Consider the following 71,921-nt stretch of genomic DNA (forward strand, 5'->3'; position numbering starts at 1 on the left):
TGCACACCATGAGCCCAGCTGCTGGCCAGGGGGTTTTGACTAGTTCACAATCAGGCAAGGTTTCCAAGCATTTTGGCCACTTCTCTGCGCTCACGTCACTACAATGTTTCGTATAATCCAAACCAGCTTGCTTTCCCATCTGACTGTGGTACTGGCCACAAGTTGGTAATGGAACTTGAACACACATGCAAACTGAACTCCGATCTCCGTACTAGACTCAAATCCATAGTTTCAGTTAAGCTTGGAACTAGACGCATCCCTCTTACCAGAAAAAATATAAAATATAAAAAAATAATACACCTTTGGCATCAGAAGTATTCGCAAAAACTAGAAAATTATATGATTTATTTTTCTTTAAAGCTTCCAATAAGAACATTTCAGGATAGTTTTCCATGCAGTTAAACCATCGTAAACAAATTTCTAACAAAAGATTTTAAAAAAATGATGGGTTTATCGTTAATGGTAACAGGAGGGAGAAAGAGGATGTGGTAGAAGGTCAACTAGTGCAGTGAAACTATTAAATCTCATGATTGGTGTTGTGCAAGAAACATGTTGTTTTTTTTTTAATCTTATGAAGTATATTTGGATTACACAAAGAAAATAACATTTAATTTGGTGGTACAACTAATCAAGAATTTGCCAAAGATTTATACTGTGCTAGTAGACTGAAAGAGATGTTTGCTTAGCAAGAGTCTTTTAAGTCTTAATATACTGATTAAATAATGCTCGTACATGGATAATCCACTCTGGTATCTTGTTTCGAAAACATAACTTCCATATCAAAAAAATAAGTGAGATTGTTGAAAGAAGTGAGTGGTGAGAATAAATATGTAAAAAAACAATATAAATAAATATATGTTAAAAGAAGTGAGTGGTGAGAATAAATATGTAAAAAAACAATATAAATAAATATATGTTAAAAGAAGTGAGTGGTGAGAATAAATATGTAAAAAAACAATATAAATAAATATATGTTAAAAGAAGTGAGTGGTGAGAATAAAATGTCAAAGGTGGCCAATATTTTCCTATAGCTTGGTACAAGGTAATTAAAAAAAAAAAAAAAAAAATCACCTTCCTACAAATTTTATTTATTTGCATCATGTGTAGACATAACACTATATAATAGTTTGAAAGAGCCATTTTTTAACAAAAAGAAAAATGATGAAGAAAAATTTAAGAGAACAACCCAGTACACTTAATATTAGTGAGATATTATTTATATTATTTTTTACATATTTTTAAACAATATAGAGTAAGGAAAAAATTTGGGTGATTCCCTGATTACAATTTGATAACTTCAGAAACATTTCCTTGGTTTAATTTTGGTATTGCATTTACTTGCATTAACTACAGTACTAAATTCTTTATGTCCTCCTCCAAAATTTAGTTAGTTTTTTAAACAAGCTATTACAAAAATAAATTGATGTTTAATTTTATTTCTTTTTTCTTTATAAAAGTATAAATTTTAATTTTATCTAAATTTAATATATATATATATATATATATATATATATATATATATATGTTAGGAAACTATTTTTATGTTTTAGAACTTTTTTTCTAATTTTTAATTTTTCTTGAAACACAAAAAAATCATGTTTTAAAAACTAAATTATTTTTGGAAGTTTATAAAAACAAATTATTTTACAAACTCCGATTTTAATGAGCTTATGTTGAAAATTAAAAAAAAAATTAATCACAATATTTATCTAAGTTTTTTTTGTTCTTAATCAAAACATAAAAAACACAAATAAGTTTAAATAAAATGTATTACAATGTAAAACTACAGCCAAAAACATTTAAACTATAATGGTTTAAAAATACAGCCAAAAAAATCTAAACAACTACAATATGCAAATATTTTGTTAATATTAATATGCAACCATAATATGCATAATATTGCATTTATTATATGAAAAATTTAAACAGCTGTTTTCTTATTATTTCAATAAAAAATAATATTGCATAATATTGGATTAAAAATTTCAAAATTTTCATTTTTTTCATGTATAGAAAATATATATGGTCACTAACTATTTCATATCATATTTTTTACTATTAAATTATTAAAAAGCTCTTAAAATGTTTAAAATAAAATACACAATGTGAAAATTACTTATAATGTTAAATAAATAGCAATAGCTGAAATTTATAAAAGTTGGTAAAAACATGTTACACATAAAATATTGTTTATAAAGAGTATTAAAAAACTTTTATAATGTATATTAGATTTATAAATGGTTCTTAAAATGCAACATAGCTATCAAAACTTCTAAAAGAAGTTTAATTCCACAATTTAAATCTTTTAACTAGGATTCACATGGATTCTAAAAACCTTCAAAATAAACTTCTTGTTAAGTATTATTTACAAGCAAGAATGAAGCTTTGGATGATTTTGTCAATATTTTTTATTTTTAATTTAGTTTCAATTCAAAATTTTATATTTATTAATAATTTAGAATAAATTATCTTATATTGCAAAATTTTATACATATATTTTTTTATTGGTGTTTACATATTATTTTTGTTTCTAAGTAAACAAAAATGTATTGAATTCTTAAAACAAATCCAAATTCATATTATTGTCATTTATTTTTACTTATTTTTATAAGAAATTTTGAATAATTATACTTATTTCAAAATTCATAAAAATCTAAAACATCTTAATATATATATCAAGAAAAATTAAGAATTATATGATTTTTTATTTAATTTAATTATCTTAAATTAGGAGTAATTAATAAAAATGACACAAAGATTACAAAAGTTCCTTCAACTACTATGCTACTTCAAATATCTTGTAGAAGTTCAATTGTATCTACTCTAAATTCAAAAGTATATATTGTCAAGAAATTCAATAGTATTAGATATAGGTTTTAAGATTTATAAGTTTAGGTTATCAATGAGCTTCAATTTCAAATTTATCTAATCTATGCATTTCATGATAGGTGTCAAGGTCAAGAATTCAAAGAAGATATGTAAATAACTAAGATATGTATCAAAGAGAGAGAATAAAATGAAATAAGAAAGTATATATATTCAAGAAGAAACTAGAATGGCTATTGCAAAAAGATAAAGAAACTAATGACTCTTGAGACAAGACTAGGGACAAGAAATGTATTGACAAGAGTGAAGAAGGCTCCACTCTAGCCTCTATATATACTATCTAACTAAGAGCTATGTGATGACGTTCTATAAAAAATGGCTCTACATTATTGATTATAAAGACTTCTTTAGAATTTTTATATATATAAAAATGGTTATTTGTTTCAATAGATATTAATTTATACTAAGCTTTTGAATTATTTTTAAAAAATAATTCAAATAATCATTGATTTTTAAATTTATTTTTTATTGTTAATGTGAAAAATTAATCCAATGTATCCATCTAATATAAGATATATATTCAAAATATACTCTTAATTGATAACTAAAAATAAAACAAATATTTTGATAATAGTATTTTTTTAATAAATTTTATTTTTGTTAGTTATAATTATTATCAATTATTTAATATCTTTATAATTTTAAAATTTGATAATCTAAAATAAAAAGGTTTCTTAAGTTGAATGGTATAGTTTATAACAATCATAAAGATTCAATTAAAAGAAATTTGAAAATAACAAAAGGTCAATGTAAAACTTATGTAGAAAAAATAATCTTTATTCAAAGTTTGCAATGAGATGTAAATACTTTAACATATTATCAAGAATATAGAGAACTTTATACTCAAAAAATAAGATATGAGGTCACATCTATTAATTTTTTTGATTGATTGATATATAGAAGACTTACCAAGTTAACATTATATTTATAAAAGTTAGTCAAAAGATCCAAAGAAGAAAAGATAAGGTAGAATACAAATATTCAATATTCAAAATATTCAATAACAAATTCATTTTAGTATTTACTTGTAAATTCTTCACAAACTCTTCTTTCTAAAAATAATGAATCAAAATTTAATAATGTTATGATAAAAACTATTATATTAAAAATTGCTAGATATACCGCTTAGATTGTATCAACTTTCACATTTTCAAAAATTAACATTGAGATTGTCAAAAAAATTCATATCTTTTTAAGCATTGAAGTGGACTTGAATCAACAACATTAATTCTTGCATTATTATTGCTAAGTGTTGTATTTTAGATAGTTAGATTTTGAAATTTGTACTACATGGATTTGTGAATAGTATTGTAGTAATTTTATATTGCAATAATACTATAGCACCTTTTACTAACAAGTTTATTTTTACTTTTTAAATCCATTTAATAAGTTTTTGTCTTGTTTGTATTGAATATAAGTGTTTAAAGCTTGGAATATGAATAAGTCATTCTAATCCAAGCAACAATTAGTGGCCATAAATTTGTTCAAGTAGAAGCTAAGCAATCCTACACTTACAAAGTTAAATTATTTTATTTTATATTTTCTATAGCATTTTATACATATACTTATATGTATAATTAGTTGATATTAGTATCTTTTATGTGATTTCTACTATGATTTTCTATAATATTATTTTAGTGTAAAATTTAATAAACAAAAAATTTAATAAATAAATCAATAAAAATACAAATAAAATGTGTAATTCTTTAGATGAATGCACATATATAAAAACACCACTATTGTTTATATATAAAATATAGAAATACACGCAAACCATCCAATCTATTTTTGACATTACCTATCTACTCTATCATTACCTATACATGTTTAAGACAAAAATTACAAGCAAATTGCCCTTACTTTTATATTTTCACAAAACTTTAAATTTTATAATTTTATTTAATATATGTTTTTGTGAATAATTATAAAAAAATAGATGAATAACTATAAATTTTATAAAAGATATAATATTTATACATATAATCCAAGTTGGCCTGCAAAATCCATCACCCGTCCTACAGAGGGGGATTATTGCGCAATGCCTACATGGCATCCAAAATGCTAAGTTATTGGAAACCCCTTTTTACACGGGGCATCGAAGTACCCAGCGGGAGGGGGGGGGGTGTTCTTGCGAAGGCGGTTTTGGTGTCTTCGTCCTTGTTCTCGTGATCACGTTTTGTTCTGTTTTTGTGTTTGCTTGTTCTCATTGTGGTGTTTTTGGCTGAGGTTTGGGAGCGCAGGGTTTCGTAGTTTCGTAATTTGAGCGAGAGAGAGAGTCGGCGGCACAGGTTGCACTGAATGACTGCAGTGAGATAGAGAATAGAAAGGAAGGGGTGTGTGTGTCTGCGTTGGTGTTGTAGTGTATGCGCACGGGGATGGAGCGGCATCACTTCAACTACTGTTGAGGGAGACATCGGGACGGACGCGAGGTGCGTCGATGTTGAAAGTACTAGTGAGCCGAGCAGGTCACGATATGGCTGCCGTATGCCTGCTGAGGCCAATGTGTAGCTGGGGCTACTACCGCCCCGTTCCCGTCTCCGTTTGTACCAAGCTAGTTGCGTCTTCTAGGTTTTTGCCATGGGTTTGCGTCAATTTCTCGAGTAAAGGATTAGCTGCGGGAGTTAGGATTGCTGAGAGTGCGACGAGGAAAGCGCCGGCACGACCTTTGCGGTTAAGGTGAGGTCGAATTCTGACGGTTGTTTTAGATTGCTGATACTCGCCATTTGTGTTGCCTGCAATTGTTTGTTCTGTTATTTTTTTTTGGTTAATGTGAGGATAACTGGTGGCAGGTAGAGGCGAATTCCAAGGGTTTGGTTTTGTTTTGTTTTGTTTTTTGTCATTTCCTGTGCAATGCATTCTGATTCCATCTCGGTCTACATTTTTTTGATTTTTCAATTCATTGACGAGTTAAGGTTTCCTCCTTGGTTAATCTTCAGAAAATTAATTCTCACTGCTTGAGCAGGATACGCCTCTATGTGTGCACCGTGTTTGGTTTAGTCCAACCAACAATCTAAACCTAAACATATGTTGTCAATTCAATTACACTTAGGTGCGGTCAGCTTCTTTTGCGTATCCCTAGCTGATTTTCCACTTGAATGTAGTTGTGAACGTTGTGTATCATATCTTCTACACCTTCATGATAATGAATTGCAGTTACGCCCCTTTATGTAAATGCAGGTTTATGGTTTTAGAAAAGCCCCTCTTTTTAGAGGTTTAGAAGTAAAAAACAAAAGCTGTAGCTTTGATTCGTGAGCTTTGATTCATTTTCTCATTAGTTTTTCGTATGAGAGGAGCAAAATCTAATGATTGTTTAGAATTCACTTAATATTTACATTAATGATTGTTCTCACTTGTTATCTTAGCAGCCATCTATTCTAAAGAGATTCGAAACAATTGGCTTTCTTATACTTGTCTCTAGGTATCATGTTTTGAATTAGTAGATATTGACATTGAGGTTCGTATAACTGCTTCATTATTTGAGATTAATGTCTATTGTTCTGTTTCCCCCTGAGTACAGAATAGCGAAAGCAGCAATTGTTAATGAAACTACAACCGACGTGAAGCATTCAGAGGGTACTCTACGGAAAGGCGTGTTGTTGGAATTCAGTAAAGAATCAGGGAAGTATGTGCTTGCTGTAATTCAAAGACCAGAAGGAAAGAAGAATTGGGTTGCGGCCGATCAGGCAAGCTTAAAACTACCTTATTCAGTAATGTGATAATTTAGTGATACAGCTCAAAACCTTTGATCATCATCAATTTAGACAGTTCCTCTTCGAGATTCCATACATCAAAATGCAGCATCCTTTTGGTCCTTACAAAGACCCGTTTCTGCTGATTGGTTGCTTTAATTTCGTTAATAAGCAGTATGCTATTATTACTCCTTTGAATTCTTATTCACATCATCGGCGAATTTGTCATTTCTTCCACTTGTTTGGTGTTTGTATGGCTCGTCTTTTGATTTCTTCATTCCTCAAAATTGTGTAAATGATAGGGACCATGTTTGTAGAGTTTTTGCAATATGCCCTAACTCATTCTTCTGGTCTTCCATCACAGTTTGGGAACGTACATTCCGTGAAGCCACAACAGATCACATTTATTGTGCCCGGTGCGGAAGATTTTAAAACTGCTGATATTTCGGCTTTTATCAACAAGGCTCAAACCTTAGAGGTATCTCGTTATATTGATTTGTGGCCACGTGAAGTTATATGTGCGTTTGATGACGAAGTTCTTTTTATCCATGTGTACGATCAGCTATGACTGGTTCATTGTTCTTCAGATGAATTTGATTAGCGAATTCGCAGAATGTATCTACTTCTCAGTTGTGCTAATACGTAAATCACATATTAGATAACATTTTTTATGACTTATTCTATTTGCAAGGGATGTTGTTCCTTTATTTCTATGATCAATTGTTTAACGTGTCATATGCGCTCTAGACAATGCTCTAAGCTTAGGTCAAATCATTGTTATCACGATATAAGAACCAAGACTGTACTGCCTCTCCCAAATAGTTGCCTTGTAAGATATTACTAATGTGTGATTATCGTCCGCCATTCACTCTGTTGATACTCATTTGGGAACAGGATTCATCCCTCCTGGAGTTTGCTTGGGAGGAGCTGCTTGATGCTAAGAAAGATGTGAATGCAGTGGAGCTTGCTAAGGTCGGTGATCAGCTTGTTCTTATTTACGTGATTGCGACTTCGTGATCAAATTTTCTATTTGTAGGTGTTAGCTCGGAGATTAATAGTCTCCAGTTTGACTTGTGCAGATCTGCTATGGAGATGGCCCAATAGAATATTATGCTGCACATCGTTTGCTTATATCACAACAAGTATATTTTCGATGTAAACAGAAGGGACCGTCAGCAATTTACGAGCCCAGGCCTTTATCACAGGTTGACATGGTTTAGGGTTTAGGGGTTTGTGGTCAGGGCAGGGTTGGGGGATAGAGGTTTTACTATCTATTATATCCAGGGCCTTCAAGTCTTTTCATTCAAGGTGCCTGTTCTAGATTTTGTTTGAATATCGCAGGTATTTTTTCCGGATCTTACGCATCTTGTCTTGCATTTATTTCACCGTAGTGATTATCTTGATATTAAGATTCGAAATTGGGAAGCAGGTGAATGACCTCAAGCAGCAACAAATAATTGAGAAGGCAGCTCGGGAAGAACTTTTAGTATACATTAATGAGATACGGAGTGCCTGTGATTTACCCCACGAATCTAAACCTCCACTAAACCATTGGCAATCTAATGCGTATTTTAATGCTCGGACGGATGCGTTGAGAGTTTATGCTCTAGAACTTGCCTCAGCACCTAAAGCACCTCAGCAAAGGCAGTTAGCTGAAGAGGTTTGACTCTTTGCCTTAAACTGAATTCAGGCCTGTGATACTCAAGTGCAGGGTAGAGGTACCCATCGGCCTTCTAATCCTGCAACCTATTTCAGCAGATTTAATTTGGTTGCTTTTCTCAGGTTCTACATCCTCATCTGTGTTCTGTATCCTGATGGGCATTTCTTTTCTAACAATCTTTTGGAAATAGGTCTTGGAGGCATTAAATATTTCCAAAAAGTCATCCACGGCAGTAGACTTGTTAATTAAGATGGGCGTTTTCCCGGTGCATGTGAACCTTGAGTTACTGAAATCCGGTGTGCCGATAGAATTCTCCAGTGAATGTGTGGAGGCTGCCCAGAGTGTGATGACAAATCCTCCTTTAGACACAAATTTGGTGAGTCGCTGATCTTTACTGTTAGGCTTCACTTTTTAACCACTCTAATAATGAGTTTGATACCTACCGTTCTGATTTTGGTGTTTATTCTCGGATGATGTAGCATTTATGCCGAATATTTATGCTTTTAGTCATAAAATATCCACATTCCTACAGACTTACATGTACTTAATTTTGTGCCATGTCTTGTCTGGAATGTCTGTTTACGTAGGCAGATCGAGTCGACCTTACCCACTTGAAAGTTTACACCATAGACTCTGAAGATGCTGATGAGGTACATTGATTTTTCTTGCTTTTATGTTGGAAACTAACTGTTACCTACGGAAACGAATTGTGTTATGTTCTGCTGTAAAAGTTATCCTATTTGTCCTTCGTCCCTGTAGACAATATTATACGTGATCAATAGAGCTTATTATTTTGTCACATGCTTGGATGGCATGTTATGCTGATGGAACTTTTATCTTTTCTGATTGTTGTAGATAGACGATGGGCTCAGCGCTATTCGTTTACCAGATGGGCGAATCAAGGTTTGGATACATGTTGCCGATCCGACTCGATGGGTGCCACCTATGCACCTTCTAGATAAGTACGTACTAATAACATATGTGGGTTGTGGTCAACAACGTCAGTAAATATTAGTTTTACTATCACAATATATCACTTATCTCATCGGAAACGAAGATTTTGATTTCTTATGTCAACAGTCTTGATGTAACATTCGCTCTAAGTCTTGATCTTGTGGCGTTAGCAGTTTGATCATAACTTCATTGGTTTTGGTTGGTCGAATCAACTCAAATTTCTTAATTGGACTTGAAAAACCATGAGAGTATTAGTAGGTAGTCTTTCAAGTTGTGGTTACTATCTTGCAGGTTTAACCAGATAATCTTTGGAAAGTTACATCTGCTTTCCGAATATCGTATTTCTTGTTATCTAGCTACTAGATTCTCGCATGGAGCAGTATGAAAATGACACGAAAATAATGTGACTGAAATGAAAAAATAACTGTTGCATGAGACATCACCTTTTATTGATTGAGAGGCCGTCATCTTTTTTGATACCGAAAGAGTAGCGTGTGAATCCAGAAGACATTTTGGCCTCACTTTGAATAGAGTCCCGTATCAACAATATATACTTTGCAGTGAAGTTAATACATGGATATGATTAACTAGCATTACGAATTACGGAAAGAATAATTGAAGGGTTTATTTTGATGATGTGAGTTTACAGAGAGGCAAAGCGACGATCAACATCGATTTACTTACCAACTGGAGCTGTGCCCATGTTTCCTATGAACTTAGCTTCTACCGTAATGAGCTTGAGACAAGGTCACGAGGCTTGCGCTTTAACTGTGTCGATTATCTTCCATTGTGATGGCAGGTGAGCCAACCGCTTATGTTTCATCAGCAACTGTTTTCATGCCTCTGATGTATGTGAGTATTTTGACAGTCAGGTCGTAGGTCCGGGCAGTCATTGAGGTGGTAATCCAGTACTCTTGTCTTTTTCCTTCCCTTAATTTCTTTCTGAGAAGTTTTGGGATTATTGACATGTGAGTTCCCACAAAAGTATTGCAGAAAGTGAAGTGATGTGCTCCACAATCAAGCCTACATACAGGCTTTCATATGATAATGCAGCTGAGCTTTTGTCAATGAATGTTGAGGAAGAGGCAGAGCTATATTTGTTAGCTGAAGTTGCAAAATCACGTCGAGAGTGGCGAAATTCACAGGTGGTGTACCTCTTTCTATTATGACTTTTCGCCTTGTCGCACTAGCCAAAGTTTTGTATGGCTCTTCTTTAAGTGATATTCAGAGCAATGACCTCTTCTACCAGGGAAATCAGAGCCAAGAGTTGCTGCACTATTTTGTCTGATTTTTATTCTTAGCATCGTGTGACTGATTAGAAGTATCATTTCCTTGACCCTTTTTTCGTTTCAACAGGGTGCCATTGATGCAACAGTGCCCGAAGCTAGTATTAAAGTACTAGATCCGGATAGCCCCAAGCCTTCAATTATCATGTCAGTGGTTGATCAAGCAGGACCGGCATCTCAATTAGTGTCGGAAATGATGATTGCTTGTGGAGAGGCATTGGCAGCTTTTGGTGAAGAGAAAAACATTTCTTTGCCATACAGGGGACAGGCGTCTCAAGAGATCCCAGCAGGTGATATGGAGGCTATCCCAGAAGGTCCCTGTCGGGCCCTCGCACTAAGAAGATATTTAGGCCGTGCAGACATGAGTTTCATGAAGCCTATTAGTCATGCAGCGCTTGGAGTTCGTGGATACGTGCAATTTACATCTCCCATTCGTCGTTACAGCGACCTCTTAGCGCACTACCAGGTTAGTCATGTATCAGCAAAATTGATTGATTTACGCCCTTTGAGCGCACTCATAGGACTTCGCTCGTTTGCTTCTAAAACCAAGCTGAAATCACTTGTCTCGAGCCACGAAAATTTTATTTGGCTGAAGACTGGTTATTTATGCGGACTAAGTAAATACTCCCTTCATTTACGCACATCAATGAAATTAGTAGAAGCGGTTGGCAAATCATTCTGAGGTGCATTATTATAGATTGTGTAGAAGCTCTTTTTCATAATGCAAGTATAGCCTTGGTTTGGCTTGTACGTTGGTCCCATTAGTACGTCCCTGAACAATTATGTTTGTTTAACAGCATCACATTGTCTTTTCAAACAACAGGTGAAGGCTATTCTACGGGGCGAGCCTCCTCCTTTTTCAAGTGCTTATGTGGAAGCGGTAATGGCGGTGGTCAATCTTCAGAGCAGGCAAGCTCGCAAGCTGCAAGTTTCAAGCACTAGGTACTGGGCAATAGAGTACCTCCGAAGGCAGCCACGAGGGACACAATTTCAGGCATTAGTGCTTCGTTTTGTGAGGGAAGGGGAGCCTCTAGTGCTTATTGAAAAGGTATGTTTTTGTGGTTTGCTTGTTGTTTGAAACTGAATTATAAACTTCTGTTTTCCATGTTTAAGGGAAACAGAAACCTGTGTACTCGGTGTTGAACAGTGTTCCTGTTGTGGGCATGCAGTTGGGTATCCAAGCACAAGCTAATCTTGTTAGAAATACGGCAGTAGGAAGTGAGATCACAGTGATTGTTGAGGCAGCGTATCCTCGTAACGATTTTATCATCCTTCGCCAGGTTTGACCTCGATATTATAAGTGCTTCAGTAGGAATTTTCACACTGCCCGTCATTCCGCAGTTTATTTTATATTTTTGATGAAAGATTTGAGAGAGGCTTCCGAATTGGAACGCGCCGCCCTTGTTTCACTGACTATTCAGTAGGAAAGAAATCCCCACAACTTAGCCGTTGTCGATTTTTTTCATTTGTTTTGTTTCTATTTTGTGCGGCAACAACTGGTAAGTGAAGCTATACCCATCAGAAAAGATGAGAGAACTGTCAACATTAGACTCGTGTTATCAGGTGCGTCCTAACATTGTCATTGGTGATGTCCGATGTTACTAATGCCAAGTATCTTCTTAAAGCTAGTTGTTAACCTATGACGTATCTTTTTTTATTGAAATCTATCGCAAGGTAGTTACATTAAGTCCACGATTGATTCACAACATCAAAAAACAATATAAATTTGTAACATATATTTTATGGTGTTTTTTAAAAAATCATTCATGAATTAGATCCCATCTTTTGTCTTTTGTGACTTAAAACTTTATATTGTATTTAAAAAATACATGTTGCTGTACTTAAAGAATGCTCCTAGATATGTTAGTTTGGATGTTTTAACTTCTAGAAGAATGTGAGATGTTAAATCTTGAATTATTTCAAATAATCAATGTTTAAAATTAATTTTTTTGTAAAGATATGCAGGGTCAGATGATTAAGATGTGTCATCTAATACAAGCATTTATCCACACCCATTGAAATTCAATGTGAATCATGCTTCTTTAATGTCACAGAAATCTTATTTAAAAAAACTCATAATTCTAGCCAATTCTGAACTGTATTCTGTGCTATTCACACAGCCGTAAATTCTTTTTGCCTCTCAAATCTACCTCTCCTCTTGCCCTTGCTTCTCAAATTGTTGTTCACTAAAGCAAATGATTTTCACGACACTTTGAAAAAAAACGTTGGACAACAAAAGGCAACAAGTAACGCAACCCATCCAAATCGAGATGTGATATCATGACCATAATATGAAGAAAAAATCGAACTCCCATCGTCAATTACATCTCCATTACATGAATACAATAGCTACTCAGGGTGTGATTACATGAAAATAAGTCTAACAAAGCGGGAGAGAGAGACCGTGGGCCACGTCAGAAACATCAGGTCCACGTCAGCAACTTGGGGAGGGTCAGCAGCGTCTGCGCCAATGGAGAGCATGCCACGATGGCAACGAATCCCCCGCGTGGGGACTGATAACGGCCCTCCCATCTTAAGGGTTCAAATCGCCGTCTCGCGCCCTCGATGGGCGCCTCGCAATCTGCTTGATCGCATTCAAATTTTGAAAATCCTCGAGGCAGCAGAATTGATGAAGGATTTGCAGGGTTAGGGTGGAGATCAATTGGCAGGCCACTAGTTCTGTTCCGATCGAGAGCAATGGTGGTCATGGCGGTATTGTAGCTACCAAGTTTCTTTCTACCTGCGTCGTTGAGGAAGAGTGGAAAAGTGGAGGTGTAGAGTTTCTGAAACGATGGCGGATTGGGAATCTCGTGCGAAGAGAGGCATGAAGTCCGCCTCTCAGCAGTCGAATGCTGAGCTGCTTCGAGCTATTGCAGCCCGTCGCCAGGCTCAGCTTCTGCGTAACAACAAGGCGCCCTCTCCTCCCCCAGGTTTGTCTAGTTCTCGTTTGGAAGGAACACAGAGTTGATGCACCTGGTTTTGTTGTGAGCAACACTACGTCTCGCGTCGCTGTGTTAGGTTTTGCAGTCCGAGTGATCTAGAGTGGTGACAATCAGCGTCATTACATGTGTTTGTACCTTGGTTTTGCCTCAACGAATTGCGATAGTTTGTTTCGTGTTGGTTTCCGCAAACTGATTGCTTTTGTAAAGGCTGCTTGTTGGAGAGATATGTGTTCGTAGTTATCTGGTCTAGAAACACATACATTCGCATCCATTTGAGAGTCGAAGCTTTGTTGTTTTCACTAAGATTGATAGTATATATAGCGCATGTTATCTGGATCGAACGTTCGCTATGACCTGGTCATCTCCGACCAAGCGTAAACAAGTCATTTTTTTGGCGAGCGAGGGTTTCGTGGATGCGACTACCATTCCTGTCTAGAGTGGCTAGAGTGGCTCTGGAGCATAAAGTCTACTAATCCGATTTTTATTTCATTTTATTTTATTTTATTTTTTTGAACTGAGAGGTATGAATGCAGATGAAGTGCCAACTGAGAAGGCCGAGCACGTGCATGCCGAGGTTAGGCTGGCTGCATCGAAAATCCTCCCAGAATCATCAGAAGCTAGTGGGGCGAGTAGTGATGACGATGGATCATTCGACAGCACTTCACTACCTGGTGCGGACATGGAGAAATTTTATCACTCCCACCGCTTGCAATTCAGGAAGTACGATGATTTTGTGGAATTAGCGTGATGATACTATAATTAAAAGAATGACTCTAATTTATGTAGGCAATGAATATGAGGTTTGTAATGATACGACCACTGTTAAGCTCCCATTTTTAGGACGTACTAGATGACCTTCACTCGAAATTAGAAGTTAGAGATGTGAATGTCATCTAGTTGCTTTTCTGATTCGAGGCGTTTGCCAGGTGAAGGGGGTCGATGCAAGGAATCAACTCCAAAGGACAAGTCCGAAGGTTCATCGATGGATGACCTGCGCACTGTGCTTGACCAAATGAGCATTAAAGACAAGAATGGAGCGCAGAGTAGTGACAGACCCGGGATACTGGAGAAGCAGTCCGAGAGAAAACCGAGAGACTTGATTTTGAACATACGGAAACGTCTTGTCAAGAAGTCAACAATAGTTGACTCAGACAATGAATCGGAAAGCGAGAGCTTCGACGGTGTGGACCCTGTATCTTCTCCCTCCATAGATTATAACTCAGCTGATGATGGTGATGTTGATTCACCTGTTGTGTCGAAGGTGAAGTCAAAGATTAAGCCAGCTGGTGTGGCACCAAGACGTTATCCATCCGTGGATACCCGGCCTTCTTCTTCACCAAATGCAGACGTTGAACACGTACGCGCACCAGGATTCAGAAGTGTTGCAAAAGGTAACGTTGTAAGGTCAGCATGTGCACGATTCTCTACAGTTCATAGCAGTACACTATAAAAGTTGCTGATCATCTGAGATTATGATCACTTGAGGTGTAGACTAAGTCCTGTTACAGCATTTTTAAACATGAAGGAGACAATAAGTCAATATTTGAAGAGCTTTACTGGATAATATCTCATTCCATGAGATTGTTTCTGTCTCCACTTGACTTGGAAATATCACAATCTGATCATCTCATTGTTCAGGTTTCACAGAGACCACACTTAATACAGTTGATTCTCCACCTCCGTCAGCGGCAGTCGGTAATCTTATCAACGAGTCAGATGTTCCAGAAAAACAACAGGAGTTGGTGTTATCCGACGGAAAACATCGGTTCTGTCTCCGACCAAAAACTGCGAACATGTTGTATCCGCATCAACGTTCCGGCATAGAATGGTTGTGGAGTCTGCACATGAAAGGGATGGGCGGGATCCTAGGCGATGACATGGGACTTGGCAAGACCATGCAGGTATATTCATGTTTTCTCATTGAAGTCAGAGTTATCAGCACAAACCATCGAGGTTTTACCACCACAAGGGTGTTACTGGGCATCCAGTTGATGTAGTTGTTGCACATTCGAATCACGATAACGCTCACCGTCCAATCCGTTGTACTGGTCTGGTGCCTGAGACCTTTGAAAGCACTACGAGCATCTGATTTACTCAACACCTTATTTATTTGTGTATTTGTTTGATGTCTCTTGAGATAAGTCATAGCTCTTGAACTACCAATTTTTATTTCTGCAGGTTGCCGCATTCCTGGCTGGACTTTTCTGTACCCAAAATATCAAGTGTGCCCTAATTGTTGCACCTAAAACTCTAATTGCCCACTGGGTTAAAGAGCTCAAGGTCGTCGGACTTTCGCGCAAAACTTATGAGTAAGTTGCGGTCACTAATAAGCACATTTAATGCTATTTCTCAAATTTTTTTTACGGATGACTGTTAGTTTAGAACTGCTTCTAGCGGTCTGTGAGCACTCACCGTGGTACCATGTCTGCTACCACTAATGTTCGTTGCACATTTGCAGTTACTCTGGTACGTCGGTCAAAGCGCGTGAGTATGCTTTGCAAAATGTGCTACAAATGGGAGGAGTACTGCTTACAACTTATGACATGGTCCGTTGCAACTTCAAGGCACTCAGAGGGGATTTCGATGGAAGAGATGGTTATGGAGATACAAGTGATGACATTATTACGTGGGACTACATGATTTTGGATGAGGTATAAAACGTGTCTGTTATTTGATAAACATGTGCTTGAAAGTTGTCATATAGAGTTGGTACGTAAGGAAGAAATGCAGTCCTCACATCAGTTATTATGATATATTTTATTGTTATTGTTGTTGCAGTTGGTATTTTTGTTAACGTTTTTCATAGGAACCTTGGTCTGATGATCGTATGCCTTTCCTGAGACCATAACTGACGAAGTTGAACTCAGTTTGAAAGTAACAGAAAAGGATTTTATGTCTAGATGACATGTACAATTGAAACCTCAGCTTAGGTTTTAGTGATGAGTTAAGAAAGTATCCTTGTTAACAGTTCATCGACCAATAAACTCATGCGATTCAATAAGAGGACGTCTTTCTTTTTCCGTCGTTGTGGTTCCTGTCATATGATTCACTGCAATAGTTCCTGACTTGGTACTTACATCCGAGATATTGCAGGGTCATCTTGTCAAAAACCCGAACACGCAGCGAGCCAAAAGTTTAAGAGAGATCCCGGCTGCCCATCGAATTGTTATCAGTGGCACACCGATTCAGAATCACCTTCAAGTAAGAACTATCTTCATCGCAGGTCCTTGATCTGAGCAACTGGTGATATTCTATACTGATATTTCTCTTCTCTTCGTTAGAATTTTTGGAATCCCTTAACGAGCAAACATATTTCCTGAGTAACTCACGATTATCTTACTCTTGGCTTTGATTTAGGAAATGTGGGCTTTATTTGATTTCTGCTGCCCCGACCTTCTTGGAGATAGAAAAGAGTATGCCTTTACCTTAAACCTGTTCTATTTCGATGATGGACGTCTTAAAAATATGTAAGGCCTGGTCAATACATGAGATTAATGCCTCATGTTTCTGTAAATTTAACAGGTTCAAGGACAAGTATGAGCGACAAATTCTGGCCGGGACCGACAAGAATGCGTCTGATCGGCAAAAGCGAATTGGAATACAAGTTGCAGAGGTATATGTCTTAATCATTTAGCAGTCAGTGTTTTGTACATTTGAATTTTTTCCTGACGTATATGTGGTGACTAAAACTTCTCTGATTAGACTCTACACAGCAATCTGCCATTCGAAGGACTCGTGATCTTAGGGTTAGTTAGTTGATTTCTGTTTGATTATTATGATTTGACTTAAAGTGTCTCTCCACTGCAGGAATTAAGACAAAAGTTTGGTCCCTTCTTCTTGAGGCGTTTGAAAAGTGAGGTTTTTCCAGACTCCGAGGACAAAAAAGAACGGAAGTTATCCAGGAAGAATGATCTCATTGTGTGGCTGCCTCTTTCTGAAGGCCAGGTAAGTCCTCTAAATAATGATATGCCTTTTATGAACTTCAATCCATTTATAGTTCGCATCATGATGGCTTGTGCACTAACCAATTCGACATTTTTCTTGCTGTCGCATTTACAGGAGAAATTGTATCGGGCTTTTTTGAATAGTAACACAGCCGAGGAAACATTGAGTACCGGGACGAAAGTACTTTCAGCCCTGACAGTGAGTGACATCTGACTTTTTAAATTTCTGGTCTGTTATGCAGACCTGTCATTTCGTTTTACAGACGTAGCAATTCTCGCACGTCAGGTCGTTTATATAAATGCTAATAGTCAATCTATGTGGAAAGAAACTAATTTGGCCAAGCGGTGTGAATATTTGTCCGAAGCAACACGTAGATCTACTGATTTTATGTATGTCATTCTTTATAAGATATTAATGTGTAACTTCCCGCATGCAGGTTATGAAGAAGATCTGCGATCATCCAATGTTGCTCACAAAAAGGGCAGCAAACGACATTGCTGAAGGAATGGAAGGCTATTTGGATGCTGAGGATATTCAAGCTGCAGAAGCCATGACACATTCTCTTGCTGGCATGGTTCAGGATGATGAAGACATGAGTGCAACTTCTTGCAAGATTGATTTTCTCATGGCTCTACTCGTAATGTCTCTCACCGCCTCCAGCACTTCCAGTTTCATTTTTATTTTGCTTGTTATGATATATTTCTGATGTATTCTTGGAATGCTACCAACACTTGGCTGGTACATGAGCAGGATAACCTTGTCGCGGAAGGTCATCGCACTCTCATTTTCGCGCAAACTCGGAAGATGCTCAACATCATACAGGTCAGTTTTAAATCGCTGGTTCCTTTTTCCAGCCTTATTCCCTTAATTCTTACTTCTTACTTCCCTGTTAATTTGAGGTTTCTTTAAAACTTCATTAAAATTTATTGATTTTAGAAATCATCGAAACATGACATTTGGGAAACACTTCCTTCAGGACGAAATTCTTGAGAGAGGATGGATATTTAGACGTATTGATGGCACCATTAAAGCAGCCGACCGCGAACTCTGCGTGCAAGTGAGTAGTTCTATCAATTCTGAAAGTACTTGCAGTTCGTGTAGTAATTTAGGAAAGAAATATTAGACGTGTAAGGTTTTTCGAGCGAAAATTTTATCTCTTCAAATCTAGATCTAACACACTTGGCGTACTAAGTGTTGGTTGAGGTGGTGAACATGGAGCTCACCATTGAATTGGATGATCGACTTGCATCAGGAATTCCAATCGGATGATGAAATACCGCTTTTCTTATTGACATCCCAAGTCGGTGGTTTAGGACTTACGTTGACTGGAGCTGACAGGGTTGTGATAGTTGATCCTGCATGGAATCCTAGGTAAGAACTCTCGGAATTTTGAGAACCTTTGCATTGTCCTCTTTGTCCTATTTTATCCAAGTCATTTTTATGATTTTCACTAGATGCGGACCAATAAGCTAACATAATTTTTCTGCGTAAACAGCACTGACAACCAGAGTGTAGATAGAGCTTACCGTATTGGTCAGAAGAACGACGTCGTCATCTATCGCCTCATGACTTGTGGAACGATTGAAGAGAAAATTTACCGCAAGCAGGTTAGAAGCCTTTATCATTTTCCCATTTGGTGTTCGCTTAATCTTCTGCTTGGATGCGCAGGCTTTTAATTTTTTTCTTAGTTCTTTCTGGTGTGTTGCCCTCCACATTTTTTCGAGCATTTTCAAAGAGACATGCTCTAATCTTGGTTGTCGCAATTTGTGTAGGTTTTCAAGGGCCATCTTATGAAAGTTGCGACTGAGAAAAAGAATCAAATGCGGTACTTTTCACAAGGGGTAAGTTGTTTTAAAGGTTTGCTAATTAATCTGTTGCAAACATAATGTTTTACTACTCCTCACTAAGTCGCAGCTTGCCAAATTCCTGACGAGGAGATCTGTTGCAGGAACTGGGTGAAATGTTTAAAGTACCTGAAGTAGGTTTCAGGGTGTCCGAAACACAGCTTCAACTTCACAAGGAGCACTCCAGCCAGCACAAGATGTAAGCTAGAAAAATCCTTCCTGAATCGTTTGTAGTACATCGCGTATTGATGCCACATTCTTTAAAAGCGTGGAACTCATATTGTAAGATTTAGTAGGAGGTACATTGTGACACCAGTTTTAATCCCGTCGAATGACGATATTTGCTGCAGTGACGAAGGACTACAGAAACACATTGAGTTTCTAGATGGACTGGGCATTGCTGGGGTGAGCCATCATGACCTGCTCTTTACGAAAGAGGCAGAACCATTGCCTCCACCTGGGTCTGAAGATCAAGATCTGAATGCCACATGGGAGCCTAGGTAAACTAGTCATCCTACTTTTCTACTTATGTCCTGTATGTTTACCCGTTACCGTGATTAAGCTTCAGTTGTTGACAGTTAAACTTTGTGGTCACCAGAAATCCTTCATATGTGGGTCATCGATACAAAGCAGCTTCAAAGCCTGAGAAATATTCCTGGGAAGCTTCACAAGCCGTAGGGTAAGTAAAACTCCCGTTTCATTAATGTATATTATAGAATCAGAGATTTTTGTATTGAACTTGCACTATTATTTTGGAATACATATATGATGAGGTAGTGCTAAGAAATGTGTATCCTGGATTTGGACAGTCGAGGTATTTTGGCAACCGCAACGGCAGGTTTGCAAAGCCAGGGTGTAGACAATAGCAATGCGCTCAAGGTTGAGTTTCTGAGGGGCAAACTAGAACGCCTTTCCAGAACTCTGGATGACAAGGTGGGCAGTATTCTATTTTATTTCGACTTTAAGGGTTTCTATTCAAATTTTCTGATTTCTTTTTTTCTTTTTTTCTTTTTTTTCTTTTTTTACTAACATCACCTACTGATCTAGAAACTATCTGTTCAATATTTGACAGGCAATGATTGCGAGGCTACCAGATCATGGAGTAGGCCTTGAGAAAAAACTCAAGGAGACTCAGAAAGAGCTGAGGGAAGCTGAGTTGATTGCTGGGAGCAAGGAGAATATTGGCGCGCATTTGCCATCTCGATCAGCTGCCCAAGTTCCTGGTGCTGATCTGTCTGCGGATGAAACCTACGCAGTAACTAACATTGCTGAGGGCCAATCGGCTCAAAGACCAAAACCACTTGGATTTAACAACAATCAACTCACTGTCCCGACGTTGGTCAGCAAAAAAAATTCCTGCTTTCAGGAGACGGTACCAGCCACACAAACCGCTAGTGTGCCTGGAGTACAACGTGGTGTTCATCTACCAAGCTGGAGCTTATTGAGTGATTCTCCAACATCAAGTAGGGGCTCTCCAGCTCCCACAAGCAGGGAGGATGTCGATGATATGGCGGAAGCTTTGAGTTCACTTAGGCTACGTCTGCACTAGGTGTACACAGATGCAAATTTCTTCCAAATAGAGCGTTGTATTATACCTTAGTAGGTGCGAATCGACCCTATCGTAAGAGGACGATACAGTGTAATGTTCTTTGGAATATTATGTCCTCAAGTATTCTAGGGTATATATTCCCTTACGACACATTATCTCTATTGAGATTGACTAGATCGTCGCCAGGTAATAACGATGTTCCTTTATATGCCCGATTTGGCCATTTTTTCATAATCTGCTTCGATTATGCGACCTTAATGTTTCTGGGATCGCTCCTGCACGACGTTGCATGTGATTCTCTTGAAGCCAAAAGTCGGCTACCGAATCTTGCCACGAAGGTCCGCGGCCTTGGATTGTAAGATGATAGTGGTAATCGGAATGAATGGAGGCTACCTTTGTTTGTAGTGGATCCAGCTTCAAATTTCTACAAATTAATTATTCGCCACGATTCTGGATTCAAAATTTCACAGCGGTTGGATCGGAGTTGTCGACATCTGGGTTTCACAAGTTTAAATGGATGGGTACTATTTGACGCAGTGCGATGTATCCGTCACTGAATCATGTTAAAAGGTATGTATAAAACATTCGACACTGCATTCAATGCTACATCCAGCACTTAATACTTACTATGCAGCCATGTTGGATTAAGCATAGCTGACATTGAAACAGCATGCCGCTAAATTAAAGTCAATGTTGGAGATTATGCCCGTTGTGTCATCACATGAGTGCTTTGCATCCCACCCAGCCCGTTGACAGGTGGGTGGATTCTTCTTCAGTAACCATCATAGAAATGCGTAAAATATGCCACAGATGCCGACGATAGACTAAATGTCTTTGGCTCTTCACCAAAGAGAACCACCAATACAAGATTGGACCTGCAGTAGCTATTTGTGCTGTTGGCAACCATCCGAAATCTCAGTGGAGAACTTGAACTGTGTTTTCTGATATGATAGCTTGCAAATATGGTAAAATGGTATAACTATTTGTGCTTTGATATCAAAACGTATGACTAAAACAGGAAATAAATTCATGAATGTTTAGCTTTATCATTTTTTAAAAATACAAAGTTAGTATTGTTGTATGGTTTGTGGAATGCACAAATCTTTCTCTAGACAAACATATGATATTTTAAATTTTTACTGTTTTAGTACATATGCTACTTTTATCACTTTTAGATAATAATTAAACTAAGAAGAAGAAAAAAAACTATTACTAAAACTAAAATCTATATCTGTTATACAATATTTATTTACTTATTAATGATTATTTTAAAACATGGCTTATAATTGTATTTTAATATATTTATATTTATATATATTTTAAAATGTACCACATATCTAGTATTTGTACATAATTTTATAAGTTTAATTTGATACAATTGTAAGAAGTTAATTATTTTTTTACCCACTACTTTGAATAATAATAATAATAATAATAATAATATTACTGGTTGTATTATGGAAAAAAAAAAAAAAAAAAAAAAAAAAACGAAACAAAACAAAACGAAGAAGAAGAAGAAGAAGAAGAAGAAGAAAAAAGTATTCATATCCATTCGGTTCTTAAATAATATGTACATATTAGCTACAAACAGAATAGATAATTTTTCTTTAGCATTAATTTAAGACATCATTCAAATCCACATCCTTGTGAAAATTAGACATATGGGTATTGTTGTAATCTAGCTCTTCAAAATTTGCACATATTTCTACACATGGTTTAATCCAAAAGTACAACATTGAAATAGAGAAATATTGAGATGCAGAGATATTATCACATAGAATTTGAAATCATAGTTGAAGTATCCAGAAGAGGTTGAGCTGGTACAAGGGATTTGACATGTGTTGTTTACTACTTTCTTCTTCCACAGTATGCTCCACATCCATATTGGTCGAACTTAATGTTTCTCGTATTTCACAAGTTTAGCCCTGAAGTCAATATATAATTTCTAACCAATCTACCTGCCTGTAAAGCAACTGCAGAAATAAATGACGTGGACATTCATTGTGAACCCGTGAGTACCCACTGCACAAGATTGTGCTTTGAGATTGCATTGTTCTTAATATTATGCATTTTGATACTTGGTTCTGTTAAGACCTTGTGATTTCAACTTTTGATGAAAACAATGATTTATGCAACCAATCAAAGGGGACTTTTGTCTCCTCTTGTTTATCCCATGTATTTGTCCCCCTCTCCCCCCTTGAGCTTTTCTATACAAGAGATAAGTATTTTTTTCAACTTTTCAACTTTTCTAAAAACTTTTGAACATTTGAACATTTGATCACCTTAATTTAAATTTTAAAAATAGAAACTTGATGAAACTATTATACATACTTTTTACTAAACTTTAGTTCATTATAATTATTATGTTTCATAGTTATAACATTAATAGACTTCAACTAGAAAAATACCACCAGATTGCTTAGGATACACCCTTTTGTTATTTCCGCTTACAATTTTTACCATTTCCACCCAATTCTCCCACAATGCTAGCTGGTGGTGAAGGTGCCAATGTTGGATTATGTCATCACGTAAAACCAAGACATTGCTACAAGCTTGGATGAAAACTTGGAAGCATAATAATTTTGAAACATGGACCACAAGGCGTTGGGTGGAAATAACAGGGCCCTTTATTAATCATCTAATAGTTACAAATTTTCATTAGATTTGAATAAATTATTGATATCAAAGATAATGATTCCAACAAATATTGATTTCATAAAATAATGAAATTACGGTACTAAGAAATTTCAAACCATTGTGAACATACATTTCTTCTTACAATACAACACTTGATCCGAAAATGGAACCACTCTAAGAAAATCAAACAAGAATTCATTGTTTCAGAATACAAAAATACATCAAAAACACGAAATTCACAAAAATAGACGTTAATTTTATTAAATCTAATTCTTGCAAATTGTTCAGAGAAAGGCATAACATCACAATCCAATTGTAAGAATCAAGACTTGTTGAAAGAACAATGACAAGGTACCTCAAGAACTTCGTGAAGCTGTCTAACTCCGCGATGCATTTTAATCAATTAAAAGCTTGATTTGATGTACCACAATGTTTATTTGTACTCTATATTTGGTCATTTGGGAGGCTTACAAGACACCACAACTTGAGGTTGCAAGCTGGATCTTATGGGTTAGATCATCCAAGCTCAAGGTGCCGAGCTCCCCACCGTGCCTGGTTCGCACAGTCAAAGTTGCACTCTCCACTTCCTTGGGTCCTACAACAGCCATCACTGGGATCTTCTGCGTCTCTGCATTACGAATCAGCTTCCCAAGCCGCTCACCAAACACAACTTCAGCTCTGATGCCCTTTTCTCTCAACTTAGCAACCACATTCTTGCAATAATCCACCTGAAGGCACAATCTTAAGCGTCAGTGAGTTCCATTCTTGAAGCAAAGAAATGGCACTATAATTCATCGAGAAAATTAGAGAAGAAAAAAAAAATAGAAAAGACAAGAAAATGAAACAACTGATGCAAAAAAAATATAGAAGAAAAAGATTTAAGGAAGAAGTCGAGAGAACGATTGTAAATATCTGATCTTGGTGAAAAGAAAAATGAAACAGTACAAGAAAATAGCTCACCTCATGGTCCGTCACAGGCAGCAAACGAGCCTGCACTGGGGCAAGCCACAAGGGGAAGTCACCGGCATAATTCTCGACCAATATACCGAAGAATCTCTCAATTGAACCTAAGATAGCTCTGTGAATCAGAATGGGTTGCTTTCTTGAGGTATCAGTGTCCACATACACCATGTTGAACCTCTCGGGTAGGTTGAAATCCACCTGAAAAGACGAGAAATTCAACATCTTCAATGTGTGTAAAATGGGTAAAATCTGCTGAATCAAATTGTTTTGTTGGAGAATGATTCATGCAGACTAGTACAGTAGAAAGAAACTGAATCATAAACAGCCACACAAGCCAGACATGTTTAACATGGGCTGAGTGCCCGATTGAGGTTCACCTGAATGGTAGAGCACTGCCATTTGCGACCAATTGCATCCTCTATCTTCACATCAATTTTAGGACCATAAAAAGCACCGCCTCCTTCGTCAATGCTATATTCCCAACCCTTGTCCTGCAGTGCCTCTCTTAAAGCTGTCGTAGATTTCTCCCAAATCTCATGACTGCCAACGGCTTTCTCAGGTTTTGTAGATAAGTTGATCTCGAATTTCGTAAAGCCAAATTGTTTAAGAACAATCTCTGTTAAATCAAGTACTCCCCGTATCTCATCCCTTATTTGGTCAGGGAGGCAAAAGATGTGTCCGTCATCCTGAGAAGCAAAACAAAAGTGTCAAGCTAGACGACAAGGAATAGCACAGAAAGGACAATATGCTTTACGAAAAGAAACCAAGACTATGCAAGAGTCCAGTTACTGGCGTGTTATCCTGATTAAATTCTTTCGAAAGGTTCCAGTAAAATGAACGAGCATACTCCTTGTTTACTATGCAATCCAAATGAGGCAGACCCCACACGTCACGTGAAATAGAACCAACCTAGAAACTGAAGAGATAGAACATGAACTGGAATGAACACTAATTAGAATACCTGAGTAAAACCTCGAACACGAAACAGGCCGTGTAAAGCCCCCGACCGTTCATAACGATAAACTGTGCCCAGCTCTGCCACTCTCATGGGCAACTCTCGATATGATCGAAGTGAATCCTTATAAACTTGAATATGAAAGGGACAGTTCATAGGCCTAATTTGGTATAATTCCTCCTCTATTCGCATCTGATCGAACATGTTTTCCTTGTAGAATTCATAATGTCCACTTGTTTTCCATAAGTCAAGCTTAGCAATATGAGGAGTGTAAAGAAGCTCGTACCCATTCGCAAAGTGCATTTTCTTCCAATAATCTTCAATTATGTGACGCACCATACTCCCCTTCGGATGCCAGAAGACCAGGCCGCCTCCTGCATCTTCCTAAAACAACAATAACAACAATATCAATAAAAATGTACTAACATAGAAAACAAATTAAGTCGTGTTAACCAAAAGCGTTGAAACAATTGACTATCAAACTCAGCTACTATACCTGTCTCATTCAAACGCAGTGATCACCAAAGTATTTCTTGAACATGGTTGTCCCCATTCAAATCACTGTCAAATAATGCGTCATCTCAAATTAACTGGAGTCTAGGTAATGTCCATGACACTTCTCAGAATCAGCGAACTTCTCTTTAGCTCAGAATACAAAATGCGTCTATTATTACCTGGATAGAAAACAAATTAAGGTCTTGTCCGAGACGCCGGTGATCACGGCGCTTAGCCTCCTCCTTTTGAACTTGATACGCCTTGAGCTGTTCCTCCGACTCCCATGCTGTCCCATAAATTCTTTGTAGCATCTGCTTCTTCTCATCGCCCCTCCAATATGCTCCTGCCACAAATTCGAGCTCAATGGCTCGTTTATCAAGTTGTCCAGTCCTCTCTAAATGAGGCCCGGCACAGAGGTCCCACCACTCTTCCCCTGCGAGAACATTCAAGATCAGATAAACTTGAGAAACATCAACCACTTTCAGAATGATGCGCATTAAGGAATCGAATGCAAATTAGCATGAGCAGCAGACAGATGAAATCAAGCGCATGGAAACCTCACATTTATCGATGGTAGTGTTTCAGCCACTTGAACTGAGATATAGAAAGGGTGGCTTACTGGGAGAACGAACCTATTTTGTATATTGTAATCGGTTCTGTCTTAATACCCTCCAATATCTCTAGCTTATAAGGCTCATTTATGGCCTTGATACGCTTCTCAGCTTCCTCTTTTGCAACCTCCTCTCTCGTGAGAGGTAGATTGCGGCTAATAATTCGATCCTGTGAATGCACACTCCACAAATTCAATTTCTCCACATCGAGAACTGTCAAAACCCTAAGAGCAAGGTCATTTACAAAGACAACAAAAACAGTAGGAAGCAAGACCTAAGCTTAAATAACTGTATCCAGAGGAGTAATAAACTCACCATCTCTTTCTTGATCTTCTTCAAGTCTGTCTCTGTAAAAGGTTCTTCCTTATCAAAATCGTAATAGAAGCCCTTCTCAATCCAAGGGCCGATCGTTACCTGCGCATCAGGAAAAAGCTTCTGTACGGCCATTGCCAACACATGCGCACTCTGTAAAACCGACAAGATATGGTCAGTCTAATCCCGCAAGACAAATACCATGAATCACTTGCATAGAATCACCAAATACTACGTCAGGAATTGGACATACACGCTGGACTAAATCTCTAACAGATAAAAAAATCATTCATACCTAATTTGAGCAGCTTGTGTGGAATAAACAGAAAAAGAGGAGATTGTCAAACTTCTTTGACACGAAAACAATCTATATCTAGCTTCAGCAACCATATAACGCGTCTTTTTTATTTATTTATATACGTATGTAAAAGACACATGGATTGCAAAAGATTTAGTAACACTGTAACCTTAAATACATACTCACAGTGTGACGAATCTTCAAAAGTTTTTCTGATGACTCATTCGTGGGTAAGACGATGGGCTTCTTCTCTTCCTCTACAATCTTGACCTCAGATTCAGCACTAATAGTAGTCTGTTGCTCAGCTGCTGAGGACGCAATTGACATCATTCGCTCCCTGACAACGTTTCCTTTGGTCCAAACAGGCATCCGTCCGAGAAGAGAGATCATGGCTGCATGTTGAAATAGGAGGGAGTTGGAGCTTGCGAGAGACACACAAGCAAATGAATGGTTGCAGCCCTGCCTTGATGCGTGTGAGAAAGCTCCCCTAGAATAACACGAACCATCACTTAAAACACATGATCCAGCCAGTGCCCAAATCTTGCAGTACTAGGAAGGACTCGAAGAAAAACATCGTATGAACCAGTCAACCAAAACTTGAGGTGGGAAAAAAACGAAAAAATACAAAACAAAACAAAACAAAAACCGTGTAGAACAATATATCCAAAATTTCGAGGAGTATCCGACGGGGAGGGCAAATTGTGACCTAACTGAAGGAAAGATTCCTGGGGTGACAAAACACGATCTTCCAACTTTGAGAAACCTAACCCACGTCACCAAATCGCACTAGAACAACGAAAAGCTCACCAAATTCCCTCAAAAATCTCCCAATGAAACGGGTCACAGAGGCAATTGGAACCAACCTGGAGAAGAAGAGCGTGACGCAGCTTGCAGCAGGGGAGTAGAGCGAGCCACGCAGCGATCGGAGCTTGGACAGGGCCATTTCGGACACCACCGCTGATGCGATCCCCACAACTCTTCCGTTTCCGAACACGAGACCAAAAATCCAACACCACCAAATCGCACAACAGTTGGTTCACACAATTCCTCGAGGAACAGCGCGAAAAGGAAGAACTACGACGCTAAAGCACAAGTCTACAGCATTGTGTCCCCTCCGCCACCGCCGCCTAATTCTTCCCGGAACTGGCTGTCGATGAGTAGCAGCAGCAGCATCACCATCGCTCATCCTGCTTCTTCATGGCCTTCGTCTGAAACCTTCATCACCCAATTCTGAATTGTCGAAGATGCATGGATGGGCTCTGGCCTCAAGGTTTCGCAAAACCCTAAAACTGGCACTTTTTGCAATGAATTCGGTTGGGTTTTGGGTTTTCGGGTTTTGGGGTTTTGCTTCTGCTTGAATGACATTTTTGGAACATTGAATAAAAATTAAAAGCTGTGAATTAAACCAAGGTTAAAACGAAGTTGAATGAGGATCTAAACAAAATCTAGATGCTATCCACTGAATTTGATCTAACAAAGGTGAAACCTTTCGAGATTTTGCTTCTTGTTGAAATAAATTTAGACAGTTGATGTGCATTTTGTTGGTTCAAAGTACAAAGCCAAATGATTTTTTATTGTGATGATTTCATGTTCCTTGTTTAATTTTTAATTTTTTTGGAAAAAATATTTAAACATTTTGAGATTATTTTTGTTCAAATTATTAAATATCACTAATGGAAGTCCAATGAGGCGAATTACATTTGATTCAATGTGTGAAGTTAGAACTAAATAACTCTGTTGGTGTAATTCAAAAACTGTGGTTTTTATATGAATATAGTAATATAAAGCACATGATTGGCTTACTAAGAACCAAAACAGAAAATGAAAAAAAATAAAATGCTAACCTGATAAAAACAACCTTAAACTTTATTTCCTCATGACATATAAAGAAGAGTAATATGTTTCAACAACTGAGAATAACTAAAAACATATTGATAATATAAAGAATGAAATTAAACTTGCTTCATTAATTACAAATTTGCCAGGTTGTTATTTAACAAAACTTTAAAATTATATTGCAACGTGATTAAATTACTTAAGTATAAAAGATTCGAATATTTTAATAGAATATTGGTATTAAACCAGTGTAAAAAACAATAACAATAAATCTATATTTGTAATAATCCTATAGTTGTGAAATAATATCAATTTAACTGGAATTCTAACAACATACATAAAATTGCATCACTCACATGATGTCACCATCAGACATGAAATATTCTTACAAAACACGTTATATTGATACTGATTTTTGAAGATTAAAAACACTTAAACTTTTTAATGATAATAATACTTTAATCACCACTGAAACCATTCACTAATAACATCTCCATCTATAGTTCAATTCCACATAACATAAATGAAATTTCATTTTTTAAAATTATGCATATGTATGTATATATATATATATATATATATATTAAAGTTAACTAATACATATACATATTAACTTCAAAATATTTGTAGTGTAAATGCAGTCTATATGTTATAAGCGGACAGTAGTACGTTTGTGGTTTATTTATCAAATTTTAAATTACAGCTTTCGAATTAAAAAAACACCACACTTTCAGAGTCCAAATTTAGAATTAGCCACAACAAGCCTAACTGCAGCTACTCGTAGTTTTTATTTTTATTTTTTTTAATACAAATCCGTGATTTGAATCTTACACGTTGACAGCTGTGTTTAGTAATGGCAAGTGGTTCCGCAGGTTGTTTGGCTTAATTTGGTATTATGAAGTCATGGTGCACAAGATGCTATTTCCACACCGTTTTTGAGCTGGGTTTTAGGTTGTCGGTAGAGAATGGGTCTTTGCTTTGTAATTGCACCGCCACCGGTTGGCGCCAACGCTCGCGCCATCCCGGTGGATGGCGTGGCGGCATGGTGCACGCGCCAAGGCGGGCCCGCCGCAGTCCCCACCGGTTGGCGCCATATGGCGGCCTAGCACAGGCTATCGTCTGGGCTCCACGGCAAGGACGGGCCCGGCCTCACTAAGGCTTTGCTCGGCAGGTTGGCGGCCGAACGCCCAAATCCGCCGTGGCCGCCCTCGAGCGGGCATTGGTGGGGAAGTTTTTGTGGACGGGGGAGCGTTGCCGCCCGATGGCGTGAGCGATTGCGCCACCGATAGCCATGCTCTAAGGCTCACATGCTTTGTGTTGTTTCATTAGGAGTGTATATTCTCCGTTGGATTATAATGAAAATATGCCCAGTACATTGGTTTCACCCTGCTATGGAAAAATTGGCAACAAAAACACGTTGTTTATATTTGGTAATGTAGGAATTCACAATGTCCAAAAAAGTAATTGATTTGTATTCTTATTGTCATTTATGTGATGAATATTATATATATATATATATATATATATAGATAGATAGCTTTTATCATGTGTTTGATTATTTTTGTTCAATATTGATATTGTAATCGACTTGAATTTTTTGATATATATGACAAGTTAATCTTGAGAGTTTTTATTGCTTACTCAAGATGAAAATAAATAAATAATTGATTAGTTAACTAGACAAAATATGTAAAGCTATTTTTTAACAACCTTCTAACAAAGATTTCTTTGACCATTTTTTGCAATCTTTTAACAAAGATGATGCCTTACTACTCTTTTGCTATCAAATATATAAGTCAAGAGTTGTTTCATCAATCAACAAGTACAAAAATTTGTATAGTCAGGAGTTTGTATAGTATTAATGTAGTATATTTTTGTGATTCTTGTTCACATTATTTGTATTGTGCTTTATTTTTGTATGGTACATTGTTATACAACATTAATTTGTATTATAATACTCCCAAAGCAAATTGAGGTCCACAAATGATAGTATACATTTATGTTATCAATGATGATTAGTATAAAATATGAATTAGCATATTTGATCAAATTGAAGTCTCCTACCATTGGATTTGATTTATCACAATAACCGGGGAATTCTAATTTAATTTTAATATGGATTCAAGTTTATATTGTATCAATATTTTGTAAGATAGTATTGATTATAAATGTATTTTTATTTTTACAAACATGTGAATTGGAAATAACAATAAAAGTGATTGAATAAAATTAAAAAATATTTATATTTTATATTCTTAATTAATATAAAAATGATCACAATTGAAGTATTTATATTGAGAATGTTTAGAAAGACACAAGAATAGTAGTAAATAATACATACAAATACAAGAGAGTTTCTAAAGAGAGAGAGAGAGCTTCACATGAAAATCTATTGATCTGGTTGTGTCTCGTATACAAAAGAAGAAGGAGAGAGGATAAAAAGTTTCTCTCCACTATATTCCAAATACTGTAGCTATAGTATTTATTATAAACTACAATAAATATTATGGAGAGCACCGACTACATTTAATTCTTTCAACATTCATCTTCGTTCATCATAATATTTATATAATATAAAATTTGTATAGAATTATGATCTATACTTTTCTATAATCTCGTAAGATCAGCAATTGTTGCTTCATTAAAATCTTATCTAAGAAAACCTTATTGTATTCAAGGACAAAACCATAGTTGAAAGAAAAAGAATACAACATCATTTTTTTTTAATTATTTTAAGAATTCATTAACTTCCTTATTCAAGAAAAACAAGTTGTCGCATACCAATGCCATAAGTAAGTCGGCAATGGTTGCACAATGGGAGAGCTTTGATAAAGAGATCAACAAGGTTATTTGCAAATTCAATTTTTTTAATTATAAGTTCTTAATCAGTAATCAAGTCATAGGTATAACTAAAATAATTTGGATCAATATGCTTTGTCTTGTCTCCTTTAATGAAACCAATTTTCATTTGTAAAACACAACCACTATTATCTTCATATAAGATATTTGGAGAATCATCATATAAAAATCTACAGGTTATTTGAATGAGGTTATCAATTGATCGCAACCAAATACATTCCCGAGATGCCTCATGTAAGGAAATAATTTTTGCATGGTTGGATGAAATTACAGTTATAGTTTGTTTCACTATTTTTCATGATATTGTAGCTCCATATCTTAAAAATACATATTATGTTTGAGATTTAGCTAGTGCACTATCAAATTTATATCCCACATCACAATATCCAACCAATTTTGGATCTGTAGATTGTGTGTAGAATAATCCCAAGTCTTTTATAATTTTTAAATAATGTAGTAAATGTTTGATGCTATTTCAATATTGTAGTATTGGACGTGCACTGTGTCTTACAAGAACATTAACTGCAAATGCAATATCTGGTGTGGTAGATGTGGCTAAATATAAAAGTGCTCCAATCGCTATGAGGTATGGATATTACTTTCCTAATATTTTCTCCTCTTCGTCCTCGCATAGATAGAATGGATCATGACCATCATGACCATATCCAACCATTGGTGTGAACAATGGATTAACATCAATCATATTAAATCTCCATAAGATTTATCTAATATATGTTAGTTGGTAGAGAAAAATGCTACCATCTGTAAAATGCATAATTTGAAGACTAATGTAGAAAGTTATTTTTTCTAGCCTTTTTAACTCAACTTCATGTATAAGTAGGTTAATAGCTGCAATACATACAAATCTAGTGTTCACTAGGTTAAGATCATCAACATATACAGTGATGATCACAAAACCAATTTTATCTTATTTGATAAACAAACAAGGGGTTAGTGGATCACTTACGAACATATTTATAATTAAATAATCTCGAAGACATTGATACTACATGCGTCCAGATTGTTTTAGATCATACATGGTATTTTGTAATTTAATACTATGATATCATTGTAGAGCAGGTACATTTGGAATTCTTGTTTTCAAACCACGTAGAACTTTCATATAAATATGTGCATTAAGTAATCCATATAAATACACAGTTACCACATCCATGAGATGCATTTCAAGGGTGGCATGAACTGCCATTCCAATAATATATCAAAATGTAATTGAATCCATGATTGGAGAATATGTGAATTCATAATCAATGCCAAATCATTGAGTAAATCCTTGGGCAATAAGACGAGTTTTATAGTGGATTATTTGACCTTGAGCATATCACTTGTATATTAATACCATCTTATATCCCACAAGGCGAGATGTAAGAATATCTATAATTGGACCAAAGACTTTTTTATTACACAAAGAAGCATACTCCTCGTTGATGGCAATTTTTCATTTTAATTACTTAGAGCCATGCATCTCTTTTTTGATATTTTGAGGTTCATGATTGTCTTTCTTGTGAGAAAGAACTTTTATAATTATACATGCAAATGATTCATCTACTGTAATAGATGGTCTATCCCAAACATCGTCTATAGCACAATACAAAATAGATAATTTTTTACTCAACTTGATCTTATTCTTTTTCCAAGATTGTTTTTCATAGGAATTGAAGGTACATTATGCATGGATATATCATCATGAATTGGTGGTCCTGCAAGATGAGTGGAAATTTCTTGAGAAATAATACCAGAATTAGTCAATGTTATAGCTTTCTTCTTACATGGTTGCTTATTTGGTCTACAAGTTCTTTTAGTTGTTATTGTTATAACTTGAGGTATTGTAGTCAATGGCACTATAATCTGAATAGATGTATTTTGAGCCTCATTAATAGGAACTCTTGTAATCCTAGGTACATCATTGAAGCCATCAGATATTTCATCTGCAATTTTTTTTGGATGCAAAATCTTAGCAACTTGAGTTTCATTTAAAGATGTCTTAGGATTGAGATTCATTGTAAACATTGCCGATGCTTCGAATACAAGTACTTTATTTCTTTGTTGATTGGATACTCCTCTTTGAAGAGATGAGAATACATTCTCTTCAAAATGGCAATTTTACAAATGAGCATATAATAATGTGCTAGTTGATGGATCAACAATATAAATAATGCATGATAAATCAAAACCAACATATATGCCTTCTCGTTGATGAATTCTTATGGTATGCCATTGAGGTTTTGGTATTAGAATCCAAGGACAACAACCAAATACTCGTAAATAAGATACATTTGAAATACAATCCAAAATAAGTTCATATGGTGAAACAATTTCAAGAGAAGAAGGGCAGAGGCATATTAATGTTGTAACATGTAAAACTACATGACTCCACATAGATGCAGGTAAATTTGCGTGAAGGAGGAGTGGTTGGATAGTGAATTGTATACACTTTATAAATGACTCTCTAAGTCTATTTTGAGCATGTTCACATGGAATATAATATGTCAACTTAATTCTTGTTGCAGTACAATAATCTTCAAAAGACTTTGATACAAATTCTTTTACTTTATCCATACACAATGTTTTTATAGGATAATCAAGAAAATGTGCTCGAAAACAAATAAGCATAGATAAAAGATTGGAAAATACCATGTTTTAGGTTGATAATAAAGAAACATGTGATTGTTTATCTAATGCATTAGTAAGGACCAAAAAATAACAAAATAGTCTCAATATTGGATTAATAGGACCACAAATATCACCATGCAACCTTTCAAGTATTAGTGATAATTCTTGTAAAAGTTTCCAAATGGAAGGCTGAGTAATCATCTTGGCTTGCACGCATGTACGACATAATTTAATAGAGTCTATATTTGCAAGCTTTAATTTGTGCCTAATTATACATGGAATGATCTTTCTAAATAATGTAGATCTTGGATGTCCCAATCATTTATGCCAGAGAGAAGCACAATTCTCTATGATAGATGATGAAAAATTAAATATAATGGGAGGCCGAATTGCAATTTGGTATAAACCATTTTTTGTAGCAAAAGCTTTTTTAACAAATTTATGATTCTTTGCAAGAACCAAAATCTCTTTTCTATTTAAAATGGTGGTTGAGAGGTGATAACCATTGATATGTACATCTCGGTAGCTCATCAGATTCTAATCTGCTGAAGGTGCAAACATTGCATGTTTATATTTTACAATGGAATCCGCAGGTAATTTTACCATCGTTGTTCCTTCTTGGAAACGAAACGCATTTGCTCCATCCATGGTCATCATATTTTTAGTTTGCTAAATTGAAGATTTTTCAATAAAAAATCATTTATCCTACAGGATAATATGTGTTGTTGCAGAATCAATGAGCACATCATTTGATTCATTATTAGAGGTTTTGTTATTTATATAAGCCTCTAAATCATCAACACCAATTGAATCCATGGATGCATCCATGGTATGAACTTTACAAGCCTCAACTCGTAATTTCTTATTTTTTTAGAATATTTTAATAAAATATTTTGAAATATGGCACATATGTACTAAATATCCAATCATTCTATATTTATTGCAAGAACACATCTTTGATTTTTATTTTCTACTATAATTAATAGTAGAACGTTTATTCACTCTATATGGATAGAAATGGTCATATGACTATAATTGCCCTGATGCTTATGAGCACCTTTCCCATGTTTATATAATTTTTTCTTAGACTTTGAAATATTAAGTGCATAAAATTTTGGAACTGTGGTTCCAATAAGACAAGCTTCTACATTGCGCAAGAGTATCTCATTTTACATCTCCGCAAGAAGTAGATAGGACATGAGATTAGAATGACTCTAGAATTTCATACTCCTATATTATTGTACAAGTACAGCAGATACAGGAGGAAATGTAGAGTGACTTTTCTCAATCATTTCTTCTTTAGAGATACTTTGTCCATATAATCGTAATTGTGAGACAATACTATACATTTTACTATTGAAAGCATTTAAATTTGGAAAATTCAAGACACGTAAATGTGTTCAATTATGACGTGCACGTAGAAGGAAAATAGTCTTTTGATGATCAAACCTGGATCTAAGATTCTTCCAAAGTTCTGCAAGATCTTCCATTTTTAAATATTGATGTTGTAATGCAGGTACAAGATGATGACGAAGGAAAAGAAGTGCTTTCCAATGGATAGCACGAAGAATAGAAGTACTTATTGTAGGAGATTCTTCAAACATAATAGCATTCGAGAGTTGTTCTACAAATAAATTTGCTTTTGTCATTTTTGCCCATAATAGATAATTGTTTCCATCCATAGTCAATAGTAGAAATAGAAGAGCTTGAAAATGTTTGGATGCAATGATAATAGTTGGAACCATAATAAAAGCAGTTGAAGATGTTGAAGCTTTCATTATAAATAAATCTGTAAAAAAAATATAAGGTCAAGTAGAAAAGTTAAGTAAAATGTATCTTAAAATATAAAGCCAAATAAAATGATAAAGTTGAACTTGAAATCAAAAATATTAATTATTATTATTATTATTATTATTTTTGAACAAGGTTGTAGATTGTGGCAGCAGAGCAGCAGCAATACAATGGCGGTGGTAGTCAACAATGGCAGCATTAGCAGCAAGGTCGGCGGTAGGCAGCGGAGATGTTAGCGACTATTTGGCAACAGTTGGCAGTTGTTTTGACAAGTGTTTAGTGGCAAGCATACGGCGCAGCAAGGAGGTAAGGCTGCAGCAATTACTCTACGCAAGCAGGAAAGGCAAGGCAATCTAATAAGCAACTAAGATGTGAGGGGCCAACAAGAAGTGCAGCAAGATCATGAGTCATGTACCAAAGTAATAAATATCACACATGGAGTAGGAGTAGCAACAAGTTTGAAGAGTCAAGACTAAAGTAAAAAATTGCGATAGTGTATAAGAGCAAATTGTGTTGATAACGTGTTGAGAATGTTAAGAAAGACATAAGAATAGTAATAAGTAATACACACAAACAAGAGAGTTTCTAAGAAGAGAGAGAGCTTCACACAAAAATCTATTGATCTGATTGTTTCTCATATACAAAAGAAGAAGGAGAAAGGATAAACAATTTTTCTCTACTACATTCCAAATACTGTAGCTATAGTATTTATTGTAAACTACAATAAATATTATAGAAAGCACTGGCTACATTTAATGCTCTCAACAATTTAGATTGATTTGAGATTACCTACAAATGTTGGTATTTACAACAAAGTCTTTATTAATGACAACTATTATTATCTATGAAAGAAACACTACCAATATTATTACCATATATATATATACTTTTCCTTTTCATCTTAACCACCACCTAGGATGCATAATATGCATTAATATGTGTATGTATTTTATATATATATATATATATATATATATATATTGTAGCAAACTTAATTAAAATTAGAAAACGATTGAGAGATGGATTGGTATAACAAGACAAAAATCCAAGGGGGGATGTTGAAAATGAGAAATAAATAAAGAAAGATGGGATCTGGAAGGTTGTCAAGGGTCACTAGTAGTACAGACATAGAGCACTCCATTATACCAAATTAGTCTTCAATTTAATTCCTCACAACAAAAAAATCATTGAAGGCTCAAACGTTTAAATCACATGAAAGGAACTCACCACATGTGTATTGTAAAAATGTCAATATAAGAAAAATCTGTGTAGCTGCAACAAGAGATAGCTATTGGTAAACAAAATCCTTTACATGTGCTAAACTACTTGCCTGTGCTACAAAAGGTAGCATAGTGATCCCAGGAGATCACAAATGGACAATATAACAATCACCAAATGTTCTCAACCACTGACACGTGCATCTGTAGACCTAGAACCAAGTTGAGAAAGAAGACGTTGAGATGGTAGTCATAAATAGCCCCGAATCATTGAAGATGTGCTTATCCAGCTCACCACTGTTCTGCACCCTTGCTTTGTCAAACTTATGCAGTGGTCAAATTTGAGGAACATGTGCGGACATAATCCAGCTGCCCAAATCTTCTAAGCATTATATCCTGCATCAATCCCAATCATATCATAGATGTAGAGGGTTTGCATCTTAACAGCAAAATTAAAACGAAACTCCTTTCGACAGTAACCCAAAGCATCCACAGGTTTCTCAAATAGCTTCAAGTTGCACAAAGTCCAGCGTCAAGCACATCTCATCAAACATGATTTCAGAAAGAGCACGAAGATCCCTGGTGCACACAGGTGTCAGTCAGATCAAAGACAGTCAACCATAACCAATACACAATCTAACATGTAGGGGCAAGATGCCAATAAAGAATATCAACTTACAGAACTAGTCCCAAACCATTGACAGCATTGCATTTGCGACTCCAGCTTCTTCCATGCTCGCATCTGAGCTATACACTAATGTACGATTTGCTCCTGGTATCATCTGATTCAAGTGAAATGGACGCCCATCCTCGGCTTCTTTCACTTTTGAACTGCAGAAAGACCATAATTGCTGTACAAGCAGAGGAAACTATTATTCGCGCAACCAGAAAGCAAGATCGGAATGTGATCGAACAAATTCAGAGACCTATCTATGAACTATATGGTTCCTAATAGCGACATTTACTGAGCTGGCCTACATGAGCAACTGCAGCTAAAGCAAACGAATGAAAAAATGAAATAAAACCTTCTGTGAAGAACTACGTCATTTAAGGCTTTAGCCAGATGGATAAGCCACAGACACACTAGGAGAAACGTGTGCTTGCAGATAACACAGCTACTTACTAAGAGAAAGATATCTTGCTTAGATCAGAATACAACAGTATTGTCCGAAACTTTAGTTGCGAAGTAAATGTTACAAAAGCCACTTCGATCAGATGAATAAAGACGCCCTAAAGAAACTTACGTTAAATACCCAGGAATCTCATCGCAATACCTTAACAGAGTCGCTCATCAGAAATCTTCGATTGCTCCTAGAACCATCCGGAAATCGGACACCCACCCTGCATGTTCCTGGAGCTTTGTTCTCGGGCTCCTCTGACAATGATGGATAAACAATTTGTTGAACAGCACTTGCAGCGACAACATCTGCGTCCACCTTCTCCCCAGATAATGCTCCAGATGGCTCCATGGATGATTCCATATGTCGTGAGCCTGACACTAATGGTGGACCGCTTACTGCTGGCCGTTGCGGCTCATCTGCTTCCAAGTCAACTATATCTGCAAGGAACCCACACTAGACATTAAATAAAACTTGTTCATTACATGATCAAACAAAGATGATTTAGACGCACAATCAAAGACTCAAAGTCGACTCCACAACATGAATGACCTTTGAAAGGTTGGTTAGCATCTTTGGCTGCTTCACGAGGACGCTTATGAGGTGGGAAACCAATTGGCTGCTTATCAAGGGGACCCATGTCCATGTACCGCACAAGATCCTGTTTCAGAACACCAGTGACACATAAACTAGTGCAGGTAAAATGGTTATATTTACAAAGGCATGTCAAACCACTAAATTAAATTTAAAGAGTAGCGAACTAAGCATTATTAATACTTCATATCCAAGTGTACAGACTGCAACCATTAACCACTTTTAGAGAAGAAATTTACCTCTAGAAGGCGCTCAGCACTGATCATGCCTTCCCATGACCGCATCTTTTGTCCGGTGATAGGATCAATCACTAAGATAGAAGGCATAAGTAACAGCTTATAGTAAGTGCAAACTTTCCTCCCTTCTTCTGTATCATCGTACACCTGTGAAAAATTTGGACGCCAATCAAAATCGAAAAAATATTTACAATTCACACTACCATCACGCAAAAATAGAAAAAAAATATAAAGAAAAATAAACAAAACAGTAAAATCTCTAAAACTTAAGGAAGTTTGAATATTTGAGGACGTGAAGAAAAAATATTGGCTAGGACAAACCTGCCAGAATACGAAAGAGGTACCGACAGTGTCCTTCACCGCTTCATGTCCCCATGTGTCCCGATTCAACTGCACCCCAGTTTCCCAAACACAAACATGAAGAGTAAGTCAACCCACCAGACATTGCAATCAAAGATATATGCAATGACAATGCGGGGAAATGACTTTAATGCACCGAAGAAACACAAAAGCACTTATCAGCACTATATTACAGAAGAAAATCTATAAATGAACAAAATCTGTAATTTATTTCAGGTTGACAATTCTTCACATATGTGATTACTAGTATCAAACTTACCGTATAACTAGCGAATTCTGTGGTTGACTGCACATTGACTAGCAACCACTTCCCCTCTTTTGCAGCTTCTGTCTTAGCCTGCACATCCAACTCCGATTTTCACAAGCTGAGAGGTGGTCTCCAGGATAGCTTTTGAGAAATAATACGTGAATGAATTAATGTCATTAAGACTGGCCATTTCTACAAGCTCAATAATCAGTATACCTTCCAAAAACATTCGACCCCAAGAACAACACCCACAAATTAAAGAACTCCACGGCCCAATTTATGGCATAGTTCATACTACAAGGCTCACACACAGGGTAAAAAATCTTCTACCTGTTCAAATGTGCCTTGAAACATAAAAACAAATGGCGGCCGATAAAGAGCAGCTAATGAATCCCGCGATGAACCACCAGCTGATCCTACATGGGTACTGGCCTCTCCCGCACCCCAGCTCGATTGCTGATTGGCTTCATCTTCGAAGTTCCTAAAAGGATCTACAAAGCTATGGCTCGGATATTGCACTGCTTGATGTACCCTGATGCAGTTCATAAGAAAAAGGAATAAACGTCACCTCATCATAACCACCAAATAAACGAACATCACTTCAGAGTGGCACAAAACAATAAAGCAGCAAACCGAACAATGTAGCGAATTAACTCGAACCCATGAAAGAGCCAACAATATGAGAAGCACCACATCCGTCGAATAGCAGCTGAGAAGCAATGTGAAATTAGAGAGTGCTTGCACAAGAGCAGGTACACAACTGCATATAGCTTGAGCATCAAAACTGAACGATGACCTACTGAAATGAGCAGTAACATGTAGATGTGAAGACAAGAAGTAACAACATTCTAATGCTCCGAAGAGATGAGTACAGCATCAAAATAAAATACCTGGCTTGAAGCATATCTTCATACAGAGCCTCTCTTTTAACAGGCAAGGGAGGCCGCACGTAGTTCTCGTTATCACCATTCCTAAATTGAACAAAAACAAACTAAAAATTAGAGCATTGACGAGTTCAGAGCCCCACACGAATCATTTGATGCACAATGCAGGATAATACATGGCATAGCACACGTCAATGAAAAAGTCCCGTCGCTTGAATAGGATTAAGAGGACATCTAAATGAAGGTAATCAAATTTCTTTCGTGCAGCTGAGAATATATGCACTCATTAAACAACGAGCACAACATTCAACAAGAAAACTTTATGAATAACACAAACTGAAAAATAACCACCACTGTACCTTTCTATCCTATGCATCAAAATTTATCAGACCTCAAGGAAACAAAAATCGATCATATAAAGAAAAATGACTAAGACAAAAGAGCTCGGTGCTGGAAGCACACAACACCCTCACTCTCTCGTAGAAAGGATCCACAAAACTAGAAGAACAACTTCAGGTCTGCCAACTCAAGCAGTCAAGATAGAACACTGCTCGGTCAGACCTAAACAACGTAAGTATGTCAATTCCAAGGTTACCCATGTTCCTATACCTGTCATTGACAGTTGAGCTTCCAGGATCCAAACTTGATCCGAGTGTGGCCTGCTCTGGAAGCACAGGGGCCGAGACGACTGGAGCAGCCAAATCGTTATTCGCTCCACCCACCTCGTTGTTCTCGGCAAAATAAAGTTGAACAGCTTCGTTAAGTAACCAACCAGTGGCCTGTAGAACAAGCAACCATGTCAAGCATGATATCTTCAGTCACCGAAACCAGTAGATGACAGACTGAGAGCCATTCAACACTTCTACATACTATCGAATAGTGTCAATGCCAACTACGAGGAAAAGTATATTCTGTTTAAATTGCAATTAGATGCTGTTTGAATGTGCAAGAAGGGATAAGGATCTAATGCCATAAACCCAATAATGATTACATTGTAATTGACGATTTATCGTAAGGTCACAGAAAAGTTTATATCACGGAAGGAAAGGACAACTCGAACCCATGTACGATCAAAACACGAAGCTAAGTACCAGACTACATGCACTGTCGGGCATCCGAAGTTCAGGTCCAAACTAACAAGAAGCACGAAAGAATATGAATATGTATTTAATAAAGCCTACAAACTTGCATATTCAATTTTATAAGAGATTAGTTAACTCCAAAAGAAAGAAAAATGGTCTCCCCGTGCAATCTAGGAATAGGAAAGGGCTAAAAGAGATAGGCATCTCAAAGAAATAGAGAAGATACAACTAAGCGCGAAGAAAAAGTTTTTCTACCCCAACAATCGAATATTCGACAAAAACGAAGTGATACATCCAAAACGGCAAGGAAGATACCATCACCACCTCCAAACGATTGAAACAAGCTAACTGGCAAAAATAATAATAATAATAAATAAATAAATAAAAAGGGGGCGATTATTCCAACAACATCCAACAAAAAGAACTCTCTGTTCACGAAAAGCACGACGTATTGCCATAACTATAACGAAACTAATCGACTCCAACTTTACTGTCAAAATGCTTGTCAGCGTTTGTCAAATGCACGATGAGGGGTAATTTAGCTTGCGACTCCAAATTTTACGTTCAATTCAGCATCGCCACATCGCAGAAAACCCGACTCCAATCCACTGTGACACGGTCTAAGGTGGCGTGAAGTTCCCGTTAAAATGCAAACAAAACCAAAATTCTATAAGAGTACAATAATAGAGTAATTACCCGGGGTATCAATCCCAAATAAAAGAAAATGGAACCCAACAACTCAACACCGGAAGTCGCAACAACAATGACCATAAAAAACATGATCACAAACCTGCAGGAACTGCCTAGCTCGATCCGCCGATTCTCCCACAATATCCATAAACTCCAACATCACCAGCTGCTCCTCCCAATCTGACAGAGTAGTCTCCATTGCTGCAACCAACCGAATCCTGACACACCCGAGAAAAAAAAACACACACACGCCCGAATCAAATCAGCACATCCAAATCCCCTCAGACCCCCACTCCCTCCCTCCCTCACACACAGCCCTAATGACCCCAAAACCTGCTCCAACAAACAAACAAACAAAACAAACCAAACCAAACCAAACCAACACAGATTATCACACGCAACGCAGACCTGAATTCTTCCAATCGATAGACAGATATTCTTCGAGGAAAACTCCAGGATCCCTCCACGAACAAATTATCCCACCTCTGCAGCAGAATGAAACAAACTCATAAACTCACTCTCTTACACACACTCTCACACACACACAAAAAGCCTTCCACAGATGAAAGATGAAGAAACCCAATTGCAGAAACACATGAATTAGGTCTTTCCTTTACTTCTTCTTCTTCTTCTTCTTCTTCATCCAATGGTGCTCACACAGCCTCTCTCTTGCTCTGCCTTCGCTTTCCCCTTTGCTTTGTTGCGCTATGACGACGCCGACGCCGACGACGACGACGATGAAGAAGCAGCGGACGACGATAAACACAACTCTCGCTCGCTTTGCCGCCCCTCCCCATACATTGCATCCATGCCTTCCGTTCGTCGCCCTCATGAATTACGTCCGTTTTTTTGACGAACGATACCGGACGTCGCCCCTTCGGCGTGGCGCTTATGACGGACACAGTTTACCCAAGCTGTTCTCGGGAGCATCGGTCGTTGTGTGCAACTCGTCTGCTGCCGATCGTCGTCCGTGCCTTCCACCCCCTGCCGTCGTCGGCGTGGGTCGCGATTCGTCGTTCTGTTTCGTCCGATACAGTGGCGCGGGTGCATAAGGGGATTGTACTTGTTGTGAGAAAGGAGAAGAGCCTGTTCTGGTGTGGACCTGCCCCGGGTATCGTGGGTAACGGGTTCGATTCTGGAGTAATTCGCAAGGTTCCGTGGAATCGTGATTTGCCTCATGGTCCCTGGACAGTTCCACCCCGGAATATGCTTGGATGTAATTCACCCTGTTGTGTGTTCAATGTTGGGTTGGGTAAACTTTTCTCTGGAGTATTCTATTGTGCGGATTGCTGTTCCTTTGCAATTATACTCTGATCCATGATTATAGTTCCCTTGTATAGATCAATAAAGTAATTAGCTTATATTAAAGTGTGTCAAATTTATCAAATTATAACAATATTCATATATATATATATATATATATATATTCGTTTGTTTATTGACAACATTTCATTTGCTGTAGTTATGTGTTGTTTAGAAAAAATATACTAAGAAGAGTTGGATTAAAAGTTTGGATTATTATTACTTTGGGTTTTGAATGTATTTTGGAATGAAAAAAAGGCATCAATTTTGTATTTTGTGATTATTACATCCATATTAGTGAAAATATGAAATTTTATTATATATTCAAGAAGTAATTGTGCAAAAAGATAGAATAATTTTGTGATGTCATTTTATTTTCTTTATATATATATATATATATATATATATATATATATATATGCTACAAATAAATTTATAATGCTAAAAGGTTTGCTTTAAAACTCATGACATTGTTCATGCAATTGATTTTCATCATAGAATGAATGATTTTAAGTGTATATAGGCCAATAAGAAGAAGAAGAAGAAGAAGAAGAAGAAGAATATATATGATTAAATTGGCATGTTTTATTTTCTACTACTTAAATCGATTAATACAACAAAAATAAAGAAGAAATATGATATTCAGAAATTTATTTTTATTGGTTAAAAAAATATCAAGAAAACAAAATTTTCTAAAATCATTAATTCTATATATATGTTTTGTTTATTTTATATTTTTGAATTAAAATTTTAATATAATATATTTTTTTTTAAAGTTATTTTTTGCAAAGAAAAAAATAAAGCCTTGAATTAAATTGATTGTCATTTAATAATGGATTTGGATTGCATATTTGTGCAAGCTAGAGATGGATTTGGACAAAAATACATACCATCAATTGCAAATGTTTTGCTATGCTTGGGATTTTTCTAAATTTTTTTTTTTTTTCTATTCTCTAAAACTTTTACCAACTTTTTTTTTATTTGGGATTGAATAATAAGACATTAAGTTGTATATATATATATATATATATATATATATATATATATATATATATATATATGTATGTGTTAAATTTATAAAAGATAAAATTATCATTATACAAATCAAAATAAATAAGAGAATGAAAGGGACATACAAGGAGGTAGGAAAATATTTATTACCTTAAACTATGACAACATTAATTTTAAACATAACATAGAATTTACTTACACTATAAAAGATTTCTATTATTTTAAAAAAATTATACTTATAGTAATAAGAAGATGTTTTAATACTCATTTATTATTGACTAAATTTAACTCAATTATTTTAAGCTAAGGTTTTCATTAATTAGTGATATTTTAATGTTATTGAAACTTTAACAATCTTAAATTTTATAAATTTAATATTTTTTACTATGTTTTAAGTTCTATAACTAAGGTATTTTTCAAAAATATAATTTAATATATAAACTATTAATTTGAAGTACTTTGTAATTAGTATAATAAATCACTTTATTTAAAGCTATATATATATATATATATTGATAATATTTAATTTATCATAACTTTGTAACAAATTCTTGTATTTATGCTTTATAAATGTTTACTTGTTCCATTTTAAGAAGAAATAAAGTATTTTTGTAACTTCAAATAATTAAATCTATGATTTGTATTATCTTACTATTTTAAGTTACTTATTGCTATTTATTAAACTATACTTTTACCACCAAGTATTTTTATTTTATATCCTTTATTAAAGTATTATAAGACTTGGGCATAATTTTAGAAATAAATTTGTCTTCCTTGCATAATAGGTACTTTTAAAGGAAGATGCTTATAACATGTAAACCTTAAGGATTTTTAATTTTTAATTTTTTAGAAGTCTATTTTTTATTTTTTATTTATTTAAATATATTATCTATATTTTTAATTAATTTTGTTGTAATAATTTATATATTAAGATTGCTCAAAGAGACAAGTGGTTGTTTTCCTTCACCACATATACCTTTCTTGGTTTTCATTGCTTGAAGAGATAAACGGCCAAGACAAATGGTGGTTCTCATTTGTTGCATAGATTGGACTTTGTTTTCATCAAAAAACTTTATATTCTTTGGAATTCACAACTAGTGTTCATCAAGTAGAGATTTTTGTTTTAGCCTTGATCAAACTTTTAATGTTTTGATGTATAGTCAAAGACGTCTTATTATGTAGCACATTAGCTTCAAGTTTTGTAGTGATTCACATAGTAGATTTCAATTCATTGGATTTTGTTTTTCATTGAGTTTTGATGTTGCAATCAATTATATTGTGATCGCATCTATTGTGGTCAATATTGTAATTACTTCTATTGTGCTTTTCTAGTTGTATGATTACAAATGTGGCAATTGACTAAAAAATTATTTAAAAAATGCTTCATTTGGCATACATGGATGACCTACAACTTGGTAAAACTGTGATTTTGTAATCATAGTTGGGTAGTTTTGTGGTTATATATTCAACCTTTGAAAAGATCAAAGTATAATATATCCAAGGTCCAATATGGAGGACGCTTCATAAGGCATCTTCTTTACACTTCTAATATTTTATATTTTTGTATTCATTTTTATTAGTTTTTATTGTTTTTTTTTATTTTGTAATCACAATTGGATAGTTTTATTTTTATATATTCAACCTCTGATAGGATTGAGGTGTAATATATCTAGGATCTAATTTAAAGGACTTCTCATGAGGCACCTCTTCTGGACCTCCTAACTTTTTTATTTTTGTGATTATTTATTATTTATTATTTATTTTTATTTATTTTTTCAAAGAGTATTTGATAGGCTTGTCTAATTCTATGATACATTGTTGATATCACATACATATTGTATGTAGCTTTTTTGGAGCTTTTGAAAGCTTTATAGTTCTTCTTTGACCTCTTCATATGGTTTTTGTAGACATCTCAATATCATTCATAGAAGCCTCACCTCTTTCTTTTTGTATCTTTTGCTACTTCATATTAATCTAATGTATAATATTCTATTATTTATATTAAATAAATTTTGATTATCTATGACACCTTTTGTATTTGGAGCAAATTGATCAATGCCAAATATTAACCTTGAACTTACGACAATCCTTAGATATGTATTAAAAGTCCATGCAATAGATTTTATAGAGTGTTAATTAATGCTGAGTAATTTAATGAAGTCAAGATGGCTTATCCACTTTTTTTTAAATCAATAATAAGATTCTTTCTAGTGCATATGAATTCTATTGACAAATTCTAGAATTTAGTCTATTCTCAAATAAACATATCATGCATAGCCTTACTTCAATTCTATAGAATACCTTATTGAAATATGCTTACTTTAGAATTTCATCTAGGATTTAGTTGGACTCATGAAGTATGTCATCATCTTAAATATTATGATTTTAGTAAATCTTTTTTTCATAATCTAAATAAATTTTGTTTTTATTTTTTTTTATTTTGTTTTTATTTTTTTTCCTACAAAAAAATTTCAAAATTAAATATATGATTATAGATACTATATCAATCAAATAGAAAGCATTTACAGTGGATAGGATTTTTTACTTTGGGTCAAGATCATGTATCAGCTAAAAGAAGAGTAACATAATATTATTCAAAATCAAAGCAAATAATTTGCAATAGCATAATGATTGAAAATAGTGATTACAAGTTTCTATGGGATTATAAATAAAAGTAGATTTGGAAGTTGAATTTTTGCATCATTTGAAAATTTGTATTGTTTAAAAATTAGAAGCAATGAAAGAAATGAATTCTTTTGACTTCTTTGCTTCTTTTGGATTATCACTCAATCATTTCAATTCTGCAAGTTTTGTTTAGTTTCATGTAAACCATTATTGACAATACAATTTGTGCATAGTTTATTTCAAAAGACTCATTCTCAAATTTGTATGACTGAGGAATTCAATGACATACTTAGATCGTTAAAAGCTACAATTTTTTTTCTTTTTTTGCATTCAAAAGTGGCCTTAACATCAGCAATAGTTGACAAATAAGGAGGTGACTTTAAAATAGTACTTGTTGGAATTAATAATTGTGTATATTATTGTAAGAAGTTTGCTTTGTAAAGTCTGGTAGTTGATTGTTGGTGTTATTAGTTGAGTTATTGGTAATGACATTTTGAAGGAATTGAGATGGTGAGTGATGGTAGTGTAAAAATAGGAGTTGATAGTAATAGTGTTGTGATGTTGATTGAAAGGCTTTCGATATGGAAGAGAAGTGCAATGCTAGTTGAGCAACATGTACTGAATTTTGTGATACTTCTTCTTTGAGGACATACTTAGGAGTCTAGCAATATGATTAAGCAATAGTTTATTATCAAAAAATAACTCATTTTTTTATTTTCAAATAATTATATATTTAATATTTGTAATCTTAGTGCCAAAAATCTTAGCTTTATTTCTATTTATCAAGGATATGAATTTCAAAGAAAAAAAAATCCTTAATACATTCTTATATCACTGAAAAAAATTATAAAACTACTCTAAGATATAATATTAAACTAGAATGGCTATTGCCAAAAATAAAAAGAGTGAAAAGACTTGAAATAAGACTAAAGACTAGAAAGATATTGATAAGAGTGAAGTAGACTTCACTCATTGCCTTCATATATATTCTTAAGTAGGAGCTAAGTGGCAATGTCCTATTAAACCTCTAAAATATCTTGACTTTGCAAGACATATATCTTAACTTCTAAGGCAAGTTTTTTGTATGTGTGTTATATAGTTAGCTTGTTTCGCAAGCTATCAACATGTGATTAATTTTTTAACTAAGTTTCCAACCTATCAATTAATTACAAACATATGTAAAGTCAAAGCAATATCTATAAAGCTTCTAAATTTTTTTTCTAGAAAGTATTATAAAATTATTTTATTTTTAGTTATTTTTACCTATTTCTACTTATTCATATAGATATTTATTAGAATATGTATATTTACTAGATATTTACTAGAGTATATCCATGACATTACCTCTTCTTCTAGGAATGAATTCTATGATGATTATTATTAAATTATTAAAATCTAAGATGTGACAAATTATATTTGTCACATATTTTGATCTTTGTTCTCTTTGAAGATGATTGATAGGTCATCTTAGCTATCGATAGTATTACATACTAAGGTAAGAAGATCACCCTCTTATATAATCGTTGTTGAAACCTTCAATACTTCCTTCAAATAAAACATTTGCAACATTATTAGAAGTTGTTTTTATCTATAATAAAATTATCAAATATCTTGAGTCTCTTCCAAGGTTGTGATATCAAACACATTGTATTTCGCCATCTATTCAAAGAAAGATATGTTCTTCTTTAGAATCTTCATCTTCATTATGTTAGTTTGAAGGTTGTGACATTTGTAATGTCTTTTCTAATAAATCAGCAAATGAAAGCTCTTGAGCTGAATCTAGTGGTTCTTGGTTTTTCATCTCCTTAGCATGATAAATATATAGAAGCTATAAAGAAGAGTAGAAGATAGAATACTATCTTTCGAGGATCTTGTTTCTTTTATAGTAAAGATTTGCTATTCTTCATCTTAATTTTGATAGATGTCATCAATGAAAAGCTTAATTCTTCCACGTCAAACCTTTGATTATTATTCACTTCTACACAAAGAGATAGAATTTGTCTTCTTCCTAACATATTCATTGTCTTATATGGCTCAATAAGAGATACGTGAAATGTGGGATAGATCTTTATAGACTCTAGTAGATATAATTAATAAGCAATATAATTTATTTTTTTACTAATAGGAAAAGGTTAAAATCTATAATAGTCCAACTTATCAAAAAAATGAGTAGTCTTGATATTACAACAAAATAACCATACCTTATCATTTATATTGAATTTTGGTTGTTCTTTGTAATAGATATGTGCATTAATATTTTATTATTCTTGAGCTCCTTTTAATTGCACCTTTATTGTTATATGTAGCTTTCACAAATAATTTACTAAAACTTTTGCCACAAGATTATCAACTTTTGAAAAGTCAAAAGTATCAAGTTTCAAATAATAACCATAATTGGCAAAGAAAGGTGTTTGTTCAATAGAAGAATGTGCCAAATTATTATGTGCAAATGCTACCAACGATAAAAGAGTTGTCTAATTATCTTAATGATAGTTGATGGTATATCTCAAGTATTATTTTAAAACTTGATTCATCTATTTTGTTTGCCCATTAGTTTAAAGATGAAAAGCCAAAGAGAGATTTAAATCCACTCTTAAAATTTTTTAAATAATTTTTTAAAATCTTGACATAAATTGAGTCCCTCTATCTGATATAATATTTTCAGACAATCTGTGATAGCGATAGATGTTATTAAGAAAAAACTTAGTCATTTCTTCACTTGTGATAGATTTTATATATAGTAAAAAATATGCCATCTTGGTAAAATGACTACCACAAATATAAAATCTTACAAATTTGAGACTAGAAGATCTATGATAAAATCAATAGAAATAGAAGACCATGATTGTTTTGGACTAGATAATAGATGAAGAAGTCCACAAAATTGATGGCAAAGAGTTTTGAATCTTTAACAAATATCAAAGTTTTGATTGCCTTCCACATTTAATGCCACCAAAAATTTCTAGATATTAGTTCTAAAGCCTTATTGTATCCAAAATATTCGGTTCATAGAAAGTCATAACAAATTTAAAAAAGACATAATTATGCCTTTCTTTTTAAAATATATAATTATCCTTTAAAATAGACTATGTTATTTTTTAACTCAGACTTGAAAGTATAATGAGACTTAAAAGAATTAATTTTGATGTCATGGATAAGAAAAGTACAGAACATTCTTAATTGAATTTGCTTGACAAAGGTTGAATCAATAATCAATATCAATTTTATTGTTCAAAGGTGAAAATGCTTTGATTTCAAGAGAATCATTCTTTGTTGATTAAAAGATATATCTCCTTCTTTTGGTACAAGATAAGAATGTCTAAAAAGGGCATCTAATACCTTGTTGTTTTTTCGATTGATAAATGATCTTCAAATCAAATCTTAATAAAGACATGCTCCAACAAGCTTAGCAATGATTCAAAATATATGTCAACATAAAATACTCAAGATTCTTATGATCTATATTTATCTTGACTAGACTTGAGGCACCTTTTAAATAATGACACAATTCTTAAAATGAATCCATGATTGCAAGGAGTTCTTTGTCGTGGATCTCATAATTAATCTTACCTACTGAAATTTTTTTGGAATAAAAAGCTATTAGATGGAGTTTGTCATATGTTCCTATTTATGATAATATTGCACTCAAGGCAAAGTCTAATGCATTTGTTTCTATAAAAAATGCTTTAAAAAAGTCAATATAATGTATATATATATATATATATATATATGTATATATATATATATATATATATATATATATATATATATATATATTTTAAAGGATTAAATGGTGTTTTGGCTTCTTTACTCCACTTAAGTTTGTTTTTATAAGTCAAACGTTTAAGTAGAGCTACAACTTGACAAAAATTCTTGATAAAGTTCTAATGATAATTGGCAAAGCTCAAAAAGCATTACACATCTTTTATTATTCTTAAAATCTTCTAATCTATGATAGTCTGGACCTTCTTTGGATCCATCATTAGGCCTTTGTTGGAAATGGTGTATCTTAGAAAGTCAACTTTTCTAGCATGGAATACATACTTTTCTAACATATAATTCTGCATCTCTAAGTTTTTGTATCATACAACAATTATGAATTTCATATTCTTCTATTTTTTAGAGTAAATTAAGGTATCTTCTAAATAATAAATAATAAAATCATCAAAAAATTCACAAAAGAGATCATTTATTAGATGTTAAAATTTGATTGGTACATTTATAAATTCAAAAGGCATAATATTATATTCAAAATATCCATACTTGGTTTAAAATGTAGTTTTTTATTCATATCCTTTTTTAATGTATATTAGATTATATGTTCTTTGTAGATCTATTTTTGTATATATCTTTGTTTGATTGAATTAATTAAGAAGTCTTGAAATCAAAAGTAAATGATATTTATTATTAATGGTCAACTTGTTGAGTCTTTAATAGTTCACACATATCTGTAGAAATCCATCTTTTATCTTCACAAATAATATAAGAGCCTCGGCTGGAGATTTAGAATAACATATAAAATTCTTAGCTAAGTTTTCATCAATGTACTCTTTGACTATAATCAACTTCTTTTGTGATAGACTATAGATTGATTCAAATGGTGGTTGAGTTCTTTTGTGAAGATCAATAGAATAATTATAAGAATAATGCTCTAGAAAAATATCTATATTTTTGATATTGACTAAAAACACTACTTGACGTCTTTCCACCATAAAAAAATGCATGTGGTATATATAGCAAAAGATGACTCTTCTTTTGTAGCATACATAGAAGCTTTTGTACCTACTAGTTAGGATTTAGATGTATTAGACTTATGTATTTCTACTTGAATAACAAGATTTTGAATTATATTATCAAAAAAATTAAAGTTACAAAAAATCCAATCTATTTAAGGATTATATTTTTTTAACCATAATAATCATATATTAATCAAATTAAATAGACATCTTATTATATTAAATATTATTATCCTATTATGATCTTTAATTACATCTAAAGGAACAATTTTATATGTAGCATCTCCAAAAGATAATAAATAAGCATCTATGACTTCTATATGTACGAGTTTAGTTTTTTTAACTAACAATATCTCTTATTTTTTGACAAAATCTTTGTCTTAGAAAACAAGCTAAGGCTCTTGAATCTAACAAAGCTAAGACTTTGAGATTTTTTAGTCCTAAATAGACTTCTATTGTAAAACAAGAGGAGAAATCAGAAGAGAGAATATGACTTTTAGTATGACCTTTAAAATTAATTGATTCTTGTTATTGCCGTATTACATGTTATCTTATTGAGAATGCATCAGACATATCGCTATAGAAGGTAAGATTGTGTTTTACGAGTACTCAAAAATCTTAATATGTTTTATCCTTATAAGAAGAATGTAATTTGAATTTTAATTCAAAAATACTTAAATCCAATAAAAAGTGCTTAAAAACACTCTTCTTCATAATCTCAACTATACATAAACTCCGATTGCTTTGTTACTTTCATAATTAGGCAATTTTGAATTTTCTTTGCAAATCTTAATCCTAATCAATAAGATTTAGTAAGCTATAGTTCCTAATCTAATTTTCCACTTGGAGCAAAAATTTTCATACAAATGCCTCTATAACTCTTCTATGTGTTCAAAAAGAATTCACTCCAATCCAAATTACAAATCATGAGAAAATATCCAAAAACCACACTAATGTTACTTGACTGCTAACTTGAAAGTTGATACAAATGTGCTAGTAGTAATTTTTTCTTCTCCAACTATTAACTTTAAGTCAAAATTGATGTATAGCTTGATCTTTAAGTTTTCTAATATTATGCCAAATTTCATTTTGATCCAACTAATAGATCTTTAGATATCATAGAAATTCTATCCAACCCCAAACTGCCAACTTTCGATACTTTCTTGTACCAAAATCCAGATATCTCCTAATTGCACTATTATATTTTTTTACAAATTTTTACACATACTTAGCACACTCAATTTACTAAGTACTTTCAAACTTTGAACTATAAATGTGATACCAATTTTACAAACTAGCCGGGAATGCTAGCCTTAATTACATTGCATAAATTCCAAGTTGCCAATAGAAACCCTGACTTTGAACCACAATTGTTAATTCTAAATAAATCCTACAAAAAAAAACTATATGTTTCTATAAGAAGTCCCAAGCTAGCTTTTGAACCATAATCTTTGATCTTTGAATGAAACCCTATTTTTTCCTAAATCATCATTTTAATAACTAGAAGTCTAATTTTGACTTTGTCTCATAAATGGTCAACCCTCGGATATCAATCCAACCTATCTAAGGAATTTTTTAGCCCAAACCTATCTTGAATTTAATCTTAGTATCAACCATGATAATTATTTATTTCTTTTAATCTGATTTTATCAGTTCATGGTCTTTATAAGGCAATAAAAGAGTCTCTACAGCCTAAAAGGTAAAATTACTAACCAATCTTTAACCTACTAACTATTACGACAAGAAAATATACTAAGAGTCTTTTATAAAAGCCATGTTTAAATATCTTGAATTATTATTAAACCAAAATAATTAAATATTAATTAAAATTTTATTTTTGATAATAATTTTGCCATATGATTTTATTATATTACAACATTATAAAGATAAAAGCTTGATTTTTGCTATTCTTTTTAAATTACTATCTCTAAATGTAGCTTTAATTAATTTAATAATAAATTCAAATTACATAGGAGTCATAAATCTTTTTTTATTAAAGGTACAAACCAAAAGAGAATAATTTTTGATAGAAGTGTCCTTATAAATCCAATTTGAATAAATCCATTACAATATTGGAAGGAATACAATCTTAGATAGAGCTTGAATTGTTGCAAAAATCCTTAAAATTTTGATCTTGTTCTATTAAACTTCTTAAGTATACTAATCTTTGTTCTTATCATACTTGTAAAAAGTAAACTCCTTAGATTTGGTTGTAAAGTCAATCTACTTATTTCTTTCAACTGCAAAACTTTTTAGTACAGACTTTAAACTTCTTACATAAGCATAGGAATAATACATCTATGATGTTCATTGAAAATATGTGAGATTTCTACTCTTAGAGTGTTAACAAGCACATGAAGATCTGCAATAGTTGTAAATCTATTTTTATTGCTAGTAAGAATAGCACACAAAATTTTTCCTTCTATTGACAACTCAAAAAAATTCAAAAAGCTAAATTAGAGGATGATAATCTCCAATCTCTTATATTATGTAAAAATTATTATAAAAAAGATAATCTAATTTTTTTTAAAAATAAATAAATATTAAAAAATAAGATTTTTTATTTAAAATTGTATAATCTATAACTTTTAAAATATAGCAATAAAAGTAGGATAATCCACTTACTTTTAAAAAAAACAAAAATAATAAGTTAGCACTCTTGTCAAATTATCAAGGATATAAATCTCGAAGAAAGAAATCTTTAATATAGTCTTATGTCACTGAAATGAACTAAAAAATTACTCAAAGATGATATAGTATTGAATTAGAATAGCTATTGCCAAAAACAAAAAGATCGAAAAGTCTTGAAATAAGACTAAAGACTAGAAAGGTATTGACAAGAATGAAGATGGCTTCATTCTTGCCTCTATATATACTCTTAACTAGGACCTATGTGGTAATGTCTTATAGGACCTTCTAAATGTGTTGACTTTGCAAGACACATATTTTAACTTACAAGACACGTATCTTAACTTACAAGGCAATATTTTTGCAAGTTAACTTGTTGACTAAGTTTCTAACCTATCAATCAACTACAAACATATGTAATGTCAAAACATCATCTATGAAGCTTTTAAGAAGCTTTTCTAGAAGGTATTATGAAATTATTCTATTTTTATTTATTTTTACCTACTTCTATCTAATCATATAGGTATTTATTAGAATATGTATGTATATCCATGACACTATTCTTATAATTGTCAATATATTTTATATTAAAATATACTTATATTTAATCATAAGCATTGGTTGGTGAATAAATATTTTATTTGAATAAAGAATTATTACTATACAAGAGGCTTTGAAAGGAGAATTTAAGCAATTATTATTTTATAGTACTCTTGGATGTAGGCATGAAGACTAACAAAGTAGAATGGTAATTTTTTATAAGCCTATAATAAAAGCTATAACAAAAGCTAACATATTATTAAGAATCTATAACAGAAGCTAAGATATTATTATTAATCACTGATTTATATAGGAATTTTATAAGAAATAAAGTTGTTTTATCATTTTATGGATTTATATTAATAGTTTTTATCTTTATAATTATCTTTATAGTTTTTTTAGTTTTCATATCACATTTATTATATTACATTTTATTATATTATATCTTCATTTTAAATAAAATTCTTGAACAATAAAGTTTTATTGGAATTTTAGAAGTATTATCAATTTCAAGAATTGCTATATAAAAATTTAATTGTATAAATTTATTTTTCTATTTTTATATGAAATTTTTTACATTAAAATTTATATATATTATGTATATAAATATATATTTATATTTAATAAAATATTATTTATTAAATAAATAATCAAATATTTATAAATTTCATTTATTTATTTTGGTTTACAAAATATAAAATTTTAGAAAAATTGAGCTTTTTACTGTAATAAGTTATTATAAAAACATGTATAATTGTGATTAGTATAAATACATAGATATAAAATATTTTTGTTAAAGCTCTACAGCATAATAAATTACCTAATTAAGCTATATATATTAATTTTATTTATTAAGTATTATGAAATTTTATTAATATACTTGAATAATAAGGTTTTATTAGAATTTTATAGAAGTAAAATTTTGACACTTACAATCTTACTCCAATTAATTGGTTGAACATATGGTATTATGAATGGTCCAACTTTAATAATAAATCAGAGAAAAATTACTCAATAATAGCATAGGAAATGTAAAAGAGTACAAAAAGAAGTTGAAATAGTTACAAGTCATAAAATTATATTTAATCGAAAGAAGATGAATGTTTTGTATCCTCATTGTAATGTATTGTATTTGTTTGATGAACATTTAGGCCCATTACTAAAGAAATTGCTATTATTTTGACAATATTGTCATCAAAGAAAAAAAATACTAATATCTCTATCATCTTTGTCTTTGCTCTTGAAAGAATTATTCAAGGACCTAGATATAAATACAAAGAAGTTCCAAGAAAATATCCATAAATACAGTGCTGCACATGCATTTATGTCCTTAAATACAAATATTGATTAATCTGTACTTTGAAAAAATGTTTTATACAATTTTAGAATAAATAGAGAGTTATAATATTTAGTAGAAGTGTTGTTATCAAAAAAAGGTATTGACCTAACTTATGCACAATTTTATATCTATAATACATCATTTGTATAAGTTAAAAGAATGAAACATAATTGTAGTTTGTTGAGCCAAACTATATAGAAAATTGAAAAAGTTTTGAAGAAAAGTAATCATTTTATTGAATTATATAAACAAAGACATGAAATACTATCTCAAGCGTAGAATGAAGGAGAAGTAAAAACAAATCTTACTGTTTCTTTGTACTTCATGAATGAAAGCAATAGATGTTAATATGATCTTTCTACTATTTTTGAAGAATTTTCTATTATATTGCTTGAAGATAGATATCACAGACATATGTATTAATTTCAATAATTACCTATATGATTAGATAGAAATAGATAAATATATATTAATTTTATAATATCTTCTAAAAATACTTTTTAAAAGCTTCATAGATGTGGTTTTGACTATACACATATTTATAGTTGATTATTAGATTAAAAACTTGGTCAACAAATTAACCACATATCACATATATTAATAGCTTGTGAACCAAGCTAACTATATGGTATTACTATATTACATATTTTCTTGTTTAGGAATACACCACGTACCTAACTATGGAAGATAAAGTTGTGCTTTACAAGTATTTTACAAAAATCCTAATAGATTTCATCTTTATAAGAAGAATGTAATTTGAATTTTAATTCAAATATCCTCAAAGCTAATACAAAGTATTCAAAAATATTCTTTTTAGTAACTTCAACCACATACAAATTCTAATTGCCTCATTACTTTCATAATTAAGTAATTTTGATTTCTCTTTGCATGCCTTAATCCTAATTTGTTAGCTTTAGCAAGTTATAACTTCTAATATAATCTTCTACTTAGTATAAAATTTTGCATAATAATGCCACCATAAGTCTTCTACATGCTTAAGAAAATCAGCCCAATCTAACTTACAAATTGCAAAACAATATCCAAAAAATTACTCTAATGTTACTTGATTGCCAACTCAAAAGTTGATGAAAATATTCTATTAGTAATTTTTCCTTCTTCAATTATTAATTTTAGATCAAAATTGGTGTATAGCTTGATCTTTATATCTTTTTATATTATACAAAATTTCACCTTACTTTGACAAGTAGATCTTTAAATATCATAGAAATTCTATCCTATTCCAAATTACCAACTTTTAATATCTTCTTGTACCAAAAACTTAATATTTTTCAATTGTATTATTAGATTAATTTAAAATTTAATGTACACTTAGCATACTCAATTATCTAAATATTGTCAAATTTTAAACTATAGATGTGACACCAATTATACAAACTCGCCACAAGTGCTAGTTCTAATTGTATTGAATAAATCCAAAGTCACTAATACAAATCCTAAATTTGAATAAAAATTGCAAAGTTATCCCAAATCCTATGAAAATAAGCCTTATGTCTTTAAAATGAGCTTAAAGTTAGCTCTTCAATTCTAATCTTTGATCTTCAAGTGTCCCCAAACTTTGTCTGAGGCAATTGTTTTAATTGTTAGAGGTCTAATTTCAATCCTATTCTACTAACAGCCAACCTCTGAGTATCAATTTAATCTATCCTAGAGGTTTTTTTCCTCAATCCTATCTTTAATTTAACTTTAGTCTCAATTATATTAATTGTTTATCTTTTTATTCTATTTTTATTATTTTATGGCTTTTTTAAGGCCATAAAATAATTTCTATAGCCTAAGAGGTAAAATAACTAACCAATCTTTAATCTAATTGCTATTAAGATAAGAAAATAAACTAAGAGGTTTTTATAGAAGCCATATTTAAATAATTATAATTATTATTGAACCAAGATGATTAAATATTAATTATAAATTTATTTTTTATTATATTTTTATCATGTAGTTGTATTACAATATGATAGTACACATTTAGAAAACTTGCAATGCAAGTTAAAATGTGTATTTAGCAAAGTCAACATGCATTGGAAGTCCTATAGAATATTATCTTAGTTAGAGAGTATGTATGGAGGCAAGAGTGAAGCTTTCTTCACTTGTATCAATACCTTTTTAGTTTTTAGTCTTGTTTCAAGACTTTCTAGTCTTTTAATCTTGGCAATTGCCATTCTATTTTAATATATTATTATCTTTCAGTAATTTCTTAGTCTTTTTGAATGACACAAAAATGTATTGAGATTTTCTTTCTTTAAGATTCATATCTTTGATAATAGATTGGAGTATAATACACTTCCTAATATTATTATTTGCATATGTAGTAATAGGCTATTAGAAAGGATTCATGAGGTTTATCCAACTTATTTGTTCTTTCACTATGTTCTTTTTTCCACATGAAATCTTTAGATGGCATTTTGATCCAAAGCCACAAAATGTAGTAATAGATATTGTTGAAGAAAAAAAAGATGTTGAATGAGTAGATTGGAGAAGCGACAGCCTTATACTAATGGATTATATTGCATATCAACTTTTTTTGAGGCCTACCAAATATTCCATAATTTTGCATAGATGAAAGCTATTATAATAATTTATCGTTGATAGATAGGTAAGAATTAAATAATCATGTTTGCATTATCTATGTTACAATCAAGGAAATTTGCATGTTGATTTATACTAAGAATTAGTCGATGCTATTGTAACTCATTAAAGTATTGGGTTTGAAGAAAGATAATATGAATTTAATAATTTAGGACACAAGATCTTACTTTTATCATCACACATTAGAAGTGCAAGACATATGATAGAAATACTTCAAGATTCTATGGCAATTACAAGGTTTTATTAACATCCTGATTTTTTATGATAATGACAATAAATCAAAGATAGTCCAAAATCCAAAATGAATATCTTCAAAGACAACAAGTAAGTGATCAATCAGATTTGATTATCTATGTATTTGATTTCAAGAGACTTATAATTATAGAAGATATAAAGAAGAGAGTTGTCTTTAGTCATGTTATTGCACATGTTTATATCATTGAATTTTAAAAAAAAGATATACTTTATATGCACTTCTTGATTTTTTTTGGATTAAAAAAAAACAAGATTAGATGTGTTAGAGATGTAGATCATATGATTTTTGCAAAATTTCCAAATAAAGACAACAATTGAAAGCTATTTGAAGTTATTCTACAATACATAATATATAATCTATAAAAAATACAAAATCCTCAAGCACCTTGCATAGAAGACAATCATTGTTAAAAGAGATATCTAAAGCTATTTGTAGAAGAAATAACAATGGATACCAATGAATATCCTCCATATTGACAAAAAATAATAGAAGAAAGTTTGAAGTTCAAGGAATAGTTGTTGACAATAGGAATATTATTCCATTTTATCCAATACTATCTTGGAAGTACAATTATCATATTAATGTTGAGGTATATACATCTATTTGTGCCATCAAGTATATCCACAAATACAAGAACAAAAATTGCATTACAATGCAATTTGAAAACCAATAAGATAAAATCAAACAATATTTGGATGCAAGATACATTGGAGCTCTACAGTCTCCTTGGAGACTTTTTGGCATACAAATCCATGAAGAAATGCCAAATGTTGTTTGTTTAGCCGTTCATCTTTCAAGAATATAAATCATCCAAATAATTTATATATTGCAATTTTAGAATGTACTAAAGACCAAAGATAATATTAATTTTATTTTTTGAGATGTATATAGCAATTGTAGTGGCAAGACAATATACATACCAATAATTTCTACAACATTTTTTTTGACATAAGACAAGAAAGACATAGACATTAAAAAAATATAGATTTGCTACTAGAAGATTATATTTTGGAAATCTTACAATAGAAGAAAGATATTATTTGAGGCTTCTATTAATCAACATTAAAGGTCTACAAGTATTTGAGTATTTAAAGACTATTCATAGAATTTTCCATCCATCATTTAAGAATTCATGTGCCACTTTAGAATTCTTTAAAGATAATGGAAAGTAGCAACAATGTTTGGAAGAAGCATCAAGAATACAAACTAGATCTCAATTGAAGGCATTATTTGTTATTTTGCTAGTGCACGAAAATTTACTAAATCCATTAAACCTATGGAAAAGGTTTTGGAAAAATATCTTGGATGATCATAATGCTTGTTTGTAAAGAAAACATGGAATTAGCAATCCAACAAAGGAATAGATTAAGAAATTCGGACTATTCATATTGGATTGGATTTTATAATACTCAAACAAAACTCTTGCACAGTTTCTTAGAATGCCATTACCAAGAAACAATTGAAATACAACAATTAATGGAAATCAATTTATTGCTAAAGAAAGAGTACGGGACATTGAACAATTAAAAATAAATTTGAAGTAGTATGTTCTACAATTGAATCTTCAACAAACAAAGGTATATGATGATATTATGGCCTCTATAATGGAAGAACATAGATGCATGTTTTTTTCTAAATGGACTTGGAGGAATTAATAAGACACTTGTCTACAACACTTTAACAATTAAACTTTGATTGATGCAAAATATTGTCATATTCATTGCATCATTAGGAATTATTGCATTATTACTTGAGGGGGAAAGAATTGTCCATTCTATATTCAAGATTCCATTAGATTGTAACAAAGACTCTTTTTGTTCAATTATTTAGAATTTTAATTTGCTATTTCTAAAGAAGGCATCATTTACTACACCATTTTTTGCATTGAGTTTATTTGCTAAACTTCCAATGCAACATTGTTATTATCTTGAGGTAGTATATCATTGCTTTAGACACATTCAAGATAGTAATCGCCTATTTGGAGGAACTACAATAGTTTTTGGTAGAATAGTTTGCCAAATATTGTCAATAATTGTAGAAAGAACTTAAGAGGAAATTATAGCAACATCTTTTTGACATTCAATACTTTGACCTCAAATAATAATTCATACATTAAAAGACACTATGAAGTTGAAATCAAGAGCACTTCAAATATATATCAAATTTACTAATTGGCTTCTTGAAGTATAGAATACACATACTCATTGTATATATAGATGGTAATGCATTTGAATTCTTTATGGTTGCATTATTATTAACTAATATTTCTAATTGCCACTTCCTACATTGAAAACAATACAAACTTATTGTCCAATAATATAGTTATGCTTCTTAAACATATGATTGTTGATCAACAATTAATATCCTTAATTGGTGTTGTTTATCTAAGATTAGCAAAAAATGGTGTAGCAAATGATGCCTACTTTAGAGATAGAATCATTTCATTTGCATAAAATAATGATATAAGATATTAATGAAAAGATTATGGCCATATTTCCCAAAGAAGAATAAGAATATCGAAGCACCGATGAAGTTGTTGTTGAAGATGGTGTTGACAACAATAATGTTTATCTAGTCAAATTCATCAAGTTATTCAATCCATCTGGAATGCCAAGATCAAGGCTTTGTCTTAAGATTGAAACTTCAGGTGATGCTACTAAGAAATATTACTCCTTACCAAGGACTTTACAATAGAAATCGATCGGTAATTATATTATTAATCGATCGAGTTCTTGAAGTAAGAATTCTTGGAGGAAAATTTACTAGAAACTTGGTATTCATTCCGTGGATTACATTAACTTCTACATCAAAAGAACTTGCATTTATTCTAAAGAAAAAGTAATTTCCAATCCATCTTGCATTTGCAATAATAATAAACAAATTCCAAAGACAATTGGTGAAGCAAGTTGGTTTGGATCTACAACAATCTATCTTTTTCCCATGGTCAACTTTATGTAGCAGTCTCTCAATGCATTTCTTCATATTCTATTAAGATTCTTCTTTCTAGAAACAACAATTTAAATTCCACGTTAAATATTGTTTTTTCAAAACTTTTAATTAGATAAATATTAGTAATTTAATTTTTATATTTTGTATTTTAATTAATTAATTTATTGACTTTACTACATCTTTGAATGTCTTAACACTTTTTTATGATTTTTTAATGTAATCCAACACCCCTCTTTAAAAAAATTCACAAGAAGTTCCTCGAATAAAATTAACTACTTTTTTTGCATATTATCAGTGACAATAGCACAAATTTACCTGACAATAGCACAAATTTACCTATCCTACTTCGTAGCTGAAAGCTCCATTGTATATTATATATCTCTTTTTATTTGTATTGTATTGTATTTGAAAAATATTATTTGGCTCAGTAAATGCTTCATTTGAGTCACTTTCTGTGACAACTACAGGGTTCATCTAGTCAAATATTGATAAAGTAGTTGATTAAATGAATTTGAAAAATGATTCAAGCTACTTCCGAATAAATCAAATGGCATTACTTATTTTTACTATTTACAGCAAAAGATTGAGTGGAGTGTTCATTAAAATGTACACAAAAGTCCATCTCATTGTTTAAACATTTTTGAAAACACTGCAAAGTTATGAGTGTGGATGAAATGTGACAATCTCAGGCTCAAAGAAGTTCATTATCTTATACAAAACAACTTAATCAAACAAAAATATGTCACAAAAATTACAAAATTGTAACCTTAAAAAGATTCCAACTTTGAATCTCTTCAACACATGTCATAATTTCTGCCCCTTGTAGGCAAACAATGAAAATAGACGACAGCATCTATTTAAAACGCAACAATAAACAACAGCTGAGCAAAGATAAATTGGAAGCCAACATGAAACACTAATCTTGATAATAATTCACAAAACGAAACATTGATAGGCGAAAAGTAAATAAGACGACGAAGAAGAAGAAGCACAAGAGCCAGGCCATGCAAATCAACGCAAAGCTGCACCGCAGCGAGCGAGCGAATGCGCAGGGCGACCATGCGATTGCGGATTCCGCACAGTCCGAGAGAGAGAGAGAGGAATTTAAAGCTGCCGATTGATTGCTTGATGGGGCGAGGGATGGCATACCCCGCGTGATGGTAGTGGTGAGAAGAAGGAGAAGGAGTTCGGGAACAGTAACAGCAGCAGAAGAAGAAGAAGAAGAAGAAGCAGATGAAGAAGCTATGGGAGTAGAAGACGAAGCAGAAGCAGGAGGAGGAGGAAGAGGAGGAAGTGGGTAGTCAGTCAGCTACGGGGAGTGAGGGAGTGGGTGAGTGAGTGAGTGAGTGATTTTAGTGATTTTAGCAAGATGCCGGGTTTCGGAATGTGCATTCGGAAATCGTCGGCAACGGCGCTGCCCATGAGCAGCAGCAGCAATGAAGGAGGTTATGGGGAGGAGCAGAAGGCGCGCGGACGCGCGGCCAACGGTGCTTCGCGCGTTGGGTGGGACAATGGCGTGGTGTATGGGGCCATTGTGATGACGTCGCTGGTGTGGGTGTTGCTGTTGCGAATTGAGGGTGTGCGGGATTTGGCGATCTTCTGTGGGAGTGGTGAGGTTCGGCCTGTGCGTGCCAATGGTGGATCGGGTTATGGGTTGTCTTATGTCGCGTCGCGTCAGGATGACGGTGCTGGGAGGAGTGGATTTGTGAAGCTTGTTGATCAAGATGGCGAACGGAAGGACTTGGCGAGGCCCAAAGTGTTGGCTTTTGTTGGAATTAACACTGGGTTTGACTCAGGTCTGAGGCGGAAGGTGCTCCGGGAGACGTGGTTCCCGACTACTCCGGAGGAGCTTGCCAGGTATGCTTTTATTTCAGGTATTTGACTTCTTTTCGGATCAAATTGGAGAGTGGGTCGATTCATTATTCGCATTTTGGGTTCATCCCTGCCTTTCAATCTGCGATGTAGAAACGGACTGTGTATTTTGCTTTGGGGGCACAGTGGTTAGGAGTACTTGTAAAATTGCTGCCGATTGGAATTACAAGTTGCAGATTTCACCCTTGCCTAATTTCGTGCCACGAGATCTATTCATCTTTCAGGTTGTGTTTAGTAATTTCGACGTCATGTGTGATGCATCCGACTGAATCTCGTCTCTGCAGTTTGGAGAGTACTACCGGATTGGCATTCAGGTTTGTGATTGGCCACACAACTGAGGGTCGGAAGATGAAGGCCTTGGAAGAGGAGGTGGAGAAGCACAAGGACTTCATGCTCATTGACATCGACGAGAAGTACAAGAAGCTTAATCTTAAGACGTAGGTGGTTTTTAACTGTCGCAGATCATGGTGGAAATATTTTTGAGATTTAGCCATCAATACACGAGGTGGAATGCTTTTTCTGATGATTGTACGTGATTGTTCTCTGCTGCCATCTTCAATGTGTATTCTTGGTTTAGATGGATATAGTAAGCTATTTTTTTGTGATTTTAATAGTTTCTTGGAGTATCAAGATGGCGGGCTCTTTTCTGCCTCATTTAGCTGAGAACCATATTTGCAAAGTATCAAAGCGCCCTTTCTCTTAAGTGACCTTCGAACCTAAAATGAGTTGTAGAATGTTTCAAGCTAAAAAATACTAGCAAGCTCTATTGTTTTGCTATAACAGCTGCAGTAGATAACTGATCTGAATGCACTGTTGCCAATTCATTTCTTTCTAGTGGCACTGATTTTTCTGGTTTCATGTCCTTACTTGAACAGGTTAGCTTACTTTCGCACAGCATATGCGCTGTATGATGCAGATTTTTACATGAAGATTGATGATGATATTTACTTGCGCCCAGGTTTGTGATACAGTATGTGTCTTGAGACTTTTTCGTCAATTTCAACCGATGAGAGTTGTCCTTGTTTGTGCTTGATTATTTTATCTATTTGATTTGTGTCTATTCTCTGCACGACTTTCATCCCTTGATGATTGTGCTTTGTCTTAAAATTATGATTGAGGGTTGTGCCGCTCCTGTCATTTTCTTCTGCAAGTGGCCTCATCATTTTGTGGTCGTTTGTGACGTACGATGTTGCACTCAGCTTCTGACCTGTTTGTTGGGTTTGTTGTTCACAGATCGTTTAGCTACTTTGCTATCCAAACCACGAGGAAGTTCAAGAGTATATTTGGGCTGCATGAAAAAGGGCCCAGTTGTTACAGATCCCAAGTACAAGTGGTGAGCACACTGCTGTGCTTAATCTTTCGTTCAGTGTCATTGTTCGTTTTCGTCTTGTAAGATTGAACCTTATCCAACTCATGCGTAGTACTTCTTACTTACGAGTGTGTGTCCTCGTAAGCCACAAAGCATAGGACTTTCTTGTCATGTATACCAATGCTTGAATTTTTATTTTTTATTTTTTATTTTTCGTGCACGACAGGGTTTCATTATAAAGATTCTTGATGCAGGTATGAACCTAAGGCGTATATGGTCGGGAGGGAGTATTTCCTACATGCATACGGACCGATATACGGCTTATCTAAAGAAGTTGTGGCGAATCTTGCAGCTACCAAAGACCATATGTACGTTACCACTCGTCTGGTATTGTAGAAGATAGTTGTTAGAAACACCTACTGTATCTTGGTGTCTTGTGAACTGAACAAACTAATGCTGCTGCATTGCTTGAGGTTAATCCTCCTGACTAAATCTAGGTCTGAGGTGATACTCACAGCAGTAAGCCTACTTCAACTGGAAGTCATTAATATGTCGTTAATGGTTTGGTCACTGCAACTTGATGTGCTGGAGGGAAACCTTTTAATATAGTATCCAAATGTAATCTGGATTATTGTCGCAGGTATCGCATGTTCATCAATGAAGATGTAACCATAGGTGTATGGATGTTAGCAATGGATGTGGAACATGAAGATAATCGTGATATCTGCGCAACAAAGTGTGGACCCACTGCAATAGCAGTCTGGGATCTTCCAAAATGCTCTGGTAAGATATAAGAGCTGCATTTTCTTTTCATTTCTGTATCATTTGACTGGTCTTCCCTATTCAGAAATTTGCTCTTGTAAATGTGACAAAAGCCGAAGTCCTTGATGATGCTTTTGCTACGAGTTGGGCAATCATAGTGAACTCAACCCCAACAAGCATGCTGCTATTTGGATTTCGAAGTTTCTCTTATCAAATACCAACTGAAGGTGCTATGCATTTCTGCACTCGGAACGATGCGTTTCGTCAAGGTGACGCAATGATTAATCTCTTTTGAGTTCATTTTGCTCACAGGGCTTTGCAATCCTACGATGAGGATGCTTGAGCTTCACGGAGCTGACAAGTGTTCGAGGAATCCTCAACTTGTGGAATAGTAGCTGAAATTGCTGACAAAAGTGCCAAGGTAACTGTATAGATGATGATTCAGTTGCAGCTGGTATTATCCAATTTACAGACCCAAATTTTGGCGATCTCGTGAATCAAGCTAGTGTACTGGAACTCTTATTGAGGATAAAACTTGGTCTGTAATTTTTCGTTCTCGCTTGAGGTGCCAGTTGGTCAGGTATCAGACAGCATGTGTATTTTTTGGATCGTATCAGTCTTTGTTTGGTATCAGATATTGATGTGCTTAATTGGAGGATGCTTCTCTTGAAATGTCATTTATGTTCTGTAACGTTGACGGATATTCTGATATTCAAAAGAGGATTCAATTCTGTCTTGTTTGCAGACCTCTAGTCATTTAGATTGCAGTAATACATTTTGAGATCAGAACCGAATTGAAAGAGTCTGAAATACTGGAAATACATTCAGATCTTGAGGTTTTTTTTTGCAATAGTTGTCATTCTGCACCTCCAATTTTTCATTTTGTTACCTGCAAAGTTGTTCGGAAGGCAAGGGCTTGCTGTCATGTTGTATGTCCGCCTTGCACGTACATTTCAATAACTTCCACAAAAGTAAAACAAAATAATTTTTTTGTACCATATATCATATAACCTTTTCTTTGATACCTTAAAACTATGTATGCAAATATTTAGGATTGATTTATACATGCAGAAGCATAACTTACTTGTCTTTCAAATCATAATTATTTATTTTTTCAGATGGATTTTATTATCAAATGTGACTTAACTCTCTCACATTCAACCACAAAAATGTTGTAGAATAACTTTACTTAATAACATATTTAATTGTTTTCAACAATTTATTTATTATAACATTTCTATTGTAGTGATTTATATTCAGTATAATAAAAATTTATGAATGATATTAATGTGTCAAGTTTGTATATATATATATATATATATATATATATTTAATAATAATTTATATAAATATATTATGACTTTTATGAATACAACTTTTATTGAAGAATATTTTATTGTAAACTTGGTTGTTTAAAAACTTGTGATTGTAATATTATTTAGCAAATCTATATGAAAATATACATCCAAAAAGAAACTAGAATGGCTATTGTCAAAGACAAAAATACTAGAGATTTTTGAAACTAGACTAGAAGCAAAAAAGATATTGAAAAAAAATAAAGAAGACTACTTTCTTGTCTCTATATATATTATCTAATTAAGAAGTTATATGAAAATGTCTTGCATGCAATATGACATGTGTTTAATTTGCTAGACACATGTTTAACTTATATGACAAGTTTCCAATATGTGTGCTACATGATCAAATTGTAATACAAGTGGCTAATATGTGCAACATCTAGCCAACTTGTTGGCAATGTTTTCAACTAACCAATCATCTATAAATATATACAAAGTCAAATCTGCATCTATGAAGCTTTTAAGAAGTTTAATAAAAAGCTATTATCAATTCAATTTATTCTTGTTTATTTTTTTATCTAATTTTTCTCATTTAAAGTAAATATACTAGTAATTATAGATGTTCTTTCAACTATCAATAATGTCTCATACAAAGACAAAATCACCTAGTTATTTGATTATTATTGGGGCCTTCATAACTACCTTCAAACAATACATTTTATATTCCATTAAGTATAGTACCCACCTCTAATAGTATTACTAAGCATCAAGAGTTTCTTTTAAAATCATGGTACCAAATACATTGTATTTTTTTCATCAATTCAAAGAAGGACATATCTCTTTTGAGAATCTCTAGTATTTTTGTCTTTGATAATAGCCATTCACGATTGCAATGTTGTTTAGGTTGAGATAATTTAAATGCATTGTTTAATTTTTTTGTAAATCACAATTCATAAGATGAATTTAATTGATAAAGATTTTCTATGTTTGCAAAAAAGTTCTATAAGTTGATCCTCAAACTTGCCTATTCTTGATTTAAATCATGTTATTATCAATGTTTAGTCCTTGGTTGATATAGATATTTTCAATGGAAAACAAAGACAAGTTTTGATTCATTTATTAGATATTCATATAACTCTCATGTACATTTGTTAATATCATATCTGTGCCAATGTATAAGTTATTTAAATTTATTTTGGCATTGCCTTAAATCCAATACTTCTTCAACTTCAAACTTTAAATTGATATTGGCATCTATTTTTAAAGGTGGCAATTATCTTCATCTTTGAATATCCACCAACTTGTCTAACTTAAGAAGAGACATATACAAAAATTGGATAAATCTTCATTGATTTTAATAGACATATTCAAAATGTGACCAGTTTGATTTTTTTTACTAATAAAAAATGGTCCAAGTCTACAAAATCCAAGTTGTCATGTATACAATTAATTTTTATATTACAACAAAGTAATCATATCTTATCACCAATCTAAAATTAAGGTTATTTCTTTTAATAGGTATATGTATTAATCTTTTATTGTCCTTGAGCTTTTTGTAATTGTACTTTTATTTTTGTATATATCTTTCATAAACAACTTCCCAAATCTTTCACTTTGTGCTTGTCGAGTTTTAAAAAGTTAAAAGCATCAAATAGTAGATAAAAATTATAATTAGCATAAAATGATAAATTTTTAAATAGAAGAATATATCATAATATTGTAAACAAACTTTGTTAATGGTAAAAGTATTTTCAAATCATCTTAATGGTAGTTAATGATATTATGCAAAAACTACTCTTACACTTAATTCACTTATTTTGTTTGTTTATTAGTTTGAAGACAAAAAACCAATGATAGTTTTATATTCATATTATATTTTTATATTCATTTATTTGAAAATAAGTCTTTAAAATTTACATTCAAATTTAGTCTCCCTATTTGATATAATATATGTTAGTATCTATGATAGCAATAGATGTTTTCACGAATAAATCTAATTACTTTTTTACATATGATAGATTTTATATGTGATATAAAATATAATTTTAATTAAAAAACCTATTATAAGAAATATAAAATCATATGATCTTGAAATTAGAAGATTTGTAATAAAATCTATAAAAACATGTCACCATAATTGTTTTGGTATAAATAATGGTTAAAAAGGTCTATTAGGTTGATGACAAGAGATCGTTGATTTTAAACAAATATTTTAAGATTTTATAAAATCTTTTACTATTTTTTACATTTAAGGCTATTAAAAATCATTTGAAATTAACTCCATAGGGTTCAGCATAAGCCCTTCTTTATTGATTATATAATGTGGAAATTATAATTTTTCTATGAAAAAGACATAATTTTTGAATCAAAATAGAATTTATCAGTTCTAAGTTTTTCTAATACTATCTTTAGTTTTTTCTTATGATCATTTTTACTTTTTTAAAATATAAAAATAATATTAATATACATATATATATATCATTACAAAGTCATAAATTTAACCATAAAAGATTAAATTTATAAGGATCTTAAAGATAGATAACATAATATATATTTCAAATGGTATTACAAGCAATACATATAAACCATATATTATTTTTTAAGCCATCCTTTTAATATCTTTATTAATAATTCTTATTTAATAATATTCCAATTTAAGATTAATTCTACTCAAATACTTACTATCATTCAATCTATCCTATAAATTATTAATCTTTAGAAGTGGATAGTTGTTCTTAATAGTGATTTATTTTAGATCCTATAATTGGTAGAAATTTCTAATTTTCTATTTTTTTATCAAAAGAGATATAGGTTCTTCAAAGAGTGACTTGCATACTCTTATGCACCTTGTGTCAAAAAACTTACTTTTTTATTGCTTCAATTCAATCAATTTAAGTTGATTGAGTCTATAGAATGTTTTATTAGAAGGTTCTAAACTTAAAATAAAATATATCTAATGATCTACAATCCTACAAGCTAAAAGTTGTAATGATGATTTAGTTTTTAATATATCTTTAAATTCATTCAAAAGATATTTTCTATATCTTTTTAATTTTAGTTTTTTCCTTGGCTTCATATCTTTTCTATTTTCAAAGTCTATATCAAATTCTAAATTTCTTATGTAAAGAAAGAAGAAGGAGTTATTTATTTTTTAATTGACTTTATGTGACTATATATATATATATATATATATATATATATATATATTAGATTCATATAACATGAGAAGGTTTGTAAATGATAAGTCTATTACTTTCTCATTCTTTCTAACCATGATTAGTTTCTCTATAGGTTTTTATACTATCTCTATTCTATAAAAGCCTATAAAAGTATTTCCCAACATGTTATCTACTCCACTAAGATTGAAAACTATGAAGTCTTCTTAAAATCTTATGTTTCTATACTTGAACATTATTGCTTTTAAATTTTTTGTGTCTCTACTTTGTGCAAAAGAGACCTTTATTGTTTTTTTGTTTATGAGTCATGTCCAATCTTTTAGCACATAAATGATATACAAACAAATTTGTGGCCTTTGTATTAATTAACATAGATACTTTTTTATTAGCAATCTTAACACTCATGTAGATTTAGTTTCTTATAAAATGTTGTCAAGGTGATTTTGCCTTCAGAATCTTATTTTATTATCAATACTCTTTGGCTCTAACTAAGAATATTAATTAATTTTTGGTTTTTAATTTGCTTTGAGCTTTAAAAACATACATTCAACAAAGAGTTAGAAAGTTCACTTATCTCTCTAAAAACTTTCTTATTCTTATACTCACTTGTAAAATGACCATTTTTTTGGTACTTCAAGCAAGTCATACTTACATAGATTTTAGCCTTCTTAGTCTCTTGGTTTTTGTTTTTCTTAAATTCTGAAGATTATTACTTTTATTTATAGTTTTTTATTTTTAAAAAATATCTTTTTTTACTATGAAAAGACTTCTTTTCTTTGGAATTACATTTCTAAGATTTAGACACCCTTTGATGTTAAATACTCTCTTGCTTCTATACTTGAAGTTAAAAAAGTCCACCTAAAGGCTTTATCAAATTTTTAAGAATTATTTTTTTATTTAAAGTATTTTTTTTTCTTGTCTCTTTTCTAGGACCATTGAA

The 71,921-nt window shown here is 33.0% G+C and overlaps 5 protein-coding genes across 9 annotated transcripts; 3 read left to right on the top strand and 2 right to left on the bottom strand.

Annotated features, from left to right (window-relative positions):
• The first annotated feature begins 5,031 nt into the window (after window positions 1–5,031).
• LOC112291417 (ribonuclease II, chloroplastic/mitochondrial) lies at window positions 5,032–12,099 on the top strand. Its single transcript, XM_024538770.3, has 14 exons — window positions 5,032–5,562; window positions 6,404–6,569; window positions 6,940–7,053; window positions 7,470–7,547; window positions 7,655–7,780; window positions 8,005–8,235; window positions 8,426–8,611; window positions 8,823–8,885; window positions 9,091–9,197; window positions 9,839–9,988; window positions 10,175–10,334; window positions 10,546–10,941; window positions 11,299–11,523; window positions 11,645–12,099. The coding sequence occupies exons 1-14, from the start codon at window positions 5,324–5,326 to the stop codon at window positions 11,759–11,761; spliced, it is 2,358 nt and encodes a 785-aa protein (XP_024394538.1). The 5' UTR covers window positions 5,032–5,323; the 3' UTR covers window positions 11,762–12,099.
• A 951-nt stretch (window positions 12,100–13,050) lies between these two features.
• On the top strand, window positions 13,051–21,013 carry LOC112291416 (SNF2 domain-containing protein ENL1). 2 transcript variants are annotated; one of them, XM_024538769.3, is made up of 22 exons: window positions 13,051–13,405; window positions 13,951–14,088; window positions 14,344–14,808; window positions 15,056–15,318; window positions 15,596–15,726; window positions 15,876–16,068; window positions 16,511–16,618; window positions 16,775–16,830; window positions 16,940–17,030; window positions 17,225–17,362; window positions 17,477–17,560; window positions 17,799–17,999; window positions 18,113–18,184; window positions 18,339–18,419; window positions 18,615–18,733; window positions 18,858–18,969; window positions 19,135–19,203; window positions 19,311–19,405; window positions 19,557–19,706; window positions 19,805–19,885; window positions 20,016–20,139; window positions 20,279–21,013. In XM_024538769.3, exons 1-22 carry the CDS (start codon window positions 13,267–13,269, stop codon window positions 20,753–20,755), a joined length of 3,387 nt encoding a protein of 1,128 aa, XP_024394537.1. In that variant the 5' UTR covers window positions 13,051–13,266; the 3' UTR covers window positions 20,756–21,013. The 2 variants fall into 2 exon arrangements, with proteins under 2 accessions (XP_024394537.1, XP_090112081.1); XM_090255955.1 differs by having other exon boundaries at window positions 13,125–13,405; window positions 15,065–15,318.
• Window positions 21,014–23,627: 2,614 nt separating this feature from the next.
• On the bottom strand, window positions 23,628–28,253 carry LOC112291954 (threonine--tRNA ligase, chloroplastic/mitochondrial 2). 2 transcript variants are annotated; one of them, XM_024539990.3, is made up of 9 exons: window positions 27,890–28,253; window positions 27,209–27,513; window positions 26,732–26,881; window positions 26,438–26,585; window positions 25,985–26,238; window positions 25,317–25,694; window positions 24,733–25,041; window positions 24,353–24,553; window positions 23,628–24,120 (listed from the first exon to the last, which is right to left on the bottom strand). In XM_024539990.3, exons 3-9 carry the CDS (start codon window positions 26,861–26,863, stop codon window positions 23,860–23,862), a joined length of 1,683 nt encoding a protein of 560 aa, XP_024395758.1. In that variant the 5' UTR covers window positions 26,864–26,881; window positions 27,209–27,513; window positions 27,890–28,253; the 3' UTR covers window positions 23,628–23,859. The 2 variants fall into 2 exon arrangements, with proteins under 2 accessions (XP_024395758.1, XP_024395757.1); XM_024539989.3 differs by having other exon boundaries at window positions 27,213–27,513; window positions 27,890–28,251.
• Window positions 28,254–37,376: 9,123 nt separating this feature from the next.
• LOC112291763 (plant UBX domain-containing protein 7) lies at window positions 37,377–43,337 on the bottom strand. Of its 3 annotated transcripts, none has more exons than XM_024539628.2 (13): window positions 43,189–43,337; window positions 42,980–43,056; window positions 42,672–42,789; window positions 41,409–41,578; window positions 40,806–40,886; window positions 40,246–40,447; window positions 39,928–40,005; window positions 39,630–39,698; window positions 39,312–39,455; window positions 39,031–39,139; window positions 38,635–38,918; window positions 38,040–38,211; window positions 37,377–37,756 (listed from the first exon to the last, which is right to left on the bottom strand). In XM_024539628.2, exons 3-12 carry the CDS (start codon window positions 42,768–42,770, stop codon window positions 38,044–38,046), a joined length of 1,404 nt encoding a protein of 467 aa, XP_024395396.1. In that variant the 5' UTR covers window positions 42,771–42,789; window positions 42,980–43,056; window positions 43,189–43,337; the 3' UTR covers window positions 37,377–37,756; window positions 38,040–38,043. The 3 variants fall into 3 exon arrangements, with proteins under 3 accessions (XP_024395396.1, XP_024395395.1, XP_073394816.1); XM_024539627.3 differs by having other exon boundaries at window positions 43,183–43,233; XM_073538715.1 differs by lacking the exon at window positions 43,189–43,337 and having other exon boundaries at window positions 42,980–43,168.
• Window positions 43,338–63,706: 20,369 nt separating this feature from the next.
• Window positions 63,707–67,184, top strand: LOC112291102 (putative beta-1,3-galactosyltransferase 13). The gene is made up of 7 exons (XM_024538101.3): window positions 63,707–64,421; window positions 64,721–64,873; window positions 65,312–65,394; window positions 65,670–65,769; window positions 66,000–66,113; window positions 66,386–66,528; window positions 66,820–67,184. Exons 1-7 carry the CDS (start codon window positions 63,934–63,936, stop codon window positions 66,897–66,899), a joined length of 1,161 nt encoding a protein of 386 aa, XP_024393869.1. The 5' UTR covers window positions 63,707–63,933; the 3' UTR covers window positions 66,900–67,184.
• Window positions 67,185–71,921: the final 4,737 nt, after the last annotated feature.

Source organism: Physcomitrium patens, chromosome 14, assembly GCF_059467195.1.
Source record: "Physcomitrium patens ecotype Gransden chromosome 14, ASM5946719v1, whole genome shotgun sequence".
Taxonomy (NCBI): Eukaryota; Viridiplantae; Streptophyta; class Bryopsida; order Funariales; family Funariaceae; genus Physcomitrium; species Physcomitrium patens.

Bases quoted from the DNA above. Each gene is read 5' to 3' on its own strand.
- LOC112291417 (XM_024538770.3), top strand. From the start codon at position 5,324: ATGTTGAAAGTACTAGTGAGCCGAGCAGGTCACGATATGGCTGCCGTA. The intron at 5,563-6,403 runs GTGAGGTCGAAT...CCCTGAGTACAG, and splicing joins GCACGACCTTTGCGGTTAAG to AATAGCGAAAGCAGCAATTG. The intron at 6,570-6,939 runs GCAAGCTTAAAA...CTTCCATCACAG, and splicing joins ATTGGGTTGCGGCCGATCAG to TTTGGGAACGTACATTCCGT.
- LOC112291416 (XM_024538769.3), top strand. From the start codon at position 13,267: ATGGCGGATTGGGAATCTCGTGCGAAGAGAGGCATGAAGTCCGCCTCT. The intron at 17,031-17,224 runs GTATATGTCTTA...TCTCCACTGCAG, and splicing joins TTGGAATACAAGTTGCAGAG to GAATTAAGACAAAAGTTTGG. The intron at 20,140-20,278 runs GTGGGCAGTATT...AATATTTGACAG, and splicing joins CCAGAACTCTGGATGACAAG to GCAATGATTGCGAGGCTACC.
- LOC112291954 (XM_024539989.3), bottom strand. From the start codon at position 27,969: ATGGCCCTGTCCAAGCTCCGATCGCTGCGTGGCTCGCTCTACTCCCCT. The intron at 25,042-25,316 runs GTATTCTAATTA...TTTGCTTCTCAG, and splicing joins GTGTTCGAGGTTTTACTCAG to GATGACGGACACATCTTTTG. The intron at 24,554-24,732 runs GTGAACCTCAAT...TCGTCTTTTCAG, and splicing joins GGCAGTGCTCTACCATTCAG to GTGGATTTCAACCTACCCGA.
- LOC112291763 (XM_024539628.2), bottom strand. From the start codon at position 42,770: ATGGAGACTACTCTGTCAGATTGGGAGGAGCAGCTGGTGATGTTGGAG. The intron at 41,579-42,671 runs GTTTGTGATCAT...CTTGTTCTACAG, and splicing joins GAGCTAGGCAGTTCCTGCAG to GCCACTGGTTGGTTACTTAA. The intron at 40,887-41,408 runs GTATAGGAACAT...TGTTCAATTTAG, and splicing joins AGCTCAACTGTCAATGACAG to GAATGGTGATAACGAGAACT.
- LOC112291102 (XM_024538101.3), top strand. From the start codon at position 63,934: ATGCCGGGTTTCGGAATGTGCATTCGGAAATCGTCGGCAACGGCGCTG. The intron at 64,422-64,720 runs GTATGCTTTTAT...TCGTCTCTGCAG, and splicing joins ACTCCGGAGGAGCTTGCCAG to TTTGGAGAGTACTACCGGAT. The intron at 65,395-65,669 runs GTTTGTGATACA...TGTTGTTCACAG, and splicing joins TGATATTTACTTGCGCCCAG to ATCGTTTAGCTACTTTGCTA.